General features: G+C 39.4%; 4 protein-coding genes across 5 annotated transcripts; 3 read left to right on the top strand and 1 right to left on the bottom strand.

The window, feature by feature from the left end:
• The first annotated feature begins 37,090 nt into the window (after positions 1-37,090).
• Positions 37,091-40,795, top strand: CPB (Subunits of heterodimeric actin filament capping protein Capz superfamily). Its single transcript, XM_087321747.1, has 8 exons — positions 37,091-37,364; positions 38,121-38,191; positions 38,904-39,017; positions 39,139-39,224; positions 39,417-39,490; positions 39,609-39,731; positions 39,982-40,077; positions 40,255-40,795. The coding sequence occupies exons 1-8, from the start codon at positions 37,236-37,238 to the stop codon at positions 40,384-40,386; spliced, it is 825 nt and encodes a 274-aa protein (XP_087177873.1). The 5' UTR covers positions 37,091-37,235; the 3' UTR covers positions 40,387-40,795.
• Positions 40,796-42,379: 1,584 nt separating this feature from the next.
• PUM23 (pumilio 23) lies at positions 42,380-59,689 on the top strand. Of its 2 annotated transcripts, none has more exons than XM_087321821.1 (11): positions 42,380-42,510; positions 43,501-43,682; positions 45,303-45,684; positions 45,797-46,093; positions 46,236-46,406; positions 46,565-46,708; positions 55,995-56,114; positions 56,197-56,382; positions 57,547-57,695; positions 57,774-57,956; positions 59,284-59,689. In XM_087321821.1, exons 2-11 carry the CDS (start codon positions 43,516-43,518, stop codon positions 59,492-59,494), a joined length of 2,010 nt encoding a protein of 669 aa, XP_087177947.1. In that variant the 5' UTR covers positions 42,380-42,510; positions 43,501-43,515; the 3' UTR covers positions 59,495-59,689. The 2 variants fall into 2 exon arrangements, with proteins under 2 accessions (XP_087177947.1, XP_087177946.1); XM_087321820.1 differs by having other exon boundaries at positions 43,490-43,682.
• A 1,041-nt stretch (positions 59,690-60,730) lies between these two features.
• On the bottom strand, positions 60,731-62,227 carry LOC147862415 (uncharacterized). The gene is made up of 2 exons (XM_087321099.1): positions 61,872-62,227; positions 60,731-61,052 (listed from the first exon to the last, which is right to left on the bottom strand). Exons 1-2 carry the CDS (start codon positions 62,225-62,227, stop codon positions 60,959-60,961), a joined length of 450 nt encoding a protein of 149 aa, XP_087177225.1. The 3' UTR covers positions 60,731-60,958.
• Positions 62,228-67,070: 4,843 nt separating this feature from the next.
• On the top strand, positions 67,071-71,268 carry LOC147862414 (uncharacterized). Its single transcript, XM_087320865.1, has 2 exons — positions 67,071-70,727; positions 70,832-71,268. The coding sequence occupies exons 1-2, from the start codon at positions 67,239-67,241 to the stop codon at positions 70,838-70,840; spliced, it is 3,498 nt and encodes a 1,165-aa protein (XP_087176991.1). The 5' UTR covers positions 67,071-67,238; the 3' UTR covers positions 70,841-71,268.
• The last annotated feature ends 821 nt before the right edge of the window (positions 71,269-72,089 follow it).

The following is a 72,089-nucleotide window of genomic DNA, read 5'->3' as shown; positions in this document are numbered from 1 at the left end:
TCGGGTGGTGTCTCAACCGATCTTCAAATATGTAGAAGAGCTTCTAGAAGCTCATGATTCGTGGGCGACTTTTGAGAAGGCTCTATTGGAGGAATATGACTATGAGAGACTAAAGGGACAAGATCGACGCAACTTCGACCAATGGGTGGCATCAGCGAAGACCCACCAAGGCGCAACACAAGCATTCATAGACTTCGAGCATCATTTTTCTCAATTGTCGGAGCGGGAACAAAGATTGGTGGGGGTCGATAAGGTCCTTATGTTCGTGAAGTCAATCGATCGAATGGAAAGGATGGCGATCGGCCTCAAACTCGAAGAAGATGATGGTGCAAATGGCCTCATCGAGGATTGGAGCAAAGTGGAAAGTGTATGCCGACTACACGATAAGGGGCAAGCGAGAATATCGATGACAACAAGACGGCCCATGAGGGACGATCGAAGAGGGACGAGATGCAACAACGCACCACCAACAAAAGAAATGAAGCTTAGAAGGGAGACAAAACCGAGGCGAATGGTGATCGAGGAAGAAGAGACCTCCCAACAAATGCGGGTTAATGAAGTGGCCGATACAAAGGCTCTAGTTCGGTATGACGGTACCGAGAGAGAAGGTGTGAAACAAGTCACCTTCTTGTCTTACAAAGAAACGACGGCGAAGGAGGAGGCCGATGACTCGAGGACGGCGAACGCCACTTCGAGGGAGGATAAATGTTTTGGAACACGCATTGTGTACGAAACATCAGGTGATGACGGCGCAAGCATGAGAAAAGCTTGCATGATCGAGGGAGGAAAAGTGTTTGAGTCTGAAGAGATTGAGGAGGTAGCCATGACAAACGACATCGAGTCGGAGGTGGCTATGGACGAGTCGACAACGGATAGCCATGTCAAGACTTTCTCCACGATTGTTCCAGAGACTTCGGCGGTTGCACCCATGTGCCAACGTGAGACCGGAGAGACGGAAGGTGGTGACGGGAAGACAAAGACCCAACACAAAGAGGAAGAAGATCGAGGAAGAAAGGATATCCCCACACCTATTCTAGAGACTTCGGCGGTTGTGCACGTGCGCCAACGTGAGACCGGAGAGACGGAATGTGTGGACAAAAAAGAGGACGACCGGAAGGGCGATGAAGAAGACAAGGTAAATGTGCATGAGCGAAGGGATTCCTTCACACTGGTTCCGGAGACTTCGGCAGTCGAGACCGTGTGTCGGCATAAGACCGAAGATAAAGGAGGTGGCGAAGAGGAGACAATATGGCTCGCAGCGAGCATACATGGAGGGAAGGATATGGCCGACGTGGAGGCCAAGGATGAAGCTGTGGTTGAGTTCGATGGAGAGGTTGCATGCGGGAAGGAAGGAAGAGTCGAGAACCGGTTGAACCGGAAGACGATCCGGCCGGGATTCCGACCCGAACGAAGGAAGATCCACATGGGAGCCGATCGACCGGGGCCGACCCGGCCGAAACCTGATTCGGCGAAAATCGATCGGACGATTCCGATCCAAAAGGGGGCCGACCCAGCCAGAATCAATCGGTCGAGCCCGACTCGGCGAAATGTGAATGCAGACGAAGGCCAACCAAGCCAAGAAGCGATCGGTGGAGACCGATCCGGACAAGGGCAAACCCGGCCTAATCGGAGATCGACACGAACGATCTACAATACCCAGTTGAAGACGGTGAGCGTGAGGAGTGGTCAGGAGTCCAATCGAAGGACACACGCGGTGGACGAAGGAAGAGCGGTCGTATCGACGACATCGTTCGGTAGATCTACTACAACCGATCGGGGAAGAAGGTGTGAGCGCCGGATATGGTGGATCGGGTGGCTACGGTGGTTCGGTTGGAAAGATTGTGCATACTCGAAGTGGAAGACGAAGTCGACGAGCGTGTAGAGGAACTCGGTTGATCACCGTTGCCAAAGATCTCACCTCTTCACCTTTCTCGGCACATACCGGAGGATGTGCGGGTTTGGTGGGGGTGGATGTCGTGACGATTTTCGGCTACGGTGTGAAACCGAGTGAGATGAATAAACCAAGGATGTGCACATACACTTAGCAAATAAGCCTCCTAAGGCCTAGTGGCACTTGAGTTCATATAGAGGGGTGCAAGCAAGGTTTGAACCTTGCACCTCTAAGATACAAGACAATTGCCTTACCACTAGGACAACTATCATATAGTGTAAATTTTATGTATTTCCTTTTCATATACAAATTATAGACGAAACAACCATAGAAAACCGTGTACACAAAACCATGGTTTTAAACCCATGGTTTGTGCATGACATAAGCAAAACCGTGTGCACAAAACCATGGTTTTAGCCCATAGTTTTGTGCATGTCACGAGCATGGAAAGACCTATAAAAGCCTCTAGTTGGGCTTGTGTAAGGGGGGCTCAATATGTGATATCACCAACACCATTATCATCAATATAATATTTGTCTTTATCTTCTTCATATTTTTCTACTTCTCAAGTGTACAATTTTTCTTCTTCTCAAGTAAACCATTTTCATTTAATCTTACATTGATCGTCATCTAGCGTCGATAATTCCGCGATCATCCTCCCCAGTCCAAGACCCCGGTGGTCGCTCGAGTAGCACACGCACGCGCGAATCTTCGCGACAACGTGTGCGCCAGCCGACCGAGCCACAAAGCTTCTTTTGCTGCGTCGGACGCAGCTACATATTCTGCTTCGGTCGTTGAGGTCGTTGTGCACTCCTGAAGTTTCGACTTCCACGAGATTGCTCCATTGCCGAATTTGAAGCAGTATCCGGTTGTTGATTTCCGACTGTCTATACAGCTAGCGAAGTCCGAGTCGGTGTAACCGACTACGCCTGAGGTTCGGTTCGGACCGAAAAGAATGCCGTGGTCTTTTGTGCCAGCCAGATATCTGAACACATGCTTGACTGCGTTCCAATGCGATCGGCCGGGATTGTGCATAAATCTGCTAACGACTCCTACGGCGTGAGAAATATCAGGCCGTGTCGCGACCATCAGGTACATAAGGGAGCCGACTGCCGGTGCATACGGTACCGACTTCATATCTTCCCCCTCCGGACCGGATGTCGGGCAGTCTCGCTGAGAGAGCCGAAGATTCATGGGGAGCGGGGTTGAAGCAGATTTGGCTGATTGCATGTTGAAGCGTTCCAAGACACGTCCGATATAGTCGGTCTGAGACAAAAAAAGATGTCGTTGATCGCGATGCCGACTAATCTTCATGCCAAGTATGTGTCGTGCCGGACCGAGGTCCTTCATGGCAAACTTCAACCGCAGTTGCCGAATGAGATCGGCAAGTTCGCCCGCGTGGCGTCCAGAAATTAGCATGTCATCCACGTAAATGATGAGGAAGATGGGTGATCCATCTTGAGCTGTGTTGGTAAAAAGACAATGGTCCTCATCGCTTTTTGAGAAGCCAATCGATTGGATGAAGTCGTCGAACTTCTTGTACCATTGTCGCGGTGCCTGTTTGAGGCCGTATAGACTCTTCCTGAGTCGGCAGACTAGATGTTCTTGGCCAGGTGCCACGAAGCCTTTTGGCTGCTCCATATAAATTTCCTCTTCAAGATCACCATGGAGGAAGGCTGTTTTGACATCTAGCTGAATCAGCTCCAAGTTGTCGGCTGCCACTACGCCGAGTAGAAAACGAAGGGTTGTCATTTTCACCACTGGTGAAAAAATCTCGTCGAAGTCGACGCCATATTCTTGTCGGAAGCCCTTCGCAACTAATCTGGCCTTGTACTTTGGGGTGGTCGAATCAGACGTCTCTTTTAGTCGATAAACCCACTTGCAAGGAAGAGCACGTCGGTTCCTAGGTAATTCGACCAGATCCCAAGTCTTGTTTGCCCGAATGGAGTGCATTTCCGACTCCATCGCCAGATGCCAGGTGGCTGAATCGACAGATGTCGATGCTTCTTCGTAAGACGTCGGTTCGCCGGCGTCGGTGAAGAAAATTCCAGGAGAATACCTCTCCGGAGGTTGCGACAGTCTCTCGGATCGTCGAGGTATGATTGGACTGGTCGCATCGGGTATCGAGGTCGGATGGTCCGAAAGCGGATTGTTCTGTTGTGCCGAGTTGGGGTTGTCCGAGTCGGTAGTGTAAGGTTCAGCTACCCGTGAAGCTGACCGTGTGTTAAGAGCGGGGCCTTCTTGAAGGGTCGGCACATCGGAAAATGTTACCCTTCGGACTTCGATCGGTTTTTCGACTGATGGATTCATAGCCGACTCGTTGAACACAACGTCCGAACTTCGGACGATTTGTCTGCGTTCGGGATCCCAGAGTCGGTATCCCATTTCGCCGTCGGATCCATATCCAAGGAAAATGCATTTCCTGGACCGAGGTGCAAGTTTTCGGCGATCATCTTTCGGAATAAGGGTGTACGCCTCGCATCCGAAGATCCTCAGCTTGTCGTAATTCGGCTTACTGCCGATCCATAGTTCCTGAGGAATTTGAAGTCCTAGAGGTCTACTTGGCGACATATTGATTATGTGTACTGCCGTGAGTAGAGCCTCTGCCCAGAAGCCATCCGACAGTCCGGAGTGTTGGAGCATGGAAACTATCCGTTCTTGGATTGTCCGATTCATGCGTTCGGCAATCCCGTTTTGCTCCGGGCTGTGTGGTGCCGTAAATTCACGTCGGATGCCGCGTTGTCGGCAGAATTTGACGAATTCTTCGGATTTGAACTCTCCCCCATTGTCTGTCCGAAAGCATTTCAGCTTTCGGTCGGTTTGATTTTCTACCATAGCGAGCCAATCGGTGAAGATCGAGAAGACACGATCTTTGGTGCGAATTGGATAAGCCCACACCTTTCGAGTCGAATCGTCAATAAAACTGACGAAGTAAGAGGCACCGCCGAGAGACTGATGCGGCATTGGGCCACAGACGTCCGAGTGGACTAAATCGAGAGGTCTCGTTTCTCTTGGTGCTGATGTCGGGTGTGATGCGGCTGCTTGTTTGCCATACTGGCAATGCTCGCAGAATTGATGGTCGGAGAAGGAGAGTTTGGGGATGTATCCGGCTCTAGATAGATGCGTAATACCGGCCTTGCTGAGGTGTCCTAATCTTCGGTGCCATAGTGATGACACAGGAATATCCACCCTCATGTCTCGGATCCTAATTACTTTCATGTCGATTAGGTCCCATAGTTGATAGCCGAATTCGTCGTGACCGTAGCAGAGAAATATGCATGGCCGAGTTTTCGTATCCAATTTCCCCCTTTGGTCCTTGGCCACATGCACATAGGCAAGACAACCGAACACCTTCAGATGTCGGTACAATATGTCTTTGCCGGTCCGCACCCGTTGTGGAATATCTCCATCCAAGGGTGTTGAGGGTGATCGGTTTATCACATACGTTGTTGTCATCAATGCCTCAACACAGAACATCTTGGACACCTTGGCATGTGCAAGCATACTTCGAACCCTCTCCATGATGGTCCGGTTCATTCTCTCAGCCATCCCATTAAGTTCTGGCGTCTCACTCTTACACAAAGTTACAAAGGCAACGACCTCATCAGTAACTATTCAACTATAATGATCAACTACACATGATTCAACTCACTACCATAATGTTTGTCCTAGTTGTATTTATACTAATTACAACTTTCTGGGCTATTTACAAATATGGCCCACAGGGCCACATTAAGACTATTTACAAAATTAATCTCCTGAATTGGCTATTAAATCGATCATTTGATTTGTCGATTTTCGATAATTCGATTTTTGGCTTCGGCCTATTGGCCTCGGCCAAATTTCCTATCGACTCTCTATTCAATTTTGTTGAAAATAACTCTAATTTTAATAAAAACTAATTAGTTAGGTAGCATTATCTAAAAATAGGAGTGATTGTTATAGCTGCAACAACCACATTTTAGATGTATTTAAATCACAACAATACCACTTATTTGAGTGTGAGTTCATCAAAGAATATATGGACAAGTTTATATGTTAATTCCAATATCTAGTTTGTAATCTCTTGCCTTTTTCATCTCTGTCCTTCAAAGTTATAATCCTTACAGATTCAGGTCGTACTCTTCCCATTTGGAGGGACATGTTTCCCAACTCTTTTATGATCCCACAAAAAGAGGGGAATAATAGTGTGTGATGGCAAAGAATCGGGGGAGAATCTCTGACAAAAACGACTGTCATAACAGGTTGATGTTGTTGGGAGACAGGTCCCTCCGGATGGGAAGGGAGAAGAACAATGCCGATGAACAAACTCGGTCGAGGCCGAAACCGGATGATGAGTACCCGGCTACGGAGAGCCGGATGGTGCAGACCCGGTGAAGACCAGATGAGGAGTACCCGACTACGGAGAGCCGGATGGTGCAGACCCGGTGAAGACCGGATGAGGAGTACCCGGCTACGGAGAGCCGGATGATGCAGACCCGGTGAAGACCGGATGAGGAGTCCCCGGCTACGGAGAGCCGGATGGTGCAGACCCGGTGAGAATCGGATGAGGATTCCCCGGCTACGGAGAGCCGGATGGTGCAAACCCGGTGAAGACTGGATGAGGAGTACCCGGCTACGGAGAGCCGGATGGTGCAGACCCGGTGAGAACCGGATGACGATTCCCCGGCTACGGAGAGTCGGATGGTGCAGACCCGGTGAAGACCAGATGAGGAGTACCTGGCTACGGAGAGCCGGATGGTGCAGACCCGGTGAAGACTGGATGAGGATTCCCCGGCTACGGAGAGCCGGATGGTGCAGACCCGGTGAAGACTGGATGAGGAGTACCCGGCTACGGAGAGCCGGATGGTGCAGACCCGGTGAGAACCGGATGACGATTCCCCGGCTACGGAGAGTCGGATGGTGCAGACCCGGTGAAGACCGGATGAGGAGTACCTGGCTACGGAGAGCCGGATGGTGCAGACCCGGTGAAGACCGGATGAGGATTCCCCGGCTACGGAGAGCCGGATGGTGCAGACCCGGTGAAGACTGGATGAGGAGTACCCGGCTACGGAGAGCCGGATGGTGCAGACCCGGTGAAGACCGGATGAGGAGTACCCGACTACGGAGAGCCGGATGGTGCAGACCCGGTGAAGACCGGATGAGGAGTACCCGGCTACGGAGAGCCGGATGGTGCAGACCCAGTGAGAATCGGATGAGGAGTCCCCGGCTACGGAGAGCCGGATGGTGCAGACCCGGTCAAGACCGGATGAAGAGACATATTCGTAAATATGTTTCTGAGAGTCCATCGAGGCTATATTTGTAAATAGCCGAAAAGTCATATTAGTATAAATATGACTTAGGGCAAACTTTTAGTTGAGCTGTTGTCATTCTTGTTGGTGCAAGGAGAGAGAGAGCGCATAACTGTGTACAGATAGAGAGAGAGAGAGAGAGAGAGAAAGAAAGAGGTCGTTGCCTCTGTTGTAACCGCCGCCTGTGGCGAAGATTGTGAGCACGAGGTCGTTGCCTCTGTGAACTCACTGTTGTACATTCTAACATAGTGATAGTTTGTAGCCTGTGGGCTACCGTGGTTTTTTCCCTCTTTTGGGTTTTCCACGTAAACATCCTGTGTACTCGTCTCTTCTTCGTGTCGTGTTTTATTTCCCGTTTTCTGTGTATGATTCTAAGTTCGGTTGTGGCCGAGCGTTGCGTATAGGGAGCGTGCGGTTCCCGATAGATGTAACATCAACCCCCCCACCCCTCTCCTTGGAGCTATAAATGGAAGGGAGGAAGTCTATTTTGGGGATTAATCGTGTTAGAGGGGAAGGTGTTGCCGGATTGGGAAGCAAAGGGTTGTAGGTTTTCTGCTCTATGCATTCGACTAGCTAGGGTGAGGCCTCTCCTCGCGTAGGAAGCCTGTGTGCCCTCGACCAAAGGCTCACTAGTCTGTGTGTGGGTTTGTCGAGCTCGAAGCTCTACTAACCGGTCGGTGTTGAGAGAGAGAGAGAGAGAGAGAGAGAGAGAGAGAGATTATATTATCGTCTTTAGAGGTCAAATATGACTTATGAGACCAAAAATATTACATTTCACGTGATACGCGTGGAAGTGAGTAGTGACTCTCGATGTTCAAGAACTTTACCAATGAATGTTGCAATCGAGAGTGCACATTGTGGTTGTGAGAGGATTTCATGCAAGGATTGGGCTCGATGGAAGAGATGTGGAAAGCATGGTCGAATATGATCAAAGGTAGAGCATTGTATCAAAGTGTGCATAGCCGACCACTGTCATCACTTGTGCCCCAACACCCTATCTCACATCGCAATGCATGTGAGCTAAGTCGCATGGAAGCAATGGTTCGAATGGCAGATAGCGGTATGGGCTCTAACATGTATTGATGTGTACGGTTTCCCCGTCCCACAAAGAATAAGGTTTTGTAGTTAGGTGCAACATGTGTAGTATAATGTGTGAAGTGTGAGCCTCCACATTTGTCCCATGTCATGATACATTGGCGTTGCAAAAAGGCCTCATTTACAGAGGAATCTAGTGATGCATCATGAAGCAAATGTCTCGCATCCCATCTACCAAACCATTTTTCTATATCTTGCATCCAATCGGAACACAAAATTTTGCTTTAATGTGTATTTTGGATCTTTTTGCTTGCTTCCCATGCAATTCTAGGAAGTCGATGTGAGGGACTTTTTTGAACCTTAAGCATGTATTCAACAACCCTTTCCATGGCCATGATCTCAATGGGTAGCGATCCCGTCTCAAGGAGGAGGAGGGTGTAGGGCGTTTGTTTCTTAACTTGTCGAAACTCTGTACGAAAATGTTTTTAAACATTTTCAAAGTCTTTGCACATAGATTTAGGGATGCTACCGCCCCATACTTCCACCCCATAGAGAAGAACCGGTGTCACCAAAGTGTCCAAAAGATATTTCTTGAGGACCCAACACTTAATATCTCCAAGATTACATGTGTTCTCAAATGCATAGTATGCTCGTTTACCCGCCTCTAAGCGGCGTGTAGCACATTCATTCCATCTATGATTTGAAGGAACTTCAAGGCCAAGATATTTGAAGCTTTCCACACATTCAAGTGAGTCATTGTTATACATAATGCATGGTTTATTTCTTTTTTTGGCTCTTCACAAGCATAATCTTTGTTTTAGAGTAGTATGCATGCAGAAATTTTCCAATGCCTTCATAAGCTTTTGTGCATCTCCTAAGGTATTTGCAAAAAGCACTACATCATCTGCATATAGCAAAAGCATAATCACAACATTCCCAATGGAAACTTCTTCAACACATTCTTCCTTTGCAAACTTGGTAACCATTTCTTCCAATTCATCAATGCATAGACCAAATAGTGTTGATGACAGTGGGCATCCTTGCTTAACACCAATAGTGCTTTTGAAAAAATCTAAAAGTTTATCTCTCATGTGTACACAACATATAACCTTCTCATAAATTCGGGAAATTGCAAGCATATATTCACTTAGCACCTCAAGTCCTTCCATTCGCCTCCAAAGGTGCTCATAAGGTACCATATCAAAAGCTTTCTTGAAGTCTACAAAGAAACAATATAAACCTTTACCTCTAAGGCGACTTTCCTCCATTAATACTCGAAGGGTGATAAGGTGATCAATGGTGCTATGGTGTTTTCGAAAGCCAGCTTGTTCATAAGCTCTCTTACCATTTTGTTCAGCCCATACACTTATCTTTGATTCCATTATACATCCAAATAGTTTTGTCATTAATGAGCCAACCATGATGGTTCGATAGTTGTTTACATTATTTATATCTCCACCTTTATGTAAAGGTTTGATCCAATTTGTAGTCCAATCGTACGACATACTATGTTGCAATACATCATTAAACATGTCGCTTATCTATACATGTGCTTCCTTTCCCATCCATTTGAGCATTTCAGCTTTATGCATTGAAGATCGCTTGCCTTTCGAGGGGCCAATTTCTTAAGTCCTATGCATATATCTTCAGTTGTAAAGAAGGGAGGCATATGTGAAAGAGAACCATAACACATCATCTTTCTGGCAAGGGATAACTCATATAAATTCTTACAATGCATAGATAAGTCATGAAGTTAAGTCTCAACACGTTTCCCCTTTAGATTTCCCCAAAATTTTGCACATGCATGTGCTTTCTCTTGCATTTGGATAAATTGTTGAGTAACTTCCCATATTCTTCTCTTTCTTTGAATAAGCCTTTTATACTCATGCAAATGCTTTTGGTAATTCTCTTTATCCTTAACTACATCCAAAACCATAAGGCACTTTTGAGCTTCACGACATTCTTTATCAAACCATTTTTTCCTAAGTTTCTTGGTGCATTTCCAAGATGTGCGGTTGGTCGAAAAACATTTGTTTGTACAGGAGAGAATGACTTTCTTGAAAGCTTCCCCTTTGCATTCTAGTGTGGCACCATGTTGTATCTTTGTCTTTTGTAATATATCCTCAACCATCTTGGAATACATGGGTGCTCGCTTAAGGTTCATGCTCAAGTGCGATTGTTTATTATCTTCTATAGCCTTCTCACAATCAAACCTATGCATACATTTGAGATCAATACATAAAGGCCTATGATCGGATTCCGGTGTCCATTCACCAAGTGAGAATTTATGTATACAATACCTTCGGAAAGTCGCACATAGTCAATCACACTATTTCCGTTGTGTTTTCTACATGTAAAACCATTAGTGTTGGGCCATAAGGAAATACCATTTGCAATAAGCAATCCGGTACTATTGCACATTTGTAGGAGTAACTTCCCAAATTGGTCCGGATCTTTTTCATCGCTAGAAGAGCGGCTATACATTTGCATATCCTCTAGCATCCTTGAGATATGTGGCATGAAAGATCTTGTGAATCAAGTTGGAAACTTATTGTACGAGCATTCATGTCACCAAAGACAATAACTTCCCCTTTGGATTTGAAATAAGCAATATCATCTTCTAGATTGGCAAAAGGTTGATCTTTATCCAAACAAGCATAAAAGTTAGAATCTTGATGAGGAATGTAACATCCAACTACAAAAGTGGGCAAATCATTAGGTGTTTCTATTTTGAGCCATATGTAACATTTATGTTCATCATTTTTTATGATTGACACATATTTTTCTATTTCCTTCTTAATCAAACATGCCACCCCTCATTGTCCTCTTCTTTGTCTTGGATTTTTCTTCCATATCAAAGAGAGAGAGAGAGAGGGAGAGATAATTTAATGGAAAGTATTATATTGCACTATAAGATCGATTACAAAGAGTAGGCAAAACAAGGAGCTCTACAATGGTGTTGAACCAATTTGGGTTTGCGATGATTAATAGATGCCTATTTATAAGTCCCTATAGGGTATTCTAGAAGGTTCTCAAATATAGCGTACTCTAGACTGATAGAATACAGAGTACTCTAGAATATTCTTATGATATTATGTATATTTAGATTATATATTCTTTATATTATATATATAAACATACTATTATAATGGGCAAGGATTTGACATATATAGAACAAGGTTGTGGGTTCAAATCCTTTGAGGCATCATGTGAGTGTCATCATGACAAGGCATCATACCATTATGTGAGTGGCATCCTGACACTATCCCCCTTCTTTGATGACACGTATCACAGGTAGTATGGTTTGTACTAGGACCTGGTTTACGAGGATATTGGCAATGAAATTCGGTGACCATGTCCACAACATTGGCAAGATTTGTTGCAGGTTCCCAAGTTTGATTAATGGGTGTATAGCCTAACCAATCAATCATGTAATACAACTTGTTGAGCACGGTTTTGGAATCGAGTATGGTAGAAACCTCAAATTCTGGTCCTTCCAAGAACTCAATAGGTGGGGGGGGGAGGTGTAAGACGACTCATAATTGAACTTGTGGTGTAAGGTTCCAAAAGGGATACATGAAACACCGGGTGAAGACGCATGTGAGGAGGGAATCCAAGACGAAATGCAACATCACTTATCTTACTAGTGATCAAGTACGGGCCAAAGCGTTGGTAATCCAATTTACCTGCAAGGCCGAGTGGTCTTGATGTTTTGTTGGAGGAGCCATACACGATCCCCAACACGAAACTTTTTGGAGGAGTCTAGGCTATGACGATCTGCAATCCTCTTGTGTGTAAGTTGAGCATCATGCAAATTGTGGAGAATGGTAGCGTGAATTTCTTGGAGGCCACTAAGACGATCCTTAACATTAGGGTTGGTAGGAACTTCTGGATGCTCATTCATCTTCCAACAAGGATGACAACCCGTATTTGCGAAAAATGGGGAATATCCCGTAGAAGAATGGACTAAGTTGTTGTAAGCAAATTCAACCAAGTGCAGAAAATCAACCCAATCATCTTGTTGGTAGTTGATGAAACAACGAAAATATTGCTCTAAAGTCTGGTTGATACACTCAGTTTGATAGCGCGAAGAAAGCTTAGTTGAGATTCAGAGAAGTTTGAACATGTGCTTCCAAAACTTTGAGATGAATTGTGGACCGCGATCACTAATAATATTATCCAGAAGACCATGATGCCTGAATACCTCCCACATAACAAGATCGACCGTCTCTTGAGTAGTAATAGACGTTGAGTTTGTACATGGCAAAACATGTGCCATTTTGGTAAGTCAATTGACCATCATGAGAATTGCATCAAAACCTTTCGAAACTGGGAGATCAGTAATGAAATCCAAGGATTTTCAAGAATTGGAAATGGTTATAGTAAGCCATATGATCAAGGCAGAGGACTCTTTGATCGACAACATGTATCACAATTGCGAACATACTCCTCAATAAAATGATGAAGTTGACGCCACCAATATTGCCGAGAAACTAATTCTAGGGTTTTGCGAAATCCAAAGTGTCCGGCCATTGATGTGTCATGGTAATGTTGTAAGACTTGGGAACCATCAGGAACATACAATGGGTTTTGTTGAAACAGATGTTAAGAATTAGGTAATTAACTACGGGTTAATTAGTACCTAATTATGTGATTAAGTTAAGTGGAAGATTAAGTGATATGTGTGTGAGAGGAAGGGAGAGAGAAGTACACTTATGAACAACACAAGATGGGGGATGATTAACTCTATATTAAATTAGCATCATCAAAATGCAAAAATACCTACAGTTAGGTATATATAGATCTCATGTGCAAGGGTGCACATGTGTGAGATGAATATAGGTACAAGGATGTAAGTCCTATATTAAATGTACTTGGGAGTTGAAGATCTAGAATATCCCACTTAAGTACAAGGTCCTATTTAAGGCGTTATAGTCAACACTTTTAACTAGATTCTATCTAGGTAACTACGAAGTTAAATGGTTGACTAGCTAACTAAATTAAGTTGAGCTTGATCTCTCAACACACCCCCTCAAGCTCAAGTGTGAGGCGTTTGACATTGTCTGGCTTTCGATGTCGGCTTTCGATGTCAACTTTTGTGCGACGGTCGGCGTCGGTATTTTCGTGGCAGTTTCGAATCCTCCCCCTCAAGCCTATGACGAAGGCTTGGGTCGACTGCTTTCACCCATCCTGGGTCACGAGCCACTTCTGTAGAGCTCTCGGGCTCTTGTTCACCCATTACCTTCATCGTGAAGGCATAATGATGGGCCATGTACTTGTTGTAGCTGAGCCAAGTGACAGGGTTCTTCTCTCGAGATGAGCGTCGAAGTTTTTCGCTCGCCGATGTGAGTGCCTTCTTTACTCTAGGTGTCCACAAGGTGGGTATACCAAACTCACTGTCTAGTGAAGGATCTAACACATCCGAATCACTATTGTCGGGGTGGTCGACTTCGTATTCGGGCATCTTACCTTTGCCTTTGTCCAAGGTCGTACTTGGCCGCGACGTACTTGGAAGGATTGAAGGATCGTGTGGTCCACTTAGCTCGATAGAGCTTGGACGGTCCTTTGGTGAAGGGCTTGGCCGAATGTCATCCTTCGAGTTGACATTCAACTCTTCCTCGGTCGGGTCAGGTGGAGTCAACTCGGGCCTATACCATGATGCCGATTCGTCGAAGACTACGTCTCGACTCACCCAAACCGCTCGAGTCGAAGGGTTATAACACTTGTATGCCTTCTTCTCGAATGAGTATCCTATGACGATACATTCCTCCGACTTTACGTTGGGCTTCCGTCAGTTTTTGTTCGGGATGCGTACATTCGCAATGCTTCCGAACACCTTGAGGTGTGACAGGATCGACTTCCTTCTGACAAGGAGCTCATATGGAGTTATCTCATGCACTCCATTGGTGGTGCATTGATTCATGAGATAGACAGCCGTGGATGTCGTTTCGGCCCAATAGAAACTCGACATGAGCTTCTCATGCATCCTGGCATGTGCTACCTCGAGTATTTGCCGATTCTTCCTTTCGGCTACTCCATTTTGTTGGGGTGTGTGTCGGCACTATAATTCTCTCCGAATGCCTTCACTTTGGAGGTAGGAGGTGAATTCATCGGAGAAGGACTCATTTCCTTCGTCCGATTGTAGGCATCGAATGTGCCGACCGATTTATTTTTCGACTTGACCCTTGAGCTTTTGGAAGTGGGAGAGCACTTCACTCTTCTTCTTCATTGGGAAGATCCACGTGTAGTGGGAGTAGTCGTCGATGAAGGTGACGTAGTATCGGCATCTGCCGATCGTCGGCGAATGAGCCGGTCCCCATACATCCGAGTGTATGATGTCAAGGAGCCCTTTGCTTACGTAGTTCTCCTTCGGGAATGGGAGTCGATGTGTTTGCCGAGTTAACACGATTCGCATACTCGGTCAACTCGTTACGACTCGAATGTCGGAAGTCCGATGAAGACTCCCTTTGATTGCATAGCTTGAAGTCGTTGGAGGTTTATGTGGCTGATTCTTTTGTGCCACAACTTGATGCTTGTCTCGGTTTTGATACCTTTAACGTACATTTCCAATTTCACTTCGTTCGAATCGAGGATGAACATTCGACCATCTCTCCACCCCTCAGTTATGATTCAGTCATCTTTCTCAATGAAGCATCCTTCATTGTTGAAGTGGACTTGCATGCCTTGCTCCACGATTTGGCCGACCGAGACCAAATTCTTCGTTATTGTGGGCACATGCAAGACATTCTTGAGGCAAGTTTGCTCGCCTTCTTTCCCGAATGGGACATTGCCGATGTGCCGAATGGGATGTGTGGTGTCGTTACCGGTCTCTATGACGCCGGGTTGATCGGGTGTGCGCAAATCACTGAACCACTATTCGTGGGATGTCATGTGATGTGAGGCACCGGAATCGATGAACCACACGTCTTTCGAGTTGGAGGTGCTTGCGGAGTTGGAAGCCGTCATAGATTTTTCTCTATGTCTCATTATGAATAGACCATCGTAGTCTTCGTATTTGGAGTTGTTGGCCTAGTTTATGAGTTATCAACGTGTCGAAGCCGACTCGCTTCTCTTTTTCCGACACTCCTCTTTGCGGTGGCCGATTTTGCTGCAATAGTTTCAAGCAATGGGCCACGTTTGCCAACCTGGTTCGTCATGGAAGCTTCCCCTTCTTCCGATGGTTCCTTGGTGGCTTCCGTCTTGTTGTCGAAGGTTTGAGTTCCCTTCGTGTAATGGGTCGAATCGACCTCTTCTACCGCCTCGACCTTGTTCTCGGCCACCATCTGAATTCAAGAAGAACATTTGTCCTTCCAACATCTTGGTCTTGGTTCGAATGTGGTTCTATTCAACCATTAGCATTGATTGAAGGTCGAAGAACGAAGGATGGTTTTCCCTTGCTAGGATTACCGTCCTCAAGTAATCGAATCGTTGTGCGAGGCCACCCAAGCATACTTGAACCATCTCGTCTTCGTCGACGTTTATGTCGATGGAGCCAAGCGAGTGGCAAATGCTCTTTATCTTGGCGGTGAAGTCTGACACTATCTTCTTGATGAATGTTGTTCTACTCTTGTCGGAGTTGAAGCTTTCGAGAGGTCGTGTTGGTGGCGAACATTTTCTTTAAGCGTCTTGGCGTCTTGAATGTGGCTAAGCATGTGGTTGTGGACACATGTTGCCAAGCAATACATGACTCGACTCGCCGCTTGCTCCCATGTTGAGTAGTCTGCGTTCTTTGGGTCTGGTCTATTTTCTTGAGTGTCGTTGATGTAGCTCCAATACCCTTGGCCGACGAGGTATTGGTTCATCTTGTACTCCCAAGATGAATAATTGCTCCAGTCTAGCTTTTCACTAGGGAGCGAGCTACCCATTTGTGTGTTCATGTTGATTAGTGTCTTCTCTTCTTTTGCTTTTCTTCCTTCGATCGCGTCCACGTGCTACGTAGCGGCACTACGGTAGCCGATAGCCGGATTTTGTCGTCGGCATCTTGAACACACAATCACGGAGTCGGGTGGGCTTAGTGGATTTTCTAAACCACACACTCTGATACCATGTTAAGAATGAGGTAATTAACTATGGGTTAATTAGTACCTAATTATGTGATTAAGTTAAGTGAAAGATTAAGTGATATGTGTGTGAGAGGAAGGGAGAGAGAAGTACACTTATGAACAACACAAGATGGGGGATGATTAACTATATATTAAATTAGCATCATCAATTAGGTATATATAGATCTCATGTGTGAGGAGAATATAGTCCTATATTAAATGTACTTGGGTGTCACGACACATTGACATCAAATATGTAGTTAGTGAGGATTGAAGAGGATTGAACCTACAACCTCACATCTACAAGACATCATGCCTAACAATTTCGATATGAGCATGTACTTGTGTATAAAAGTTTACTATTATATATGTTATTCGAGCATAAAGTACATTCTAGAATATTCTAGAGCATTTAGTATATTAGATAGAAATATTCTATGGTGTATTCTAGACGGGTATATTCTAGAGATATTTCTCGGGTATATTCTAGAGATATTCAATCTTAGAACTTGTATAAATATTGGTAACCTCCTTGGTTCCTTTCAAGGGATTTAACACCAGTCATTGACACATCAATCTAGTATTCTCATTTCGCCTCATCTTTGCCTCCTTAATCTTTATTTCTGTCTTCAACTTCTCCTATCGCTCACAACATCTAGAGTTCCTAGCCTCATCACATCTAGCTCCAAGTTCATCCGTCGCTCATAGCCCCATCATCTGTGTTCCGTCCTAGTCCGCGCTTGGTGTGTCCGTGACATTGGGAGTGGAGGATCTAGAATATCCCACTTAAGTACAAGGTCATATTTAAGGCGTTATAGTCAACACTTTTAACTAGATTCTATCTAGGTAACTACGAAAACACGTTCGCGTTCACAAGTGGAAGGATCGCGCATAAATGGAAGGATAAGGGAAATTTTAGGGCTTTTTCAATGATTTTACAAAACACATTGATACCAGTATCATACATGTTCAAACATACTATGAAAAAGGTTAAAAATCCACTATTTTCGTGATTTAGAAGTAACTAAAAAAAGACGAATTTCAAAAAGATACATTCTCAATTTATATCACAAACTTTACAACCAATGTTATTTTATAAGAAACGATTTTTTAGAAATCATAAGAATTCAAAACACATGCTTTTATATTACTCGATTTGTTACAAGCGGAATGTAGTTACACTTAATAGCCAAATATACATTCATGATCACTCCTTTACGGAGAATCACTACTATAACTAATATACAATGACAATTCCTCCTCATCATCCTCGGATGTACCAATTAGTGCATTATCTTCGTCATAAACCAAATGGTTTGACTCTAGATTATATGTAGCAGATCTCGTTTGCCTTTGACTCGAGCCACCTTGTAGACCTGGTAATTTTTCTTTTATTATATCTATTGTTGACTTCCTTAATTGTCCGGCTTTTGTAAGTGTGAAGTTGTACATGATGATATCCACATCAGAGATATCAAGGGTCAAGGTGTTACGAATGTTTCGCTTCCTCTTCCTACCTCCCCTTCTTGTTGGGCATTCAATCATCCCCAATGTATACTTACCTGTAAAAGCATTTGCACTTCTAGTGTTGTACCAATGAACATTTATAGACTTGATCGTGTTTTCTATTTCATGCATTAGCACTTCTAGAATTTTACCAACCCAAAATTGGTGGCCATGTGAGTTCTCATCAGCCAGCGTTGCAATCAACATCCCCGCGGTGACCTCTTGCAAATTGCCTTGCCATCTAGGTTCGGCTGCTTTGGTCATCCTTGGTCCCACATAAATGTCTCTTTGTTGTGGATGGACTAAGCTGTCATTAATCGCATTTACTAGTTGCTCCGGAGTTCTATTTACGCGATCATGTTGCAGCGACCATGTGAATGGCGTTTCCAAATTCCAATTATCAACAGATACACAATTGTCTATAATTTCTTTCTGATCAATATAAAATACATCCCACCATGACGTGTCTTGTTGTGCGGCATATTTCTTGGCGGCCTCAATATGCTTTCTTTTTTCTTCTAAGGCTTGGAGCCATGACCGTTTTTGTTCCGATACCAAGTCGCTCTGCAACTGTCCTTTCTTCTCAATTGGCATTTGCTTAACTCCATGGACAATTGTACTCGGCATACAAAGTAATAACTGGCAACCACCTTCAGGTTCCCATGTTGTAGAAGATGAATATTGTTTAGCATACAAAAGTGTAGAACCACTTATTCCATTTTTCTTTATCATAAAAATGTGATTGAAACTTATATTGTTTAACTGAGCAAGCACTTTAACATTCCCACCACCCCCATCTGATATATATCTCTTAAAGTCATATACCTCCTTCAAGTGTAACACTTTTGGGCGTGGTGTATATGCATCACAAATGACATCAAATATTTTAGGTAAAGTGAAAGCATCATGCCGAGACAACTATCTGGAGAATGTGCTAAACATCTAATCTATATGGTCATGTGTGTGGCCAACCAAAAGGAAATTGACTTTCACTTTCCTAAACAATTCTAGGTTGACCAACATACTTAGATAGCCAAATACAGTTGAATTTTTGTTCTCTCTAGCAGTATTGTCCAATTGAATGTATAGAACAGGGGGGAAAGGTTGGCCCCAAGACATCAAAACTCGGTGAATCACTGTAACTGTTAGGTTAGGGTCATTGTGAACATTGGGGTAAGTAATGAAGACGTGAGGTCGAACAGACCTATTATAAGCCAAGCATCCCACCAAGTGCATTTGAACAAGGCACTCATCATTGACATCTTTGGGGAGCCTCCGCATATGCTGCAAGCATGTCTTCTTCTGGTCCATGCCATCTATCATTAAGCACATGTATTGTTCGGGCCTCTTCAAACACTTCTCTCTATGATGCATCGCCTTCTTTCGTTCTAAGGATTGTGCCTCACGATGCTCTTGTAGTAACTTCTTACTCGTATCCTTTTCCATTGATGTCTTTGTACCTTTAGCCAAACTTTTAAGATTTGCACAAATGGAGCAATACCCCATACGTACTTTACGAGGAATAATAACATTTGAAAACCGAGCTCTCCATAATCTTGTGAATTGGCTATAGGTGATAGACTTATTACGTGAGCCTAGCATATCAGATCGATAGACATCATAAACTTCCCGACGTGTATAATTATCAGAAAGATGCATCCTACCTGTAGTGGGCATTACTTCACAATTTGACTGAAAGTAAGTTTTCATCCAACCAATAGCATGTCTTCCAATTGCACCTTTCATACTTGGAACCTCTTTACAATTGAGCATCTGATCCCCGCTAAGTAGACGTTGTTGTACTCTATGTAGCCGCATGTTACTAACACATAACGCAATTTTGAATGCAACTCTACATATCTGTTGCGCATGGAAGATATAATACTCGAATGATACTTTGATCCCCGTACATTTGTCAGATACTAGTTGCATATGTGACCCGAGGTAAGTGTCTTGCTCATCACCAGTCATCGAAAAATAGTATCGCCTTAATTCTCGCAACTTTGATTTTCCAATCATAGACATACAACCACGGGCACAACATATTTTTTTGACATCAAATCCAATCTGTTTATCTGATGTCACCAAGCTAAATCTAGCCAGACGAATTCTTCGTGGGATTCTTCTAATATGCATAGGTCTCCCAGATTTCTCTTCCTGCATAGAGGTTGGTGTAACCTTGTTACAATCTAATTCTCTGTTGTGACCATCGCCAATGTTATTCAATGTTTCCTGGGCACTACCTTCATTCTCCGTATCTTTATTAATATCGTATTCTTCAATAGAGAACTCTTCACATGTGTCATTATTTACATTCCCTGTAGATGAGCTCAGACAATATTCTTCGATAGAATATGGTGAGTCTGTCGACAGACAATATTCTTCAATCGAATATGGTGACTCTGTTGACAAACAATACTCTTCAGTAGGAAACGATGAGTCTAATGACAAACAATATTCTTCAATCGAGAACGGTGAATCTTCACTGATGGCTTAAGGTCTAGATAGGGCTCTGTAAGTTATGTGCTTAGGGTAAGGAAAAAAACTAATAAGCTCCTCTCTAAACATATACTCCTCTCTAAACATAAACTTCTCTCTAAACAAAAGCCAAATCAATAGAATGTCTATATTATGTAATATTCTATTAATACAATACATAAAAAAATTATTTTTAATAAAGTAATTGTACTTAAAATATCAATTATTATATAAACTACATCTATATGAAGTTAAATCAAGTATAATATAAATCTAATCATTAACAAGCCATGAATATGTTCGATTAATGTTAAAATCATTGGCTAATTAATGGCACCCATTTTGATATAGAACCTCTCACTCATTGGTTCTTTAATGCTCACCATTTTAAATATTAGACTTATCAATCATTGGTTAATTCATGCCCACATCTTTAATACACAGCATTTGAGAGTCATAAAAATTGTTGCTTTTAGTAATCAATCATTGGTTCATTCATGAACCTCTATCATTGTCTCCTTCATGACCTTTGAAGTCATTGCAGGTTGTTATGACTATAAAAGATTGATCAATATGTTAGTTTGACTTTGTAATCATTAATGCAATCATAAGTTACTCTAGTTAATGTGACTGTGGTTACCAACTAACTATCCTCAAACTTACCAACCTTGGTTAAGGTGACTATGGTTACTTTAACCAATGTGGTCAATCCCTATAAATAGGAAGACCTCGTCATATTTCACTCACAAGAGCGTACAGAGCACACAAAGCACACAGAGCACACAGAGCACAAAGCACCAAAGCGCGATCTCCGCCTCCACTGCCCACATGATCAACCATGTCTTCAAAGAGAATCGAGCGCGAGGACTCCAGGTAGGCCTCTGACACTGTGGACAGTTTTGTAAATATGTTTCGTCGCTCAAGAACTCGATACGCCGTATCGAGTTCCTGTATACAATACAAACTTTATACAGGAACTCGATACGGCGTATCGAGTTCATAATTTGTTTTTGCTTTTTAAACAGGAACTCGATACGGCGTATCGAGTTCCCGTTTAAAGTTTGGATTTTAAACACAAACTCGATACGGCGTATCGAGTTCGTGTTTAAAGTTTACGCCGTATCGAGTTCCTGTTTAAAAAGCAAAGAAAGCACAAGAACTTGATACGGCGTATCGAGTTCCTGTTTAAAGTCCTAAACTTTAAACAGGAACTCGATACGCCGTATCGAGTTCCTGTATAAAAGAAGGCTCTGAAAGAGAAAAATTGTGTTTTTGGGGTAACAATTAATTATTGTGTGGAAAAGATATCAAATTGTCTGTCAAAATCAGTCTTTTTTATGTTGACTTGCCTTACTTTTAAAAAAAAACATGCCATAATTATAGGTGTTTTATGACCTACTTTAGCTTAAAATAGAAGAAAACGATCCACAAATTGCCTTTACGATAGCAAATTCTCCTCAATATAGGTTTGGAATCTATATAAGTCATACCTACTCTTTAAAAGAATATATAACCCTGTTTACTTATTACGATATATATTTTCTAGTTTGAATAGCCCTGCCTAGAATAGATTTTTGAATATAGGACTACCATGTACTCTGAATGCATGATTGATATTTTCACTTCACCACTAATCGCCTGCTAGTGAGAACTATTCTTCATCTTAATATTTATATTTTAATATACAACCTTAATCTACGTGACCACCTAACTTATGTTTTTGCATATACTTTCTTAAATAGGTCGTTTGAGAACTTGTCGGACCGACCCGTGAAGAAAATAAAGCTTCGCATACAGGGTTCTCCAATCGAAGCCCAGACCAAGGTAGCTCTTGAGACCATGAAGAGAGGGAAAAAGCTTCTCTTCAACAAAGAGACAAAATCTCAGCCACATATTGATGTTAGCCAAAAGAAACTTGTCGCCGCTACTGGAGGTGAAGACCTTCCTGACTGTGATCTAACGGACAAGGAATGGTGTATGCAATATGTCGACTCAAAGAAAAAAGTCGTATTGTATACATCAAAGAAGAAGGGGGAGGGGCAGCTTGGAAAGGAAACCCCATTTATGTATGGCCGTATTCTACGATTTGACTACGAAGATGCGGATTCGGCCAACATACTGGTAATGATAGAGTGCTCCAAGGGGGTACGTAAAGCGTTCCTTTCAGAAGACCTTTTAGTAAAGGAATCTTGTGGGCCAGAAGCGTTCAAAAAAGATCTTGAAAGCTCACAAAACCTTATTGTTACCTTGAGGCCTTATATACAAGGCCATGTAACTCTAAGAGATGAAGTGCCCTCCCCATTGAAGGCCACAAAAAGGGTATCCAAAGTCCAGTCAAGACCACCAAAGAAGAAGACAACCAAAATGTCGGACACCGATTCAACAAGTGAAAACGAAGAGGATAATAAGGGGACGCCATGAGCTGAGCTGGCATCGGGTGTTTTGTCATCCGAGCAGAATAAGATAAGGAGAGAGTTAATGCAACGGAAACTGGTCAGGAAAGGGCAAGTGTTTAATTTGCCTATAACACACATCCATCGGCCCCCTATTGATGAAAAAACAGGTCGACGACCACTTGAGATTAGAGAGCCACACCGCATGCATGTTCAAAATCTCAAGAAAAAAATGAAAATTAATCCTCATGCCACTGTGGTGCCTTTTATTGTTATGGTAGATCCTGAAGAATGTGAACCCATTGAAGATTTTGATATTAGAAAGCATGATCAATATAATTATTTTGTCATTGGTGGATCGCATTCAGTAGAGGCACGTCGGCAACTTGTGAGAGAACATCCAACGACTTTCTTCTTCAAGTATGCCGAGTGCAAATTTTATGTTGGGCTCACAACCGAAGAGGCTAAGTTGTTGGCATGGGACCATAATAATGATAATGACTATAGGCAGAAAATGTCGTCCATTGAGCGTATACGGTTCTTCCACCACGAGTATTTAGACGTGAAACAAAAGTTTGGTGTGAAGTTACATCCAGGCCTACGACGTCAATGTCTGCATGAAGTCGGCATTGTGGTAGATGATAATGTTAAGTCTGATGGTCTTCGAAAGTATGAGTCTTGGTTTCAATTGGCGTTTAGAGATGGAGAAGTTTGGGACCTACAAGATCAAATCTTCTCAATGTGGGAGAATAAGGAGGTAAAGGGTCAACAACAAAAGAAATGTAAGGTTGACCCTCAACTAGAGTTAAAGTCACAAGCCGCCAAGAAAATTGACTTGACAATTGAAGAAGCGGCAGACGACATGAAGCTGTCTCTGTGGAAAGCGATGCAAGGTATTAAGGACGAGCAGCTTCTTGTGTCTGTTTTGTCAAGGGTTGTGGCGAAAGATTTAAGCCTTGAAGAAATGGTCACTGAGTTCAATAAGTAAGTCTTTCAAATACTGAAATTGTAGTCTATTTGGTGTAATTCAAAGTTCTAATCTTGATTTCTAATTTTACAGTCATAAGGTGTACATGAAGATCCAAGAAGTTATGATGAAACAACTTGGATGTATAACTTGGGAACAAGTGACCGAGGATTATCCTCTAACGTCTTCATATAAGGCGTTATCGGAGTATTTTATTGCATAATTTCAAGGATTGGGTTAGTATTGATGATTTTTCATTACCCTTTCATCATATGTAGAGCTTGTATAATAATACCTGATGTCCTATTGCTTCTATTAGAATCCGTGTCGAGGCAAGAAACAAGGAGAAGTTAAGGATATACACGATTTCCCTACATCCTTCCTTGCACATCTCGAGCGAGCCAGAAAAGAAAAGGATCGTCGCTTAGTCAAGGCGTACGAAATGGAGGAAGATGGCTCCTTTAAAAAATTTAGCCACAAAAAAGATATTACGAGAGATCTTTACTACAATGTGGTTTGCGGTGATGTCGTCGACTTGATCCAAAAGGTGCCAAAGAAGGAATATATGCTAATGATTGCGGATATTCCTTACGGATTTCGAATGGTTGGGTCATCATACGACGATGAACCGTTTAGGTTTAAACAATTGGAGAAGATGGTCAAGGATTTCGCTGAGCTAACGACTGCATCCTTGTGGCGAATAGTTAACACCAGGTCATTTGAAACAGGTAATATGTCGCATTCTCTTTTTCATATCTTAGTGAGATGTTAAAAAATGCCTTATTTAAGCAGAATTTCAACAAGGCACGACGCATGTGTATGTGGTTTATGAAAACATAGCGAAAAAAAGAACTAACTAATATCACGTCAACAAAATCATTCAACGTATATTCTATCTACCATGTTTTTGTCCAAATCTTAGACAGGGGTGTATTTGTCAACACAAGTATAATAGTAACACGGATCCTTGTGCATATTCTAAAAAGCATGCCCCATTGAATAAGTGACTTCTTCTAATTATGTGTGTATATTTAAATATAATACATCTTAAAGCAAATTGTGAACCTTGCAATTAAGAGATACTACTATGTCAAGAGAAAATTTCCATTGACACGTGATACATGACACTGTCAATGTATAAATAAACTAGTCTACAATAACATTCCAATCATACGAGTAAATGATAGAGTATAAACTTATCTCCGATATACCCCAAATGATAAAGGAGAGTTTAGATAACATGTACACATACAAGTATACTTAATTTCTAAGTTCAATGATTGTTGCACGAAAATTATAAGTAAGCTCAACTTATATATTATGTCAAAATTTAACAATTCATATTGTTCAAAATTTACAATAAGCCATAACCATTCAATCGAATAATAAGTCTGGTAAAGCCGTCTACTCAGGATTAGCTCTTTCATCAGGATTGTCCTCATTGGCTTCGTCAGTACGCTAAGTTGAATTGTTAGTATGTTCAGACTCTGAAACGTCTTCTAATTCAACAAGTTGCCCTGCGTCTTCATCTATAGTTCCACAAGTTTTCTAAAAGTCATCTGGAACATCTAAGTTTTATTGATATGCTTTGCCCCAACTTCTTGGTCTTGATCAGGACAACTCCAGATACCTTGGATCCTCATTTTGATGACATTAACTTGCTCAAGGTCCTTCTCTAATGCAACAGAGTTCCTGATAATCTTTAAGGCGTATGTTTTAGTAGTACATGACAGTAGAATGAAATTGCACAGGTAACATCAAACTGAAGAATAGAATATAACGTTAATCTAAATTGATGTAAGTTTTATATTATATACCTGTGTCAAAAAACTAATCTAAAACCCATTGAAAATTTGAAACAATAAAATTTGAAAAAATAAAAAATCTTGGATTTTTAATTGGAATCCAATGCGATGCACTAGATTTCAGTTGAAAATCCAAGTTTTTTTTTTTTGTGTAATTTTTAAAATTTTTTCCATTAAAAAATAAAAAATGGATTTTCAGCTAAAATACTATGCACTACATTATATTTTAGTATATATAGCTAGAATCTAATGCAATGTGTTGGATTAGAGTCGAAAATCCTTTTTTCTTTTTTCTTTTTCCAATGTTATTTATTTATTTATTTTCCATATAAAATAATAATAAACGGCTTTTCAACTGAAATCCGATACACTACATCAGATCGTAGTCTATATAGATAGACATTGATGCATTGCATCAGATTTTAGCTGGCAATCCTCTTTCTTTTCAATTGTTTTTCATTTTTTCAAAAAATAAATAAAAATATATTAAAAAAGTGGATTTCCAACTGAAATCTAATGCAATACATCGAATTTCAATTAAAAATCCAAATTTCTTTTAGGTTTTTCATAAAACAATGAGATAATAAAAAAATATTACATTTTCAACAAAATTTGAACCATTGAGTCGAATTTCAATTGCAAATTAATGTTTTATGAAAAAACATAAGAAAAATATTGGACTTTCAACGGAATGCATCGGATTTCTGTTGAAACTCAGTGATTTTGAACGGAAATCCGATGCAGTGCATCGGATTTCCATTGAAAATCCTGTTGAAAATGATCTATTTTCAACGGGAATCCGATGCACTGCATCGGATTCCCGTTGAAAACACATCATTTTAAATGGAGAAAATCACAATTTGTTTATTTTTAACACTTTTTTAGAGAAAAATATAAACAAATAAGAAAATTTGTAAACAAACAAGAAAAAGTGGACTTTCAATGGAAATCCGATGCAGTGCATCGGATTTCCGTTGAAAATCCATTTTTTTCAATTCCTATATATTTATTTATGATAAAAACAAAAACAATTCAAAACAAATTCAAAATATCTGAAAATTTGGAAACAAATAAGACAAAATGGATTTTCAATAGAAATCCGATGTAGTGCATCGGATTTCTGTTGAAAACCCATTTTTTGCAATTTTTATTTATTTATTTATGGGAAAAAATGAAAAAAAAATTTAAAAATACAAAAAAATATTTTAAAATATGAAAATTTGGTAACAAATAGCAAAAAGTGGAATTTCAATAGAAATCCGATGCCCTTTGAAAATTCATTTTTTCAATTTCTATATAGTTATTTATGAGAAAATAGACAAACAAAATACCAAAAAAATTCTAAAAACTATGAAAATTTGGAAAAAAATAAGAAAAAGTGGATTTTCTACGGAAATCTGATGCAGTGCATCGGATTTCCATTGAAAATCTATTTTTTCAATATTTAGTTATTTTTTATATAAAAAATTTAAAAAAAAAAAAAATTTAAAAGCAAATTTGGAAAAAAATACGTAAAAGTGGACTTTCAACCAAAATCTGATGCAGTGCATTGGATTTCCGTTGAAAATCCATTTTTTCAATTTTTATTTATTTTTTTATGGGAAAAATAAAAACAAATTCAAAAACAATTCAAAAAATAAGAAAATTTTCAAAAAAATAAGAGAAATTGGATTTTCAATTGAATCCAATGCACGGAATTGGATTTCCATTGAAATCTAATTTTTCAATTTTTATTTATTTATTTATGGGAAAATGTTTTATTTTTTCAATTTGTATTTATTTATGTATTTTCGGGAAATCCATGCAATGTATCATATTTTAGTCTATGTAGCTAGAATTCAATGCAATGCATTAAAATGCAAGAGTATTTTTTTAATGGAAATTTTTAAAAAAATTCCAAGACTTACAGGAATCTGATGCATTATATCCAATTCTAGATGTATAGAGTAAAATTCGACATGTTGCGTCAAATCTAGATGGAATGAATCGGCTTTCTGTACGACATCAAAGGCTTACTATGAGAATCTAAGAAAAATGGAAAACATCTTTAAGACATTTTTTAGATTCTAATGATTTTGGTAGAAAGCTTCTCTCACATAATCTAATCTTGTAAATGGAAAGTACATAATGAAATATCATAACCAAAAAGTGAGGAGGAAAGATGCATCAAGCACATCTACTCTTACATTGGATAATGTTTATATATTAGTGTATGACTTATCTTTGACCAAAACAAGTTATCTGTGACAGACAACAATGAAGATACTAAAAGAGGATCTGGAATGTGGCTTCAGACACAACACAAAGACAAACAAGAAGCATGACTCATAAACTCGATGAGGTTGGATTGCAATTGGATCAACACAATGCATTAGTTGCCATTGATGATGAGGATGAGACCTCATAAACTCGTACTAGTTCATCTAATGGGTATGAAGATGATGACATAAACTTGAAAAATGATTGTCCTGATACGTTAACTATAAATATTGTATTGCACATCAAGATTTGGATTCAGAATTTCTATAAATATTGGGGTTAGTCATTTTGGACATTCATTTGTAAGTTTGGCATGTCCATTATTTAGGCATTTTTTTGAACACCTAAATTTCCGTACATGTTAAAAATCAATATATTTTTGGGTCATTTTTAAAATTCCTTTACGCATGTGGCGCCCCTTTTTGTGAATCACCCTAATTTGTGTCATTTTTTGATGGACAGTTCTCAAAATGCGACATATTACCTGTTTCAAATGTCCCGGTGTTAGTTGTCTTTCATAGTATGGACCAAGGGTACTCGGTAGCTCAAGCTTTGAGATTCGTTGCCATGGCATCGAGAACCTTGCATGGTAAGGATAATTTATAGGTGTCTTTCACTATATTGCATTTCTTAAGGTTGTTCAATCTATTCTTAACTCGATGTATTATTTTTTATAGGATCAAGACCAATGTAAATAGAGGGCCAACTTTTCAGTTCGTTAATGCCATTGAATACATAACGGTTGGCTAATTCGATGAAATTAAGAAACAGAGAATCAAGGAGCATTCTAATGAAGTGGGAGGTTCAAATCTATTGGTATATCCAGCAGTGACACGGAAATTGCGACATGTCACCACGACATACCAAAAACCTCAACGACTTATGATGTGCTTGATCGAGATGTTTTCTGTCGAAGGAGACTGGATATTAGATCTCTTTTCTGGCACAAGTATTCCTCGAACTAGGGTAACGATCTTGAGATAACCAATCCCTTTTTTTCTCGTTTGACAACTAAATCTTCTTGTTACTTACATCACAGGAACAACGTCTGCATGTGCATTGAAGCTTTTTCGAAATACAGTTGCATTGGAGAAGGACGAGGACCAAGTTATATTTATTAACATGCAGATTAAGGCTTTGTGGGAGTGCCCAGACCAGGATGAGGAGGTCGGTGCAAAGAACCTCGCTAATACAAAAAGGTTTCAACCTGCTTCGCGAGAGCCTATTCCTCCGTTAGCTGGCGAACCGGGGGAGCTAATAGAGCTTGATGATGAGCTTATAGAAGATATTTCGTTGGCTCGGCTAACAGGGGAAACCAATGCACGTATAGCCGAAGACAGTTCTACACAAGATGATGAAGAAAATGACGTTGATGAATTGATTGCTATGTAATAGACTCTATGAAGAAAATGACACTGACGATTTGTTAGGATTTCACATTATTAATACAAATTTTGGGTTTTACCTAGTGGATTCTATTCTTTATAATCTTCTATATGTTTCAATTTTATTTTTATATACTTGGTTAGTAGATTTATGACATTGGTTTCACCGCGTGCATAGCTGACTACCAAATTTATGGAGAAACATGAATTAGTTTAAATTGAGGCTGATTTTGGTCCAAGCTAACCTTAACAGAACATGGCCCTATAATTGTTGCCATGACTGTCCATGTTGTTATTATGGATCTTTGTCTTCTATTGTTAAAACTATTATGTTTCTATTCCATTGCTACTTAGATTGTGTAGTGTGTTGATAATGGTTCCAGTTGCGTTATCGTTCGGAGTTTGATCCTGTGTGAATCACCTAAGCAATAGAGTAGATCAATTTTAAATACAGGTATGAAAGCCTAATAGGTTTGTTATTTCCACGACATTATCCTAAAGTTCACTGCCTTACATTGTCCACAATTATATACATATGGTTTGATCCCATATGAACAAACTGAGGAATAGATTAGATCAACTTTAAATACAAGTATTGAATACTTTAATAAGTTAGTTATTCCAATCACTTATCCTAATGTGCACTATCCTACATTTTCCACAATTACATACATGCACGTATGGGTCAAAGTATAAATTATAACTCATTTTATTAGTATGGATACAAGTACACCTAATATTTTTGTGAAACTTACCTAATTAATATAAGTCTTTAAGTGAGTGTTTCCCTTGTCGCACAGTAGTGACATATTGAGCCATAGTTGAACTTTATTATGCCTACATTAACTTATCAACGTGTCTAAACTTGCATGATTTCTAATGATCTCCACTCGTAGATCTATCATGTATTTTTATATTTGCAAATTCTCATCAAGTTGAGGAACATGTGATACTAGTGCATCCAATTTTTGTAGAGAGGGTGTATTTGCTTCGTTTTAAGAAGATTCTACAAGTGGAATGCGCAATCCTTCCACCTGTGAACGCGAACGTGTTCGAAGTTACATGGTTGACTAACTAACTAAACTAAGTTGAGCTTGATCTCTCAACAACAGAAAACCATCATGCCAATAGAACTGATTATAGTCATGACAAGGGTTTTTCGACTATGAGCAAGAAGTATGATCCGAGACGATATGATCCAAAACATCGTTGGCGAATTCATCAATGGCCATATGATCTTGAATGGAATCTTGATGTGTTGTTATGGCATTAGCTGCCATTAATCTTAGGCGATCAGGACCCAAAAGGATTTGTTTTTATGCTCAAATGTGGGTTCCCTAGAACGAAGTTCCATATAAGAGCATCGAGAAAGAGCATCTACTTTGCCTTGCTGCATTTGCACCTAGGACGATATATGATTACAAAGTCGAAGTGAGTCAAAAATTGTGCCCAACGGGCTTGTCTTCGATTCAAGACTCGAGCATTTTGGAAATATATTAGGTTCTTATTATTGTTGTAGACAATGATTTGTTGAGAAGAAGCTTCTAGAAAATGTCGCCATTGTTGAAAAGAATCCACAATTGCAAGAAGTTCTTTGTCATGGATCTCATAGTTGATCTCTGGAACTTCAAATTTTCAGGAATGAAAGGCGATCGGGTGTAGTTGTTTGTCATCTCCAATCTGTGATAGAACACTCGCTAGTGCAAAGTTGGACACAACAGCTTCAAGGATGAAGGCTTAGGTGTTTTGTTGGGTCGACATGTGCCAAAATAGGTGTCGTCATAAATGCTTGTTTTAAACTTTCAAATGCCTCGATTGCATTTGAACTCCATATGAATGGTTGATTCTTGTGTGTGAGTTGAGTGAGCGGAAGCACAACTTTGGAATAATTTTTAATAAACTTCTGATAAAAATTTGCAAACTCAAGAAAACATTGCACGTCACACATTGAAATGGGTGTCTGCCAATCTAAAATTGTTTGAACCTTCATGGGGTCCATAGAAATACCATATGATGATACAACATACCCCAAAAATTCCACTTGATTCTGGCCAAAACTACACTTTTCTAATTTTGCGTAGAGACCATATTCTCGTAGTCGATGTAGAACCTGACAAACATGTTTATCATGATCCTCTTGGTCTTCGAGTAGATCAAAATGGCATTCAGGTAAACTATGGTGAAGATATCGAGAAAATCTCAAAAAATATCATTCCCCATATGCTAGAAAACTACAAGTACATTCGTGAGACCGAATGACATCATGGTATACTCGAAATGTCTATAGCGAGTGCGAAAAGCAACCTTCTATTCATCCCCCAGATGAATCCGAACTAGATTATATGCACCGCGAAGGTCTAACTTCATGAAATATTTTGCTCCACTGAGACGTTCCAAAAGGTTCGAGATTAATGATAGACTCACATATCTATTCCAGATAGTCACTTTATGTAACCCTCAATAATCCACGACCAACCGAAGAGACCCATTTTTTTTCTTAACAAAGAAGATAGGTGCACCAGCAGGGGATCTAGAATGTCGGATGAATCCGTTTGCCAGATTCTTGTCAATATATTCCTGCATAGTCTCTCGCTCTACAGGTGAGGGATTATAAATTGACCGCTATGGAAGTTCTTTCCCTGGTTGTAAGTCAATAGGTAGTCGTATGGCCAATGCTTTGGCGATGTATTAGTTTGAGAACTTTTTGTATTTCACTAGTAGTTTGATATCCGACTCATGTAAGATAGGTTATGGAGTTGCTACTATTGCGAATACGAACATGTCCTCGTTCCCCCCTTCCGGCGTAGAGAGATGGTCGATAACGTATGGGATCCAGTATCAAATGTCGGAGATTTGAGGGATGCAAGTTTCATTCTTTTTTCTTGGAACTCCTCAAATGTTCTTTTCATCCAATCAATCTTCGGGTTATGGAGCTCAAACCGAGGGAGACCTAGAACTAGTGGGTGTTATGGACTACGAATAACATTGAAAGAGATTATGCTTGCCAAATCGCCATGAACTACACGAATGGCTCAGACTCTTCGACTATATCACTTGATGCTATAGGGTGTCCATCAATGACTCCTACGGCTACTGGGTTCGGGAGCTTATTCAAGGGGATGTTTTGTGTCAATGCTCACGATCCATGAAACAAGAGTTGGCTCCGGAATTTAGGAGGGCGGAAGCTAGGACTCGATGACATGTAGATGTGCTAAGCTCAACTTGTGTAGAAAAAACTCCACTAACTTGATTTGATGAAATGGAACCACGACTAGGAACCGACTCTACATATCTAGGATGGTCCAACCAAATGGCTCCTATTTTGCCTGGACTTACTCGTTTAACACATCCTCTAATTGGCTCAAGACATCGAATCTATTCTCATGGCATGTGCTATTAGGCTTAATTATGTTATTAGAAGAAATAATAGAACTCGAAGCAAGGTTGTCATGTGCACTTAGTTGGTATACTTGACGTCTAGGTTTTATCTGGACAATTCACGGCTATATGTCATGGAACACCACAATATAGGCATAGGCGGTGTGCTCAACGTTGTTGCTTCTCAACATCTGATAATGGCCCTTGACGCTGTGTTGACTTTATTTCCATCGGAGTTGGGTCGTCCCTCGTAATAGGACTAGAAACTTGTGGAGGCGTTGCGACTACTGAAGCATACGTCTGTTTCGGTTGACGGTGTAACATTTGTTGGCGCTCAGAACATCGCTCAAATAGGCGATTATCACATTGCACAACTCGACTAATTGCCTCTGTAAGAGACTTGCATCTTCAAGAAAAGTAAGAAGAAGATCTTTGACATAATTACACAAACCTTGACGGAATTGATCCATTAACGTCACCTCATCCCAAGGGACATCGCATGCCAAGAGATGAAAATTGGTTGCATATGCCGACACGGGACAATCTCCTTGTCGGAGTCTTCAAATCTTGTTTATTGCCGTTGTCGAGATATCAAGCTCAACTAGGTTTAGCTATTTAGTCAACCATGTAACTTTGTAGTTACATAATAAGAATCTAGTTGAAAGTGTTGTCCTTAAAGCCTTAAATAGGATTTTGTACTTGAGTGGGATACATTCTAGATCCTCCACTATCAAGTTCATTGTACCTATATTCTCCTCACACATGTGCACCCTTGCACATGAGATGTATATATACCACATTGTGGGTATCATTGTATTTTGATGATCATTAATATAGAGAAAGGTCTTTAGCTACACTCTTGTTAGTAACTTCTCCTATCTCTCATCTCACACACATACACACACATATCGTATAATCTTCCGTTGCTTAACTACTCACATAATTAGTTACTAATTAACCCTTAGTTAATTACCACTTAGCCCAACCAACTCTTCGTGATTGTGTGTTCGAGATGCCCGTGGCTGACAACAAACCAAGCTATCCGCTACCGTAGTGCCGCTACGTAGCACGTTTACATGACCGAAGGAAGAAAAACCAAAAAGCAAGACACTACATCAACATGAACATAGAAATGGGTAGCTCGCTCCCTAGTGAAAAGCTAGACCGAAGCAATTTTTCATCATGGGAATATAAGATGAACCAATACCTAGTCGGCCAAGGGTATTGGAGCTACATCAACGGTGCACTCCAAAACAAACCCAACATCACAAATGCAACCTACCCAACATGGGAGCAAGGATCAAGTCGGGTAATGTATTGCTTGGCAACATGTGTCCACGATCACATGCTTAGCCACATTCAAGATGCCAAGACACCTAAAGAAGCATGGGAGAACTTGAAGAAAATCTTCGCCGCCAACACGACCGCCCGCAAGCTTCAATTCCGACAAGCGTTGAACAACATTCAACAAAAAGATATGTTTGTGTCAGACTACACTGCCAAGATCAAGAGCATTTGCGACTGACTTAGCTCCATCAACATAAACGTCAACGAAGATGAGATGGTTCAAGTATGCTTGGGCGGCCTCGCACAACGATTCGACCCGATAAGGACGACAATTTTGGCAAGGGAAACCCATCCTTCGTTCTTCAACCTCCAATCAATGTTATTGGTCAAAGAGAACCACGTCCAAACCAAGACCAAGATGTCTAAAGGACAAATGTTCTTCTCGAATTCGGATGGTGGCCGAGGATGAGGTTGAGGCAGTAGAAGAGGTCAATTCGGTCCATCTCACAAAGGGAATTCAAACATTCAACAAGAAGACGGAAGTCATCGAGGAACCTTCAGAAGAAGGGGGAGCTTCCATGCCAAACAAGTCGGCAAACGTGGCCCATTACTTGCAACTATTGTGAGAAGGTCAACCATCGCGAAGAGGAGTGCCGAAAGAGAAGAAGAGAGTCGGCTTCCACATGCCGACAACTCACAAACTATGCCACCAACTCTGAATACGACGACTATGGTTTGATAATGAGACATAGAGCGAACTCTATGACGGCCTCCAACTCCACAAGCACCTCCAACTCGGAAAATGTGTGGTTTGTCAACTCCGGCGCCTCACATCATATGATGTCACACCAAGAGTGGTTTCGTGAGTTAAGAACGCGGGATCGACCTAGCTATCTACCCCTCTCAATCAAAATCTCAAGCTCGATGCTGACTCTGGCACTACAAAGTGCGAGCCGACTCAGTACCGTCAACTGATAGGCAGCTTAATCAATCTTACCATCACACGACCCGACCTCAGCTATTCGGTCGGTCTACTTAGCCAATTCATGTCGAATAAGAGAGTACTCAAATATGTTCGTGGGACGATGGATTACAACATCATGTATAAGTGGGATACGATCATTCGGCTTGAAGGGTACACAGATGATGGGCCAGCTATAAGGCTGATAGACGATCAACGTCGGGATTCGGCTTCTCACTCGGCCGCAGAGCCATCTCATGGAGTAGTAAAAAGCAGTTGATAGTCGCATTATCGAGCACAGAGGCCAAATACAGAGGCGTGGTCGTTGTCGCATGCGAAGCTGTTTGGCTGAAGCATATATTGAAGGATTTGAGCGCTCCCATCAAGGATCTGAGTCGCCTATACCACGACAACATGAGCAATATTTATCTGGCTCGGAACCCGGTGTTCCACGCGCGCACAAAGCATATCGAAGTGCACTATCACTTCATCCGAGAACATGTCCAGGCTGGAGAAGTCAATCTACAACACATCAACACGAACCTTCAGGTTGCTGACATCTTCACTAAGGCCTTAGGGGTTGACAAGCTCAGGCAATTTACATCGGACCTTGGTCTCACAATAACCGCATTGTCGAGCTTGAGGGGGAGTATAGTAGCAGCCGAAGCCGAACAGTAGCCAATTAGTCGATCAAAGCCAACCTGAGGAGTCGAAGTATGATGATGACAATCGAGTCGAACAAGGAGCACGAAGCAACAAAGCCGAAACGAAGCCAAACAACAAAACAACCTCTCCGACAATCAGAAGTTGTGTTCGAAGGGCCGTGCTGAGAGTCGAACCCAACTTCCCCAATGAAGTGCGTTCACAGTAGTAGTGGACACACTAGGCTAGTTTTGTAAATAATAGAAAGGGTAGTTGCCCTAGACTAGTTGGTATTTAAACCAACCTTTTGTAACTTAGTTACTGTTGGATGTTATCATATTTTTCACTAATATAGTTTCTTGTTCTAGTCTCTCTCTCTATCTCTCCCTTTTCTCTCTATGCATCTTACGTACTCACACACAGTTTACTTCCGCTGCACAACATCACCTACGTCACCCATTTCTCTACACCATCCAACTAAGTCTTTAATGAGTGGCCATAGTGCCAACCACTTGAGCAACACCACAAACCCATCACATAAGGAGGTTGTTCTCTCTTGGGCACACATGAAAGCTAATAGGATGACAACAAAAGCTTAATAATGAAAGATTCCACAACTAACTAGTCACGATTGGCTAGAGGCTCTCCACCACCTACACCATTTGCCCTTTGGTCTAACATCATCAAAACCAAATACAAGAGCACTTCCACATCTAAGATGCTAGCCCGATGTTTGATGTCCTCACATAATTATGGTTTTGTTGGACATCCAATGCTACAAACTTAGACATCCTACAAGTGACCATGGAAGCATGATGGTAAGAAGGCAAGTTAGGTATTTCACAAATGTCAAGGATGTGTGACATTTTGGGGTTTCACCCTAAACACATTCTTCATAGGCAAGAGTTGTCCTCCATGCCGAAATTGTTACACAATGCTAGAATGATGTTGCTCTAATACTAAAGATAGGATGGGTATGATTGTCAAGACATCCCTAAGGTTATTGATGATAGTGCTGATCACTCAGTCAAGCTTCACTTAAACTCTTTTATAATCAGAACTAATAATGATACAGAAACTTCCGTAAGAAACTTAGTGCATATATTTTATCGGTGTTAAAGTATCGAAAGATGCAATTAAGAAAAGCTACACATATTTTCATCACTGATATAATCAAGTTCATACAAAGAGGGTTCAAGTTCTGAAGATGAAACAATTGGAGACATGGACACTTAGTGTGGAATGATTAAGGTTCGTCGAACCAAATTCAAGAGTTGATCGAGTGTAATGTTTAAAGGACATTATTACATCATTCTTCAAATAATTTAAATTGATATGGTACCTTCCCAACTTTTCTTTTTCTCCTTATTTGGGATTCCTTCCACTTTTTCACTTTCCCTTGTTCCAAATGTTATTTTTCTTTCTCAATCTAAGTTTATAGCCTTGTTTTGGATTTGGTTACTATTATGTCTACATCTTGAGATTCTTCTTGTTGGGATGAGGACTTTTGAACACTCTCCTTTGAACAACCTCGACAACCTTGATTTGAAGAAGGCTTTGCGTGACGTGTAGATCCTCGTGTATATTACTTTTATAACAGAAACTGGACGTGGGGATTGGGCTTGATAGGCGTGCCCGAGTTTATAAAGGTTGTTTAGTGGAGGCGAGAAGGTCATGGGTTCAAATCGAGGCCGGACGAGGAGGCAAGAAAAACCAAACCAAAGAAGAGAGAAGACGGTATATATTGATATTATATATATATTTGTTCATTCATGCTAGGAGTGGTTGAAATTCTGACAATGTGGGCAAACAGCTCCTCTGTTCCCAAAACGAAGCTTCTTCAGGAATCATTTTTCTGATCCTTGTCTCTGCCAGGTAGCGACGCAGGAAGAAGGGACAGAAAGACGGTGAAACTATGGAAGCTGCCATGGGTCTGCTGCGCAGGATGCCTCCATCCTTGTCAGGGACAGCTCTTTCATCCTTACTCCTTCTCCTTCCCCACCATTCTTCCGATCTCCTCTCCCGTGCCGATCAACCCCTCGAGGTAATTCTGTTTCTGTGTTCTGTGTGAGAGTGATAGAGATGATTTTACTTCCTAGTTAGCCGTTGATTTGTCTAGATATATCAGCTGTGCGGTTTTCTTGTATAGGCATATATAGATCCAGAGTGAGATTACTTTCAGTTGATCTGCTGATATATGCATGTGTATACGTGTATGCACATCTTTAGTTTATATATGTGTATATATTTGTTCATGTATGCATACATTGATCATAGAGTGGCATCTTTCTGTTGATCTGTTATATATAAAGAAATATGTATGCATATATGAACGACCATATACAACATACGTGTAAATGACCATATATGCATGCATTGACCACAGAGAGACGTCTTCTGTTGATATATGCATTTATATAAAGGCATATATGTGTATATGTGTGCTTATTTATACGCACATCAATTAGAGAGAGAGGTCTGTCTGTTGATCTGCATATATAAAGAAATATGTATCTTTGTGTTTGCTCGTAGATTCGTACATTGATTAGAGAGATCTTTCTGTTAATATGTTGATACACACATACACATACTTATACACACAAATATACAAAGGGAGAGAGTGGGAGAGATTGCTAGCTATCTGTTGATATATGCACACAGACTCTGCATCTTATCAGAGTTGGCGATTTGTTCATGGATGCATTCACAGATTGGAAAGTTCTTTCTGATTATCTGGTCACACACATGGAAAGAGAGAGAGAGAGAGAGAGAGAGAGAGAGAGAGAGAGATGATTTGTAGGTTCTCTGGGACAGTGGCAGTGGCAAACAATTTCTTTTGTGTGATTACAACCGTGATGGTGACTCCCATAGGTAAGCTACAAAGCTTTTCTGTTTTAGTTTCTGTTTAGATTATGTCTGATTTTCCTATGATGAGAAATAAAAGACCCTTCAACAAACGCTTTTTGTTATTGTGGTTTAATTGCTTCTAAACTTCTTGCTATAAAAAGAAAAAAACCTAGTACCAACCTTATGGAACTTACCAAAAAAACAGTTTTTCTTTAAATTGTGAAGAAAGAAAAAGCTCAAGCATATGATCTTAGAGTAAGATGTTCTTTGTTTCTTAAATAACTGATGTATTTTGTCCCAGTGGTAATTTTATATGCTAATTCTTGCTTGTATATAAATCACATCCAATTCTTGAAATGAATTTCCATGCTTCATGACATTTAGAAACCTATCTTTCTAACTTCTACCTGATCTAGAAAGTAACAAAGAGTACTTAGGCCGACACTAAAGGCAATTCTATGATCAAAACAATTCTATCGTTGATACATTTGAAATAATGAAGATAAACAATGGATTTAGCTCGGCTCAGTCAAGAGTATAGCTTTGTTCTATTTTCAAGGTAGATATACTGTCTATGTGCATGCATTGATTTTGGGTGTATGGGTTCTCAATGACATTGCACTTGTTCTCAAGCTCAGACATCCTCTGAAAGGGCACATTAAAATTTAGGAATATGATTTACTGATGCCTTTCTCTCATGATTTGGTGGGTCTTTTGCTAATGGTGTAATGTCCAGGTCACCCTGGTCGAATGCCTACTTTCCACCTCTAGAAGATGGTGTATTACCATCCCCTGCATTGCGAGCTCTGGAAGTCGAAGCAAATGAAATATTTGCATTATACCGTGACCAGTGAGGTTCTTTCCTTTCCTTTTCCAAATTTTCTTTCTTAACATATGTACATGTATTCACCAACATCGTTAATGTAGAATTCACCATATAAATTTTCACACATATTTATTTTGTTGTATAGATATTATGAAGGTGGCATTTCATCTGTGTATCTGTGGGAAACTGATTCTCCTGAAGGCTTTGCTGCTTGTTTTCTGATAAAGAAAGGTAAGTGTGCTTTTTTTATCCCGATATTTAACATTTCCATATTCTAGTATTTACTATCACCACAGTATGAAGCACTTTTTGCATGATTAGGATGAAGATTATGCATCTTGCTATGATAGTCAAGTCTGAACATTTTAACAGAAAAATATGCCTTGATTTAAAAAAATGTATTAATGTTTTTATTGTGTGAAGATGGTTCTCAAAGTGGAGACGGTCGACGTGGCTTGTTGGAACATGGCTTGTGGGATGCGATTCATGTTATAGAGGTAAACTTACACTTTGGATGTTCAAGGAACATACCATATCAGATGGCATATTGCTAATGATGATGATGGTGGTGGTGGTGGTGACGGTCGCCATGATGATTTGTCAACGTCCACATAGGTGGAGAAAGCTGATGATGAAGCCACTGCACATTATCGCTTGACTAGCACTGTGATGTTATCAATGGCATCCAGCACGAGATTTCAAGGATCCTTTAACCTTTCTGGATCTATCACTCGTCAGGTAATTTCAGTGCATATTCCTGTTGAGTTTTAAAGGTTGCAGATTCCAATTAAACCTCCAAAAAAAAATTCTAGGAAAGTTTGAGACAATGTAATACTTATTAGGAATGATCTGTTATTTTCTGTTTTGTTGTAGAATTTGTAGAAAATAATAAGAGATTTTACTTCAAGATAGAGGAGAGGGTCCCTACTTCAATCTTCCTATGGATACTCTAATGTCTCACGTGTAATTATGTGGCAAATGCTTCCAGATGGAAACTGACTTTTCTCTCTCTGAGGGACACTTGAGCAATATGGGAAGGATGATTGAGGACATGGAAAGCAAGTTGAGAAATGGGCTGGATCAGGTAAGACAGTTTTATTCACTCACAGCTCTTTTGTTGGGTTTCTTTTTTCTTTCGTGTTCAGATATATATACATTCGATTAGTCAAAATTTATCCCTACAGCTTTATTTTGATATTGAGCTTTATAAATCAAATGGATTTATGTGTTCTTTTTATAATAGTTATTTTGTTGATTCTAGGTTTACTTTGGGAAAACTAAAGAAATGGTTTTCACTCTACGGGAGCCATTGGATACCTTAACTGCAACCTCTGCAACAGGGCAGAGTATTCAACAAGATTTGATCAATGATATCATCAGAACAAGATCATGAATCGTCACCTCCAATTGAATAACTAAACAAAGATTTAATTTCTTTCTTGTTTATCTATAGACCCGATTAAGACCCAATCAAGAAGTTATTTTATCAGAGATTTAAGTTCTTGTTCAATTTTCTTTTGCCCGAGACTTTTTTTCTTTATGAATGCTAGATGATGTGTATAACTTCAGCTTCCTTGCTATCTACTTATTTTGTGTTTCTCAAAGTAAAAAAATATTGAATGTCGTTTTACTGTGATAAGATTTCATTTTTGAAATGTTCCCACTTCAATGCTGGAACATGTCTTTGATGATTGGGGAAAGGCAAAAGAAACAGTATTCAGATATTGATGGTTAAAATTCTGGCTAGCCATGAGTGGTAATGTCAGGATTTTTTAATGATATTGCAAATACTTTCTATTGTATATACTCGGTGTTTGTGGTAAGATTTGAACTGGTTTAAGAAACAAGAAAAGGGTAAGACTGAAATTGAAGGAAGTGAAATCAAGAGCAAGAAAGAGGGTATATAAGCCAACAAAATATTATCGATCCATATGTATTACAATGGATATGAATCTGTAAAGTGAAGGCTAGTCCACATCTATGTATGTGAGGATACATTCAAGAAAATTTTAGAGGATTGCCTCTGTGTTGTAGATGAAACCACCTTGCTTGTACATCCATAGTGAGTTTGATTTGACATTTAAATGTAGTGTTTGTTTACATTACTCTATGGCACACATTGAAGATGATGATCACAAACAACCAAAGCCAAGGACTATTCACACATTTTTGCTTGCCTATCCATTGCATTATTATATCATTTAAATTTTGATCGCAAATTGAAAGAATTGCCACTTATTGAATGCACTTGTTTTTTAAGTTGAGGGTAGTTTTTATACTTGGTATGGTTACTTGAGTATTTAGTATTGTTGTTATCCTAATGAACTAATTATGGAAATTGGTGTCGACCATGATAGTCTTGTTGCATATGGGGAGGTGTGTTATGGGGGGTCCATGTTCCCCTTGGGCATAATCTTAGGACACAATGGTTAATGTCGCAACGTCTTTTTAATCAGGTGGTCTAACTAGTTATGTCTCCTTAGTTGGTGAGCTTCATTGCGGTGCCTTGACTTTGGCAAAACTTGCATTGTGCCCTCTGCAATTCCTATAACCATTGATACTTTAATCAAACCTCTACAATGGTTAATGTTGCAACATCTTTTCCGCTAGGTGGTCTAGCTAGGTTTTTTTCTTAAGGTCTTGTACAACTATGTTCCCTTAGTCAGCCAACCTCGTTATGGTACCTTGATTTTGGCATATGCTTCCTTTCTATCATTCCCATGATCGTAGCTTTCATTGCATTTGTTTTGCATTGATTTATACTTGTATTCAAACCCCATTAAAAAGCCTTCTAATCATAGAGTTAGTAATCCATTTTGATTGTTTTGTTTTGATACATTTTTGTTTATAGTGTTTGTTACTTGTGCCCTTATGAAACCACATTGGGCTATTGTTTGAAGTACACCATGATTTTTTTCTTTGATCCACCATTCTTAACTGCTTTTATTTCCTTAATGACCTTTGTGCCTCGACCTAATCCACATACCTTGGTTTTATATGAAGGGTTTGCACAACTCTTCAATTTTAGATCCTAGAAGTCTATATCTCCTTAGCCCTAATTATGTTATTGATCTTAAGAGTGCTCATTCTTGGACCTTTGGTTGTTGTGGAAGTGCTCATCCAACCCATTGGTTCTGCTACCAATAATAAAGAGCATGATATTGTTTTATGGATTGCTCACCTTTGTAGTATCCAAAGGAATCCGTGTCTCCTCTCCTCTTTAACACGATGACTTGGCTTCACCGGGTCTCCTGTCCCAAGGACACTCCACCTTCAAGTATTATCGAGACCCCGTGTCCCAAGGACACTCCACCTTCAAGTCGATATTACCGCGTGGATTCTAATAGCTATGTCTCACAGCCACAGGTGTAAGTAAAAAGACACACACACACACACACACACAATTCACTCATTCACACACTTCCACTGCCGAGTAGGATTTACACAGAGGAAGGTGGTTCTTACACGCAGAAAATTTACTCAAGCTTCTCGTCTCCATAGCTTCGGGCTTGCACAGGTTCGTCTGTTTCTCCTCCGCTTTGTCCCTGTTTATACCCTACTACGCACATCCATTCTAATCTTAAGAAGACTGTTTTAGTGTGAACGTTTATATACGCATACTCGTCGTAGTTGGATATATATAGAAATTGTGCTCAAGCTTCTCGTCTCCATAGCTTCGGGCTTGGACAGGTTGTCTTCTGCGTTGTCCTTGCTTGTATCCCTACACACTGCCATTCCCGCGACTGAAAACGTTGAGAAAGAAAAGCTTAGAATGCCTTCCACTATTCTGTTATGGATAGGTTTTAGTGAAAAGAGTTGTGGACATTGACATTGAAGCGAAAATTGGTAATGATAATGCCATATAAGGTCAGAGCTATTGTGATATTTTAGTCAGTGGCTGTCATATCATAAAAATATACATCCACTCAGGCTGTTGTATTGTAAACACACATGCTCATACATACGTACATATGCCGGAGCACACATACACGTACTCACACATGTATGCATGTATGTGCTTACATATGTACTCATGTATGTGTTCACATACGTACACATGTAACAATTTACAATTGAAAATGATTAGACACATGTAACAATTTACAATTGAAAATGATTATACGAAGAATAAATTTATATGAGAAAGAGTTATTGGGAGATTCTAGCACTGAAATTTGGCTATGATAATGTCATATAAGTAGAAGTAATGTAATTTTAAAGAAAGAGTTATAAAAGAAATTTAGTACTGAAATTTGGAGATGGGAGTAGTAATGCAAATGTTAAAGATCATGGGAAGAGAATGAGCTGTGGGGAGGTTTTATTATTTCTTATGATGATATCCTTTTGGCTCTGTTGTTTGAAAATCATAATTTTGTTATACATCTGCTCTCAGATTTGAAAAAGGGAGAGAAGATTCTGTGATTACCCTAAAAATATATTTTTTAATGTCTTGTTGTCATGTTTCTCCACCCTCGCCTAACTTGCTGACTTGGTAGGTTTATTCAAGAAATATTCTATTGCAATGGCCAATGTGGAGGTGGTTGAAGCATATCAAAGAAATCATCAACGTAAACGCAAAGGCAAGAAGAGAAATGACTTTGCCAATGAAGAAAATGGCCAAAGGAGAATATCCAACTATGAACAAGGACATGCAAAGAATCCTAAAGAAAAAAGCATCGATACTGAAAGGTAAGCCATATCTGTTTTATGAATTAATCAATGTCATTTACCCTTTGCTTTTTCAAAATTTTCTTGAGCACAAAGAGGTTCAATTTATGCTGAAGAGAGCATTTTTGGCTTTGCAATGGAAGTTTTATCTCCTCCCTAGATTTTACCCTTCCCAACACTAAGAGAGTCTCAGATCATATGATGATAACTCTTGTTTCTCATATTTTTCATTGATTATATCTTGGGAAAATGTCTAACATATCTCTGATATTTTCTTTATTTCCATCAGTGCCCTTAGTCAATCCCTTCTAAACAAATAAAATGTGCTATTTGACTAATTATTATCACTTGATCTCTTTGTGCCAATTATATGTGGAAGTTAGGCATTTATGTGGTAATCTGTATCCTTTTTCCTCCGTGAGGATTGAACAGGGAAATTTAGGGGAATAACAGAAACTTAGGGGCATTGCAGGAGTTTCGCAGTGATATCAATCAGTGTGTTTACTGTACAATCTAGACATTGATTTATTTCTGTAGAATCTAGACATTGATGTATTTTCTGTCTTCTAGAGTCTTCATCTTCTGTTTACAACAGGTTTTATGTATCTATCTTTTATTGAAGCTAAATTTATTGGAGCTGTTTTGTGGTAATTGTGTTCTGCATGTTGGTAACTGTAAGTAACAAAATTTTAAAATGTTTGATTGAAAGCTTCCCAGTAGACCATTTTGTTAACGATGGTATATGCTCAATATCCTCTATTTTATGTGCAAATCACCCTGGTTTTGAATTCTGGTTCTTGATCTGTAAACAACTCCACAATATTCTCAAAAAGAAACTTAGGTTACAATGTTTCTAATAGGCAACCAACTTACACACCATATATCTTCACCACAGGTCATTTACCTATAAAGTATGACAGACAGAATACACCGTCCCATTTTATGTGCCCCACATTGATGCCATATATCCTAACCATAGTTAGGTAAGAGTCCATAATTGACAATCAATAGTATCCCATTTGAAATTGTTGTGATTCATGACATGTCTTCCATTGTTCCAAAGCATGACATGTCTTTGCCTTGACACCCATAATCGTAGAAGTTTCCTCATCATCATGTTCACATTTAAATCCCTATCACATCCTTCTTCATGTCTTGTAACTCAATAATATCTAGCCTCGTCACTTGAAAGCAATATTATCAGTACACCATATGCACATATAGTTGAGACCCAAGAGTCCTTTGTGAAGGCCTTTCTTGGTTATGCTTTTAATCTCAGTGGTTACTCCAAAAATGGAACTATTAAAATAGGTCTATGTTGGAATGCGCAAACACAAATGAAATATCAACAGAAAGTACTTTGTAGCTGTTTATTTGTTTCATCAGTAAAATATAAAAACTTACAGGAGTCCTGAAAAAGTAATTTAGTACGAACATCACTTGATGAACTTTTTCCATGTGGTAAGAATCTGTTGGAGAATAGATTGTATAAAAGATTCTGAATTCTCTTACTGAAACCTGATAATCAACAAAAGAAATGTTCATCAATTAAATGGTATTCTGGAGCCCTTCCATTGTTTAACTTTATGGATTATCTTTGCATTGCATGAACCCTGATAGTTTTGTAGTGGGTTATTATAGGCTGACAGTAGATGCGAATACCATGCAATACTTTTTGGAGATTTCCTCCCTCTTAGGAACACAAAGCTCCATCGATGATACTGAGGAGAAGGCTACCTTAATTGCAAATGCTTTGGAAGAAACACATGGAAAAGAAGTAGAATTATCCTGTGAAAAGTCTTGTAGCAGGGTGCTGGAGATGCTTATTCATGCTAGTGACACAAATCAGGTTGTATCATTTCTCCATAGGGCAAGCCCAAAATTTCCTATCATATCTATGGATGCTTCAGGTTCCCATGTAGCGGAAACACTTTTGAAGGCTGCTGCAATACTACTTCATGATTCTGATGGAGAAGCTGCATGGTTTAAGACACTCAACGAAGGTCTTCAATTAATCTGTCGGGTAATTCAACACATTTATAATTTCTTTGTTAAATCTTTAGCTCTCGACATTTATTCTTAAGCCTATTGTTTCTCTGAACCAGTTGAGTCTTAAATATTCAGCTCATTTTCAGTATGTAGGTGAGAGAGCAAGAGATATGATGTGCAGTTGCTATGGTTCACATGTGACACGTAGCCTTTTATCTCTTTTGACTGGAATAAAGTTAGAGGAGTCAAATAAAAAATATGGGGGACGTTTAAGTAATCGTCCTGACAGATTATCCCATATGCAAAAGTTAGAAAGCATTCAAAAACAGGGGGAAATTATTTTTCCGGACCTATTTCAGCTTCTAGCAGAAAAACTTCTTGAAGCAGCAAAGAGGAATACACTCCAGTTATGCAAAGATCCTTTTGCCAGTCCTGTGCTGCAAGTGAGTATGCTTGAGCAAAAATACTAGATCTATTATCTTGTGCAATGAATGCATTATTTCAATGCAATTTTCATTCATTTTGCTATGTTTTTGAATAGATTATGCTCCATCTGAACAAAAGTTTTCATGGAATTTTTGGCAGTCTCTTTTAAAGATCATGGCAGGTGATGCTTTCAGGGTTGCAAATGCAATTAAAATTCTTCTAGGTTGCAGTTCGAAGCAAAGTTATGGAAACGGAAGCACTTTGCATGGTTTTCCTTCGGCAAATCTTAAGGAGCTTATATTTGACAATTGCGGTAGCCACCTCGTTGAGGCAAGTCCATGATATCTGTTGTCCATTTCATTTTCTTGGGTAAAAGTTGTTGATAGATTGTGTTGATCTTTGACAACTACGAAATATAGAATGTACTTTTTGAGGAGCTGCAGTTCTTATATACTAGTTTTGAATTTTGTTGTGAATGATTCTGGTAGGTGATGTTAGAAGTAGCGCCAGATGCTCTTTACATGGAAATATTTCAAGAAATTTCAACTCATCATATACTTGAGTATGCACTTCATCAATCAGCCAATTTTGTTGTTCAGGCGCTTATTACATCCATACGAAATCTTGATCAGGTAAATTTCCACCTAGCATCAATTGAAAAATAGTTCAAATGGATGCATTATATTTTAAAAACCTGCCAACCTGATATTGTATGATTAAAATATTACGTGAAATATGTAATTTAATACCCTTCAATTACACGACTATTGAGGATGTAGAAGAACATGTGCAACCAGGTAATTAAACAACCATCAAAACTTCATACATTTCCTAGAATTGGATCTGAGTATACATTTGTAAAAGTTTCCTAGGGCTGCATTTCTGCTATTAGCCTATCATGGACAGCCGTCTTATATGACAAACCATAATTACTTACGCTAGTGTTCGAGTGATCCAATAAAAAGATAAAGTGATACAGTAACAAGGAGAAGTGAAACGAAATGTGTTATTAATATCTTCAAAAGGCCAAAATTACCTCCATTCTTTTGAATCTTATAGAATGTTTGGCAAAATAAGGCAAACTTACATAGTATCGAAAATACCTAGCTGCTCTATTTAACTATGCTATGATAAAAGTACAATGTTATACAAAGTATGGGTACAAGGAATGGGGAGGATATAATGTACAAAAGACATATATATGATGAGAACACCAGTTGGCAAATATTAAAGTCTCTCTAAAACTTTCCTGTTTTTTCTTTGTTAGAACTCGGTTCCCATGTTTCTTCTCCACAAAGAAGAGTTGGTGTCATAAGTGTATCATATAGCCACAGTTTAGTTTCTGGCTCTTGGAACTCCAAATGTGCATATTGTCTTTCAAGAGCATCAAGGGCTGCATATCCATGAGAAAGTCGGGCACAAGCAGCCTCCATAAGGGGAACCTAGGCAGTGTGAACGTTACTCCTTGGCATGTGTAGGAGTGTGTGTATGCCACCTTTTCCTTGCCCAAGAAGAATTTTGGTTCTGATCTTGTTACCATGCTTGAGTGGCGTTAACACCATCACTTTGTCTATACGAATACTTTTAAGGTGTTTAGATGTCTTTGTAGTCCCTCCGGATAGTCAGAGATCAGCACAATATCATCAGCATAAAGTAATATCTGTATGGCTATACCCACTAGGCATCCTCCTAAATCTGCGAAACTCTCTTTGTAATGTGGTACCTCATATGTACTGAGACCACATAGAGTGGGTGATAAGGGGCATCCTTGTTTTACTCCATAAAGGTAAAGAGGGATGTTTGACGGATCAGCTATTGAGAGATGACGTTCAGCAAACAGGACTGTAGTAGAGATGAGAGTAGAGACACGCAGATCTTTGGTGTACCCAACCGCCTTGATTGGTACACAAGAAAAAAAAAGAGGTTATTATATTAGTTAACCTTACAAAGAAAGTGGTGTGTTCACATTACAAAAAAAGGTGTCCTGTCCAGGTGAACAATGTGTTCACATATACGAATAATTACCTAATTTGTGAACTACGGGCCTTTACACCTAACAACCTCCCACTTAAAGGTCCAATGTGAACATTCAAGTAACTCCCACTAACTGTATGCAATGCTCATGTTGAGCTTTGCCAAGACTTTTAGTGAGAATATCTGCAGGATTATCCTGTGTTTTGATCTTGGTCAATGTGACTAGACCATCCTCCAAAACTTGTCTGATAAAGTGATGTCGCACATCAATGTGTTTGGTGCGCGAATGAAACATGGCATTCTTAGCCAGATACACAGCACTCTGGCTATCACATCCTAACACAGGAGTACTAACAGACATGCCAAGATCTTCAACAAATCTGCTGAGCCATATAGCTTCCTTTGAAGCTTCTGTAGCTGAAATATATTCAGCTTCAGTAGTACTCAGCGCTACAATCTTTTGCAATTTGGAGCACCAAGACACTGCTCCACCAGCAACTGTAAATATATACCCGCTAGTAGACTTACGTGTATCCAAGTCACCTGCCATGTCTGCATCACAATATCCCTGCAAATTTAATGCACCCTTCCCATAGCATAAACATTTTCTCTGTGTACCTTTAAGATACCTGAAAACACACTTGACAGCCTCCCAATGTGCTTTCCCGGGATTAGACATATAGCGACTAACAACTCCCACTGCATAAGCAATATCTGGACGAGTAGCTACCATAGCATACATTAGAGAACCACATGCTGATGCATAAGGAATTCCCTTCATAGCATTGATTTCCATCTCATCCTTTGGACAATCAGCCTTGCTGAGTTTAAGATATGATGGCAAAGGAACTCCAAGGGACTTTGCTTCTGCCATATTAAATCTGTTAAGCACTTTTTCAATGTACTTTTCTTGTGACAAAAACAACAATTTGTCTTTTCTGTTTCTACTGATTCTCATGCCCAAAATATGCTCTGCATTTCCCAAATCTTTCATAGAGAAGACCAATTTCAGTTGATCTTTTAGAGCATCAAGACTAGTCTTTCTTTTCTCAGCTAGCAACATATCATCCACATATAGAACAAGTATGATAGGACTGTCATCGATATCCTTTTTCGTGTATAAACAATGATCTGCATAGCTACGATCAAAGCCTTGAGAAAGCATAAAAGTATCAAACTTCTTATACCACTGTCGTGGTGCTTGTTTTAGGCCATACAAGCTACGTTTTAGTTTGCATACCAAATGCTCCTTGTTAGAGACCACAAAACCCTCAGGTTGTTTCATGTAGATCTCTTCATCAATATCACCATGCAAAAAAGCGGTCTTTACATCCATTTGGTACAACTCCAAATTAAGCATTGCAGTGAGAGCAAATAGCACACGAAGTGTGGTCATCTTCACAACAGGAGAGAAGACCTCTTGGAAGTCAATACCTTCCTTCTGTGCATAACCCTTGGCAACTAATCTTGCCTTGTATTTTGGTTTCCCTTCAATTTCCTTTACCTTATAAACCCACTTATTTGGAAGAGCTTTCCTTCCTTGAGGTAAGGACACAAGATCCCATGTATCATTTGCATATAAAGATTTTATTTCTTCTTGCATTGCAAGCTCCCACTTACTGCTAAGTTCACATGACATTGCCTCCTTATAAGTAAGAGGTTCACCCTCATCTGACAGCATGACATAATGCAAAGAGGGGTCATATCTATATACCTGCCTCCTTGAACAATTAGACCTACGTACCCAATGATCAGTATTTTCTGGGATTGGTTCTAAATCTGGAGGAAAATCATTTTCAGCACTTTCTGGCTGTTGTGAACCATGTCCAGCATGTTGTTCGACATCTATATTTTGTTCTTCAGTACCTTCATCTCGTTGACCAATACCTTCATGAGCATCTCTTTGCTGTCCACCTTCTTCTGGCTCAAAGATAACCGGTTGACCATCATATTCAACCTTTGGTATAGCATCATGAGGTTTATTTTCAGATTTTGTGGATGGCTGTAATTGCTGAAATGTAACGCTCTTAGAGTTCCCAACAGAGGAACAAGCATTTTTCAGCAATTTTTCTTCATTAAAAACATCCTGGCTGCGTACAATTTTTCTGGACTGAGGTAACCAAATCCTATAGCCCATTTCACCTTCATCACCATAGCCCATAAAATGCCCATGGTGGACTTAGCATCGAGCTTATTTCTCAGCTCACTTCTAATGTGTACAAACGCATCACAACCGAAAATTCGTAAATGGTCATATGAGGCTGGTTTGCCAGACCAAACCTCCTCAGGGATTCCATTTTTTAAGGACTTGTTGGGAGAACGATTACATATATGAACCGCGGTTTTTAATGCTTCTCCCCAAAATTCATGAGGGAGATTAGTTGTGGACAGCATGCATCGTACTCGCTCACACAAGGTCCTATTATACCTTTCTGCCACCCCATTTGATGAAGGGTTATATGGAGCTGTAAGCTCTCTTTTAATACCATGTAAGTCACAATAAGACTTAAATTCTGCAGATGTAAACTCACCCCCATTATCTGTTCTGAGACATTTCAGTTTTGTCCCTTTTTGAGTAGTCACAAATGCATGAAAAGATTTAAATGCATCAAATGCATCATCTTTTCTTTTCATCAAGTACACCCAAATCTTCCTAGAATAATCATCGATAAAGGAAATAAAATATGCAGCACCGCCCAAGGATTTTATAGGCATGCTACATACATCAGAATGCACCAAATCTAGCACATTTGGTTTACGAGAGATACCAGAATAATAAGAATTTCTCACTTGTTTGCCAAATAGACAATCATTACAAAAAACCAGCTTTGATCCTTTAACATCAAATCTTTTTAAAGCAGAAAGGACTTCAAGTCCTTTTTGGCTCATATGTCCTAATCTCTTATGCCAAAGCTCTAAACGAGAGTCGAATTCAGCCTTGCAGGTAAAGCTTTGCATTGCAAACAGTACAGAGTGCCCTTTTTGCAACCTTTCACAATAACCATAGATCCTTTCTTTAGTTTCCATAATCCACCACCGAATAATGTGGTGTAACCATGCAAATCCATCTGTCCTACAGATAGCAAACTTTTCTTTATGCCAGGTACATACCTAACATCTTTGAGCACAAGCTCTTGACCATTATCCAAAGACAAGTGTATGGTTCCAATACCATCAATATTGCAAGCACTATTGTTACCAAGATAAACTTTTCCATAACTGCCTGCATCAAATGTGGTAAAGCACTCCAAACATGGAGTAACATGAAAAGAAGCCCCAGAGTCTACTATCCATGTTTGTGTCAATCCATCATCGATTGACAATAAAGCATCAATAACATCTGTTTTGGTGATTTGTATGTCTTGAACATGAGCTATAAAGGTATCACCTGTAATACAAAGTACATCACCATCTTCACCAAATAGGTCTTCAATGATAATATTGAAGCCATATTAGCTTTCTCTGTTGTATTAAACTTATCCTCTTTGTTTTTCTTCTCTCCTACATTCTTCTTCCTTTCTAGTTCCATCTTCCAATATCTACAATCAGGTTTCTTATGACCTTTACGGCCACAATGATAGCATGTGATATCTTGTTGTTTTCCTTTCCCTCTACTCTTACTTCTATTTCTTTGTCCTACATTTGGGTTCCTCTTATCATATCTCCCCCTAATATTGTACTACCTTCTCCACTAGATTGTCTTCTAATCTCTTCACTAAGAATAGAGCCCCGCACACCATCGAAGGTCAAGGTGGGGCTATTAGATAGTGAAACAACTAAAGTTTCCCACGAATCCGGTAAAGTCATAAGTAGGAAGATAGCTTTGAGCTTGTCATCAAAAGCTGGTAATCCTGAATCTTGTAGTTGGGAGAGAGTACCTGTGAATAACGATAGATGCTCTGTTGCACCTTTCGACTCATCAAGCCTCATACTGACAAGTTTTCTCATCAAATGCACCTGATTCACAGGAGTAGTATTCTCGTAAGTTTTCTTAAGTTTCTCCCAAACTTGATGGGCAGTAGTCAAGCCCTTTAAATCTACAAGAATTTCATCAGAAACAGCCATTTTAATATATGTAATGGCTTTCTTATTCAGAGTGTTCCAAGCATCATTTTCCATGCTCTCTGGTTTCTTTTCTACAAGAGCATCTTCACAATCTCTTAGAAAGAGGATGCCCAGCATACGCTCTTTCCACAATTCGAAACCTTTTCCATCAAATCTCTTGATTTCAAAGAGGTTTTTCACTTCAGTTGAAGTGGAGGCCATTGCTCCCAAGATTTATGACAGATGCCTTCAGAAATTGAGCAGAATACCAATAGGAAAGGGTCTGACAGATTTTTTATTTTATTTTTATTTTTATTTTTTAAATCTGTGTTTTCTGCTGATTCTGAATCTAAAGAAAAACAGCACAGTAGAGGAAAGAGATTTGGCTCTGATACCAGTTAAAGGTAAAGAGGGATGTTTGACAGATCAGCTATTGAGAGATGACGTTCAGCAAACAGGACTGTAGTAGAGATGAGAGTAGAGACACGCAGATCTTTGGTGTACCCAACCGCCTTGATTGGTACACAAGGAAAAAAAAAAGGTTATTATATTAGTTAACCTTACAAAGAAAGTGGTGTGTTCACATTACAAAAAAAGGTGTCCTGTCCAGGTGAACAATGTGTTCACATATATGAATAATTACCTAATTTGTGAACTACGGGCCTTTACACCTAACACTCCATTCGTGCTAGCCACAGCCTCTGACTAGCCATTGTGAGACTGCACTTTTTTTGACACGAATTCATACAGTGCATAGATTCCCCATTGCATATCTATAAGGACACCAAGGTCTTCTAGCCATTGTATTAGCTGAGCACGAGGCTTTTCAGAAATCCACAAATCAGCAATGAATCCTCGTATTATGGGCTCTGCCCTCAATAAGAACTTGGAGTGTCAATATGTGATCCAAAGTTGTGAACCCCTTCCGGAAGCCTGCTTGTCCAGCTGAACGGCGTTCATTTTGCTCTGCCCATTTACTCAATTCTGACTCTAGGATGAAGCAAAATAGTTGAACCAAATAATGGCCAATCATGATTTTCCTATAGTTGCTTGGCATCATGGGGTCTCCACTCTTGGGAATTGGCGCAATGGTATGTTCTGTCTATCTAGTAGGGAAACCTTCACACAGCTTTATTGACGATGTGTGCTAAGAAGCAATGGGAGCAAGATGTCACGGGCATAGATAAGTGCTCATTTACCAATCCATCATGATCTTGGGCCTTCCCAAATTGTAATTGATCAATGGCATTTCAAACCTTCACACATAGCTCTATTAAAAATTATGCGAATAATAGGCACAAGATGTCATGGGCACAGATAAAGTGTTTGCCTACCAATCCATCATGATCTTGTGACTTCCCAAATTGTAACCGATCAATGGCATTTCAAACCTTCACACATAGCTCTATTAAAGATGTTTGCTAGCAATGGGAGAAAGATGTCAGAGGCATAGATATAAATGCTCACCTGCCAATCCATCATGATCCTCACTCGGCCTTCCCAAATTGTAACCGATGGATAAAGAGATAACCACAGGATACAGAGATTAGGCAGACATTGCAGAAAACCAGAGGGGGGAGAGAGAGAGAGAGAGAAAGAGAGAGAGTGAAAAGCTGAGAGTTTGTCACCTGAATGGTGAAGGGTGGCATTATGTGATCATGGAAATTGATGTGGAGGGGTAGGTTTGTGAGTAGTAGGAGATGAGGATTGAATATAGAAAGTTGGCAGAAAGGATCAAGTTTCAGTAGATGAAATAGGAGGGGAGGAAGTAAGTGGGTTAGCTGAAGTAGAGGAAGGAGAAGGGACCTCCACGACAAATTCTTGACTTGTAAACGTCACTCTTAAAAACAAACATACCTAGCAAGCACAATGGATTTAGTGTGAGGGTCCCATAGTCGATATGCCTTAGAATAGCTGAAATATCTAAGAAACTCAAACTGAAATATAAACATATGCAGCAGATCCAAACAATAGAAGATGAGAAAACAAGGGTTTGTCACCTGTAAATGCCTATTTAGGGGTCATTTCAGCAACTAGCTTAGTAGGACGACAGTTGGTGACACAGATAGCTGTGTATATAGCTTTACCCCAAAAGCTGAGAGGAAGATATGATTGAGACAGCATCACTCAAACCATTTCGTGGACTGTCCTATTCTTTCCTTCTACCATTCTATTTTATTGTGGATTTTTTTGGACAGAAAACTAACGATTAATACCTCTTTGCGAACAAAAGCTATGGAAGGCATGTGAAATTAACCCACCACCATTGTCAGATTTGAATTTTCAAACCTTTTTGGAGGTCGGTTTTCAGCTAGAGAGTTGTCTTATTTGAAATAGCATGCACCTTCAAGAGTTGTGTCTCATTGGACCACATCTGCACTGACTCCAAAATGGATGTGGCCAATGAACAGCATCAGAGGGAAAAGATTTCTTGTGATGCTTCTCATGCACACAAGCCGCACATGAGGTATGGAGACTTTGAAATGAGGAAGTCCATGAATGAAGAGAGCTTTTGAGATAGTCATAGTTGAGGTTTCTAAAGTGGGCATTTGCAACAGCTGAGGATATTCTTGAGCTACCAAAGCAAAACTTTGATGAAGAGTAGTAGAAGAGATTTGGAGGATGGTAGTGGGTAGGAATTGGCAATGGTTCGGTTTAGGCTTAACCGGTTTGCCTAAACCGAACCATTGCCAATTCCTACCCACTATCATCCTCCAAATCTCTTCTACCATCCTCCAAAACTTTGATGAAGAGTAGTAGAAGAGATTTGGAGGATGGTAGTGGGTAGGAATTGGCAATGGTTCAGTTTAGGCTTAACCGGTTTGGTTTGTCCAAACCAAACCAGTTAAGCCTTAACCGGTTTGGTTTGTCCAAACCAAACCAGTTAAGCCTTAACCGGTTTGGGGGTTTCCAAACCTAAACTAAACCGTTTTGTAAATCGGTTTAGCCAAGCCGATTAAGCCTTAACTGGTTTGAGCGATCCCAAACCGAGGTCAAACCGGTTTGGCGGTTCAGTTTAGGCTTGAGCCGAACCGTTGATTTCTACTAGTGGGCTGTTGGAGCTGTCAAGCCCTTACAAGCCAGCTTCCTTTTAGCCATTAGCAACAATATGTTGGTTGTTGATGTCAAATCCCTCCAACAATATGTCAATCTTAGCCATGCTCAGTAATACAAGAAATTGAGAATAGGTTAATTGAGAGACAGGTGTAATACATTCTGAATCATAGTTGGTTCTTGACTAGAGGAAAAATAAAAAGACATTACCCATACATGAATACTGAATACATTCTGATGTCCAAGGAAGATGTCATGTACAATGATTAAAGAACACTGACCTGACAAGCTTCTAGGGTAGCCATCTCAACTTCAAAAGCAACCTGGTGTCTCTGATACATCTCTTGGGTTACAGATGCTTTGGCCTGAACTCATTCCAGATATCATGGACACAAGAAGTTCGTCCATCAATCTCCAGCCATTAGATATGCCTCTTGATCTGCAATTATGGTTCAAGCTAGTACCCAAAATCTGCACTTTATAAAGAATTGCAGGAGTAGCAAGCGTATCAAACAGCCACAAGTGAGTCTGTTAACCTATCCTCTGTAGTCCGCCTAGTGCTATAAGTCGAGTATTTGCATCATTGCTCATTGACGTGACATAATCCATCCTTGTCCTGTCCAGACATGATAGCAGGTCCTGACCTGGTCACCCACTGAGGTGTTTCAACAGGCAGGTTCTCACCATATATGAGAGTAGGTATCCAATTATACAGCAACGGAACACCCCTATCCCCTTCTTTAATAATATAATAAGAGATTTCTATGTAGATCCCAAAGATTGCCACACAGTCAGAGAGAGAGAGAGAGAGGGAGCAGGATAGAGAAAGTAATGTACCCGTTTCAGTTGAACTCTTTGCTTGCAGAGCTGAATACTAACTTCTCAACACTGATTAAGGGGATGCGATCAGGCATTATTGTGAGCATTTTGAATGCTTGTAAGAAGTTTCATTCCAATGAAGGAGAGGTATGTGAAATGTATTCTCTTGATATTATATTGGAACAACTTTTCAGCATTGGAGGTGTAACCTATTTCCTGAAATTTTAAGGTTTGCAGATTGCTTGGGAAGGCACTATCCCCCGATGGTTCTTGTCTGCCTTCTTTGGTTTCACGACTATTATTCCTTGAATGTTATGCCAGAAGTAACTGTTCACTAAATTGGAAGCCACAGTTTGGAACTAAAATGTCAGTTCTTGGATGTACTATGCTTCAATTGATTTTCCAATTTCGAGAGGCAAGTATTCTTTGATTCTAATTCTTTCAGTTATTAAATGTGGCGATTGTAAATTCCTTTAACTAGTTTATATTTCTGGATACATTTAATCTGAAAAATGAAATGAATGCCTTGCATATCAAGGATCATGTGGCATTTGTTAGATTTGTGAGGTGAAGTTGTATATTGTTTTTATATTGCTGCTGTGATTTGAAAAATGCTAGTGTGTGGCCATGGTCACTGCGAAATGTATCTGTACTCATCAATCTAAAATGTGAAGTCAATGAATGAAACAGCTGAAATGTGGTGTCATGACATAGTCAAGTCTGATTGAAATATGATACATCTAATGTAGATTGAATGGTAAATGCTATCATGGATGTCTGAGAATTATTAGGTAGTTTAATAGTGGCTTGCAAGTCTCAGGTCTTGCTAAGAAAACTCTAAATTTTTCTTTTTCATTTGTGAATTCAGGATCTAATTTGAACGACCTTGATTTTGATTGGATGTTGATGTGAACTCGATATTTAACTTAACTTGCTTTTAATTCAAAGAATTTTCTCGTTGTACTTAGTAATAGAATGCTGATCTTTCTTTAGTTTTTTTCCTTTGTTATCAATTGACATACAAGTTCCTAGATTCTTACCCTTCCAAACACTGCTTATCTTTTTTCTATTGATTTGAATTTATATTATATAATCTCTTGCATTTTTGTTATTGAAACACATTCCCTTTGTCAATGCCTCTTTTGGGTTATGGATCCACTCATGTCTTATCATGTTGAGGCTATATCTCAAATTGTTAATCTGCTGGATTTGCCTTTTTAGATTCTTGTCTTACTGTCTCCCTCTGATTCTAAGATGTGATATCTTGTTTGGTCTTATAGGTCATTTTGGCCTCTTAAAAGACATTAAGTTATTTTTATCTCTTTCTTGGTCTGTATCTACACTTATTTTTCAATCAGACATTGCAATACATTTACAAAGAGAAATGCTTCATCTGGAACATTGCGAGGTTTTAAAACCTTGTTGAGATATTCATTTTTTAATTGCACACAAGTTCGGTCAGAAATGTCGATGTTTTATGCAATTTGAATTTTCTTTTGTTTCTATTTCATAACATGACATGTTTACCAGTTTCAAGGGGTGTAAAACTTCTTGCATTTCGTTTGATTATGCTATACAGGAATGCAACCAGCAGTTTTGGTTAAGCCTGATTAGCATGGAACCTGCGGATCTTGTATGGACTGTGAAGGATCTCGGGGGTTGTCATGTGATTGAAAGTTTTTTACTTTCTACTGCGCCGTGGAAACAGAAAAATCGTCTGCTCTCAAAGTATGTAAGCCTGTATGCTACCTGACTATTGTACTAATCTGTCATTCTAATTTACAATTATCATCTGTTCATCTCTAGGTTGAAAGGGTATTTTGGAGAGCTAGCAAAGCAGACCTGTAGCTCTTTTACTGTTGAGAAGTGTTTTTCTGTGGGGAAATTAGATCTGAAAGAGGCCATCACCTCAGAGCTGGCTTTAGTACAGATGGAACTCGAGAAAACTAAGCACGGGCCACATCTCGTCAAAAAATTTGACGTGACAGGGTAAAACCTGAAAATTGTTCTCCTTAATATTCTTTTAATTTGCTCTGATGCTTTAATACATGAATTTCATTTAAGGTCCAGAAGTTGGATGTTGTAGAATTGATATTAAGATTTTGGAGGGTGCTAAACTGATGTAATACTATCTAGTATTAGCTCTAAATGTTGAAATATGGTGTAACATTTGTCCTTGTTTATATTATATGAAATTGGTACAGATATTCTCTAAGAAACAAAAACTACCACTTGACAAAACTTTTCTGTTGTTTTTACAAGGCGTCCTAAAATTGGAAGTTACATAGGGTCATGGTATGTGAGTTGCAATGCATGATATTTTTAGTATGATTTTGGAGCATACAGGAAAACCAGGCAAAAGGAGAGAAGAAGTTCCTTTCTGTCATGATGGACACTAAATGGGCCTTTCAATCCTACAGTATAGGATGAATTTAGTTAGGTCTCTCGTAAGCTTTGCAGAAGTAGGACTCTCATTGAAGTTGGCTTTAATGTGTTGATAGCTCTCTGTGTCTCACCATGGTATAGCTGGAGCATACAGTTTGTAAGCCTACAAAATAAGATGGATTTAGTTAGGTCTCTCGTAAGCTTTGCAGAAGTAGGACTCTCATTGAAGTTGGTTTTAGTGTGTTGATAGTTCTCTTTGTGTCTCACCATGTTATAACTGGAGCATGCAGTTTGTGGGAGTTTTCTCTTGACCAAGAATTCTAGCGATCTTCATTTGAAACTGAGGTGCTGAGTTATGAAACGGGCCAGTAACATACATAATAACATGGAGTTTTTGTGGTTGATGTCTAACTAGGGGGTCATGTGCTACAAGCAGACAACTAGCTAAGTAATTAGGAGTTATGGAAGGGTTAAGTAAGTACATCTGTTAGCAGAAGGCCTTACAATTTAAACCTAAAACCTTTATAAAGCTGTTTGCATGGTCTAGAAGTTGATGAAGGCGCAAACAGGTACATTAGCAAGCAGAGAGTAGTCTAGTTTAAACTTTGATTGAACCTTTATAAAGTTGCCTGCGTGATTTTTTGAGCCTCTTTCTTGATAATACACGTTCATGCATCATACATTTTCATCTTGTTGTGTGCACCTTGCCAAATGTGAAAATGCTCACATCTGTGGATCTATATGCATTTGCATTGGTTGGAGATCTGGGAGAAACCTAGGGTGATGAAGTGAGGTTGAAGTGAAAAAATGATAGTATAAATGCAATTGTGCCAGATGATGAAAACTGTCATAGTTTTGTCTAAACTAAAAACAAAATAAAGCTCGTGAAAAGATATCAATTTCAAACAATAATGGTCTTTTTAAATTACAGGTACTCTAAGGCCCCAGAACAATGGAGAAAACGAATGGCTGCCAAGGAAGGTACTTTGAAAGCATTTTCTGATGTGTTCAAGGATGGAAGCAGATTCGAAAGCACTGACCAATCAGATCAGGATAAACTTCAAGATTCTGATCAAAGGAGAGTGAAAGATGCAAATTTGGATAAATCAATAGATGTGAAGAAGAGGAAGAGGATTCAATAGGCATTTCTGCTAACTTTCCACAAGTTAGATTTGTTTGCAGATGCATATGAGACTTTTGCAAGTAACATTTAAAAATATAGCAAGTGAGAAAAATAGAGTATCTGATATGATATTGCTTTTGTAAAGTAGGAAATTTTGTAATATTTTTTATGATGATTGGCATTAGATGCTGAAGTCATCTGCATTTGCACATGAGATTCCTTGCCTAATATGTCCATGCCAAGTCTATTCAGAAAGCTGATGAGTCTTTTAGTATATTAACAAATAAGCTGTATGGGACTAACGGATTTATTTGTGGTCTGTATCCACTGTCAAAAACAACTCCTTAACCTTTTATGGCAGTATCTTGGATAATTTGCTAATTAATGATGTTTTTCGTGATATGTTTATACCATAACATGTCTAATACATTTACCAAACGGGTGATGTTTTTGCATTTTTATTTTTCTAGGAAATCATGCCTTCAATTTAAATCAATTGCTACATACTGTCTGAAGTCGATCCATTAATTTGTTTATTTATGTATAGTTATTTTATATTTGTTACCCATCTTAAACACAGTCAGACATAAGGAGAACTTTAGAAGGACGTCCATTTTTCATCTTCAACATAAATTTTAGTAGGTGACAGAAACATCTAGGTGTTGCAATTTTGTTATTAGATAAAACGTTATGACTACATTAACATCTGGAGGTTGATAAATATGGAATTGAGAAGGTTTGCATACAGGGAAATCATGATAAATATGGATTTTCTTACTTCAGAAGATCCTTAAAAGTATGTATGGTGTAATATTGTATAATTTATGACAGGCTAGCTTGATGTTTCTCCACGCTCCTTGACAGAGTAATAGAAGAGGTCAAATATATCCATGAAATTATTGATTGGGAATGATGAAAAATGTCCTGGTCATTATGGTAATTGTTCAATGAACAAAAACTGCCTAAATTGTTTGACAAACATAAAGCAAGTAAACTGTTCAATATGTATATGATCAAATACAAGAAAAGAGGCAATGGCTAAATCTTCCCTCTTAGTTCACTACCCCAAGCTTCCATTGTTGCAACCTCAGAGTTTATCCAACTTTCCGTCGTGAGTTCTCACAAGACTGTCATTTGTTTGATGGAATCATTCATGTGTGATAGCTCTTTATCTCAAGCATGGATTTTGACATTATAACCTAAATTGTTACCACCACTAATGAGAATTTTTTTTAAGGGAAAATGCAAACCAAAGTAAACGGTAAACATTAATCCAATTAATTTCTTTAAAACTTGCATACCAGTTTTGACATCACAAGGCATGATAGTATATCATAACATATATTATGTTATTGAACCAACAAAGCCAAGAGAATACCAACTACATCAATGAGGATGGATTGCTCCATTTGGGTGGCGTCGCCATAATGTTTATGATGCAATCACAACCCATAGAAAATGGTATGGACGTTATTATTTACAATTAGGCATGCTTGAAAAGTTTCATACTCAACCAATGGAGATAAACTGCAATTATAATTACTGGACCTGTTAATGGGATCAATAGGCAATAGTACCTGGTAAACAATGAATGGATCTCTCTCTCTCTCTCTCTCTCTCTCTCTCTCTCTCTCTCTCTCTCTCTAACACACACACATATATAAGTAGTGGACATAGAAAACCCTTGTTTTTCCTATAACGGTGAGGATATTTATGACCAGGTAAACTTTCTGAGCCCTTGCATGACTAGTTGATATAACAATAACTTGACTGACGACAATGCGCTTGGAGAGCTGAGATGTGAGAACTACCACATCGAATTTCTTTTCAGTACATCTTCTGATACTCCATGGGGAACATCAAACAAGAACACATCGTGGTGTTCCTAAGGTAGTCATATATTACCTTATATTAAAACAATGTCCAGCCAGAGTCATAGCATGGCAATTTAAATGACTTTATAGCAAACAAGTATATAAGTTCGTTTGTGTTATCCTCCTCGATCATTGTACAGAAAGAACATGTCCCATCAGAAATGCAATCGCATGGCCCTCAAAGAAACACCTTTTCTTGCATGGGATGGAAGATGAGATTGTCATTGTGCATCAAGCGTTCGCTATCACCGTCATACACATCAGATGATGTGTCATGTAAACAACACCTACCAAGCTCTATCTTTAACCAACTTATAACAGATTCTCTCTCTCTCTCTCTCTCTCTCTCTCTCTCTCTCTCTCTGGCTCAATCACATATGCCATATTACTGGCCCAATGAGGAAAACAATACATCAGCACATGTCCCCATCATCATCACCACCACCGTCGTCGTAGTTCATCGCCATGATCATCATAACCAACGGTGTGCAAGTGGAATGAAATGAAAGGAAAGACACTTACCAGTCATTGTGAATAAATGTGAGGAGCTTAGATAGTCCAGACGAAGAAGGTGAGGAAGGAGGAGGGAAAATTTTGCAGAGGATAGCAGCATAGAGGAAAGCGAGGAAGGAGAGGGTTCCCGAGAGGATGAGGAAGATGGAGGAAGCATAGAAGAAGAGAGAGGAAGAAGAAGAAGAAGAAGAAGAAGAAGAAGAGGGGAGATGGGGAGATGAACGAGAGCCCCGGGGAGGAGGGGGCACACGAAACAGACCTGCGAGATCTGGTCTCGCTGCCTCCATCTCTTCTCTTCTCTTCTCTTCCTCTGTTTCTCGGCTTCTCTTCAGTATGACATACGTATCATACGTCGTATTCGGCATTCCGTTCGTATAAAGAGTATATACTTACAACCACTTATGCCAACAACATACTTAACATTTAGGGAAAAGTACCAGGATACCCCTGGAAGTTCGTCTATTTACCAGAATACCCCTAGAAGTTCTAAATTTACCAAATTACCCTTATGTCCAAAAAATTAAAGTAATTATACACTCAAATCTACAAGCCCTATTTACCAAAGATGGAAGAAATGGACCCGAACTAGACCCATTTACCAAATAATTGAGTGTATAATTACTTTATAAAGTGTAATTTTTTGGACATAGGGGTAGTTTGGTAAATTTGGAACTTCCAGGGGCATTCTGGTAAATAGACAAACTTTCAGGGGTATCCTGGTACTTTTCCCTAACATTTATGAATAATACTCATGCAATTATTTTTTATTACTATTAACAATTCATCCTTGGATGCTACAAACAATTGTTGTTTGATGCAGCTTGCGCATATCCTTGTTAAATGTCGGGGACAAATTTGTACTCATACATTACCTCTCTCTCCAATAGAGCACATACTTTTTTCCAAATACCTCGCTAAGTATGACATAAATATGTAAGTTATCTACGTGACTCAATGATCAAAAGTTTCGCTTTCATAGTCGAGTTGTTGATTCGAATCCAGAAGTCAGTAAAAAGCTTATTAGGTGTTATTATTACTAGATTTGTACATATCTAATCAGTTCTACGAATCCGTCGTGAGATACATACAATCATTTTTTTAGTAATGTCTCACTATTGTGGTAGGACTAGAAACTTGTTAGATTCTTTTGCATAGTACGTTACACATCTTTGATTCGACGAGAAGTTTCTAAATGCTCTTTTACACTCACACACACACTTGTGGACAGAGGAGAGTATATTTTGGGATATATGGGTAATTTTAAAAATACAATGGTATTTTTGGATTCTGCGAGTTTGGGGATTCATTTACTTTTCCTCTATGTTGCTATTTGTGAAGATAGGCAATTATTACTAGTAAAATGCTTATCTTCACAAATAGAAAAGGTTGCACATTCCTTTGTTTTCTGTTTATATGTTCTGATACTACAATGGCACGTAAGACTAAGAAACTTCTATGCCAAACTGATATTTGCACTAATATGTTCAAGGTAGTACAAAAAGGTCTAATATTCACACTTCAAATATATTGTATAAAGTTTAAACATTCACTTTTCCTTAAACGTTGTAAGTATTGCTAATATTTCAAAATGGCATCCTTATACATGAGTATATCTTCAAGATGAAAGCAGAAAACGACCACAAAAATTCCAAAATCAAGAGCATAAACGTCCATGAAATTGCATGATTGTAACATCAACTCAGAAAAACTAGATCAGCATTAAGTGCATATGCATATAATTCATGTTGATGTGCATTTCTATAATAACTAAAATGTAAATATCCCTTTGTGAAATAATTATTGCATAATATGTCTATTAAATTGCATAAGATCATGATAGTCAATCTATATACACATGGTGCCATCATTCTTTTTTTAGCCAAAATCATAGATGCTCTCGAGTCTCTAGTGTTATAAAATATATTGCCTTGCAAATTAGTTTTAGCACCAAAAACAAGGTCAATGACATGCTACATTAAACATTTTAGAGACAAACCTAAAGGAATATCCTTGGACAATCATATTCAAGGTACATACATTGCCATCAATTAGGTAATTCCATAATTATACTACCTTAAACATTTCATAACATCGTGGATCCAAAATGAGAATGGATTCTTGAGAGTCATAGAAATATCATGAACTTTGAAACAATAAAGTCACGTGCAATTAAAATATGTTTCTTGTATTCTTTTTCGATATAACCTTTTGCAGTTACTTTGCTTAGATATACATATAACATTATCACTAACATACATACGTCATCCTTACACTACAAACGAACACAGTACATGTTAATTGCAAACTTTGTGTTCCATTAGAATGAAATAACAATGAGTTAGTCTTTATTCCATTGAAATGTAGTCATAAGGTTCCATGACCATTCATAAATATCCGAGCAAAAAATCAAGTTGGTTCATATTGTTAGTGACCACAATGTAGACACATCCCAAACCAAGGAAAGGTAGAGGGATGGATCTAGAAAAGTAGGTGGATGTGGATGAGAACCTATAAAGATACACAATGATGGAGGGGTTACGTACTATGAAAGGTGAGATACAAGGAGTAGTAGATGTAGGTGGTCTTGGGCTGAGATAAATTTAATTATTGGAGAAGGGCACATAGTGGTAAAGGGAATGGATGCATGTCATAAAACACTCATTCTTAGTCTTATAATGCGACATTTACATAGTGACTTTGATGTGGGAAGCAATCTTAGGCGAGTATTTTGTATGTATAACTTTGATTTCCAAATATTTAACCATTATATTTTAAGTAGTCTTATTGATAGGATTGCTCACATGTAGGTATTGATAAAGAATAGGTCTGTCACAGGGAATTCCGATGACGCAAAGCTTTTAGTGAAGATTGGCATGTTTTAAAAAATGCGGGTTTGCTCTCCACGACCCATGCGCGATACATCCATGATGTTTGTGTAACCTATACATGATACTATTCATGATTTTATATCTCTTATTTTCATTCCATATGAACCACAATCCATTATCCTAATTACACCATTTTACCTAGAGATCCTGTAAACATCCATGATATACCCATGAACATATGACCCTACATTCCACTGTCAATTAATCATTCATTAACATAATCATAGACCGTCAAGTGTAGCATCCTTCACACATCCATAACGTACCCATGAATGTCTATATTTTTACATTCCTTGTTCAACCCTACACACATTTGCGCAATCATATCGTTAATGATTATGAAAATTTTGGACGGCATAACAAAAAATTCTTTATGCATTGCATAACATAATTTGGTTGGTTTATCGAAACTCTAAAATTCAAATATTGGTGTGCACAATGGTCAATTTGTTTGATGCAATATTAAAGTTTGCGGGGTCAAGTCTCTAACGCAGACTTTAATATTGAATTTATTATAAATCATAATATAGTCACCATTTGCTCATAAAAATGGCTCTACAACACGTCTTTCCTAAAAAAATGAACCCAAAACAATGGAACATTGCCATTAAAAAGAGTTGACAATGAAAAGGGTGCGAATGTGTCGTCAATATAGTTGGGTTTATGTCCATTCACTATTTGCTGATGCAACCATAGAATTCATGAAAATGTAAACACATTGAAGTTGAGTGTGAGATATTCAAATATTGCTCATGTTCTCGTTGTTTGTGAAACCTCCTTCGACACAATGTGTAAGTTTCAAAGAGCCATTTTTCTAGCATTTGTTCATATTTAATTTTTTGCCTTTACATACTATGGGATTCCCTCTTCGTTGTGAGATTGCAAAAGGATTGAAGTTTGTTAGATATGTAAAAGTTTCACAAAACCTATAGAAGTATGTTTGATTGTAATCATAGTGTGAGTATAATTTGGCATCTATCTACATGAGTGAATGATAACAAGGAAGATGGATTAGATGACCATGCTTAAAGAGATCAAAAGTGGCTGCCAACTTAATGTTTGTAAATTATAAGACTTGGCAATAATGCACTGATAAACAAGAAAAGCATGTTGGAAACAAATTTGGCTTTGCTATGGAGGGGTGTAGTTGGTTAAGGTGACAATTTAACTAGATGCACAAAACTCTTAACTGTGGCCAACATTGGTTAAAGTCAAGAAGGCAAATGTTCAAGTCGAGAAGGAGAGGGACAATGGTATTTTCGGAGGTAGCAAAGCATAATCAATCACTATTCGATAATGTACAATAAAGAAAACTAATGCCAATGTATAGTATTAAACCAATTCAACATCCCCCCAAAAGTCCCAGAGAAGGTACCTATAGTAAAACTCACCAACTCTTATGTTTCTTCAACTTGATACTTACAACTGCTAAACAAAAGCATTACAATTGTGTAGGTAAGTATGCTTACTGTCATATATATAACCTAGAAATTGATTCTTTATGGAAACACATAAGATATATGTCATTTCTAAGTAAAATTATGGTATTTGATTATGTCCATCCTACATTTCCACAAATATATATAGCTTTAAATCTATATTTATCCATTCATTGGCAAAGCGTAGATAGAATCATTGAAAAAGTATGTAGCTATTCAATTCAAACATAATCTTACTACCTTTGAAAGAGGAATGATATGTGTGATTTGTTTAGCCATACATAACAAGTTGCCCATACGTGACAAATCAATGAAGAACTAAAAGTAAGAAATTGGATCGGAAGAGGGTATCTCAAACTGATGGCCCTCAAGCCTAGGTATAAATCCTATTACCCCAAAAAGGAATGCCTAAGTGTCATATGTTCGGCCATATCTAGCACATCAATGAATGGCTAAAGATAAAAAGAATACAAGATCGAAACGTGATGGCCTCTTGAGTTGAATAATAATCTCAGTACTCATTCAATGAGTTGTATGTGGCAAGTCAATGGATAACAAGGAGTGAGGCATCGAATCGGGTCGGATTGGAAGAGGGAACAAAGGATCAGATCGGAACTCCTCATGAATTTGGTGAGAGAGAGAGAGAGAGAGAGAGAGAGAGAGGAGAGGTTACCATTGGCATCCCCCCCCCCCCCCTAGAGAGATTGGGTATAGAAGAAAAATGATCCTTCGCCTCCACAAACCCTAATAAGTGAGATTTTTGTGCCGGATAAACGAAGAGTCGTTAGAATTGACGGAGGCGTTTGGGTTACCGTTAAGTGGAATCGGAGGTGGAAAACCAAAACAGGCATAAAACTTCCTCTTTTTTCTTTTCTTCCTCTCCTTCTCCTATATCTGCTTGCTCAGAAACCTTAACCCTAACCCTAACCCTAACCATAACCTTAACCCTAGTCCAGACGGTCTCTGCAGATCAATTAGTCCGTAAGATCCCCATCCTCTCTCTGGCACTTTTACGTGCGTGCTCTGATCCATGATATTCTGCTCCATCAATGGCGCGCCTGAACAAATTTACCTCTGTAAATTTCAATGATTACTATGGAAAGGCAGATCAAAGTCACGTGGGAGCTTCAAGCGGTAGCAAGAGCAACTCTGCGAGTTCAACAAGGTCACGCATTTCTTCACATTCTGGAGGTATGTTGATTCTCACACGCCCCAAGCAACCCCCCTCTTCAACTGGAAGACTTGGCATCCCTAACCCAGTTAATCTTCCATCCTTGAAGAGAGAAGGTTCGGAAACCTTAGCTATAAGCCCCCCTGTGACTGGTTGGAGCATTAAAGGGGATTGCTCTGATGCATCAAACCCTAACTCTAGCGTAAACACTAAACCCAACATAAACCCGAGCCCTGATACAAACTCTTATACAAACTCTAACGCTAACGCTAACCCTAACCATAAGAAAACAGGGGATGTGGTGTCAGAGCAATTGAAGCCATTTTTGAAGTCTGATGTGTATGCCCCTCCAGCAGTAAGAGCCATTCAAAATGCATCTAGATCCACCCCACTAATTACTCCTCCACTAGAGAAGCAACCTATTATCTCCGCATCAAAAGTCATACACGAGGAAGAGTTTCCTGCACTTCGAGCTTCTCGCCCACCTACGCCACCCGCTCCAAATACAAAATCTCACATTGATAAGAATCAGAAAAAGAATCAGAATAAAGATCAGGATGGTAAAGAAGCGAAACATGTGCAGCCTCTGATGCCGTCTGCCTTGTTTCCATCCCCCTCATCATTTTCATCACCTTCCCAGACTTTGCGACTTTCCGGTAGTCAAGAACTTGCTAATCCACAAGAAAAGGATTCCAATCAAGAGCTTGATCAACACAAGAGTTCCTCTGGCCATCAAATGAGTAATCAAGTTGTCTGCCATGCTGATGAGAAAGCCGAAGCGTTACCCATCAATGATCATTCGGATGAATCAAAAGAGGTGGTTCATAATTTTAGGCCTCAATATAGAACTCGTGTGTCTGTAACTCAGGATTATAGAACTGAGAGGAAAATCCCTGCTTCTCTATCATCGCTTGATAGTGTGCTGAAGGGAAATTCTGAACATTTCAACCTTGCGGATGATCATAGGTCTATGCCTTCGAGTAAGGGGTCTGAACTTAGTGGGTCTTTTGGGAAAAGTTATCTAAGCAACGGGTCATCATTATCGTGGAATGGTGGATTTAGAGCAGATAGTCCACAGAGTGAAGAACCTGAATATAGAACTGGATCTTTTGGAAAGGATATAAAGGAATCCTCAATGTTGAGGGATGCTGGAATCAGAAGGGAATGTCCACAGAAGGATGTTAAGGATTCCCTGTTGTTGAGGGATGTTGGATACCAAAGGGAAGGTCCTCCAATTGAGGAACCTGAACATAGAAGTGGGTCTTTTTGTAAGGATGTCAAGGAATCCTCATTCTCAAGGGATGTTGGATTCAGAAGGAAAAGTCCAACAAGTGAAGGGGCTGAACATCGAAGTGGGTCTTTCGGGAAGGATATCAAAGATTCCTCATTCTCAAAGGATGTTGATTTCAGAAGGAAAAGTCCACCAAGTGAGGGGCCTGAACATAAAAGCGGGTATTTGGGGAAGGACATCAAAGATTCCTCGTTCTCAAGGGATGTTGGATTCAGAAGGAAAAGTTCACCAACTGAGGGGGATGAACATAGAAGTGGGTCTTTTGGGAAGGATGTCAAGGAATCCCTGTTCCCAAGGGATGCTGAATTCAGAAGGAAAAGCCCTCCGAGTGAACGACTGGAACATCGAAGTGAGTCTTTTGGGAAGAGAAGCTATCTTGACAAGGATTCAAGGGATGCTCCATTGAGCGAAGGGCCTGAACATAGAATTGGATCTTTCGGCAAGGTTATCAAGGATTCCTCATTCTCGAGAGATGTTGGATACAGAAGGGAAGGTCCTCCAAGTGAGTGGCCTGAACATAGAAGTGGGTCTTTTGGGAAGGGAACCAATCTTAACAAGGACTTTCGGGATGATGGATTTGGAAGGGAAGGTCCAAGGAACGAGGGACCTGAACATAGAAGTGGGCCTTTTGGGAAGGAAAGCTATCTTAACAAGAAGTCTTCATTCTCAAGGGATGTTGGATTTGGAAGGGAAGGTACATATGTTGAGCACGATGGGTCCAACAAAGAAGAATCATCAGAACGGAGGTCTTTTGGTCTAATGCCAGCTGTGGCCCAAACTGGTTTGGGATTTTATGGAAAAAAAACCTTCAGCAATGGAGTCCACAACGATGATCGAAGAGAAGTCAATGACTGGGGAATCAGATATACCCAGGATAAGGATTCAGCGGGCGTTTTCAGAAAAGATAGAAGAGATGTGGAGAGAAATACTGCTAACACGCACAGAAAAGATGTCAGAGATGTAGAGGAATATAATGCTGGTATGCACAGAAAAGATAGAAGAGATATGGAGCTATATAATACAAGGGACATCAGGGAAATTCACAACAGGAATGTTGTGGATGTATATGATCAAAATACTAGAAATGATCGGGTAGAGCTACATAGTAATGCCCCTATCAAAGATGGATGTCGCACTGATTCACATTATAATAGAGGTGGAAACTTTCATAATCCAAGGCCATATAGTCCTGGACAAGGGCATGATGTCCCGTATATCAAAAGATATAATTCTTATGGTTCAGGAGAATATGTCCGTTCCAAGGATGGAAATTTAGGTTCGAGTTCTATAAGCCGATGGAGTGTGGGTGTAGAATCTGAAGGTTCACGAAGCAGTCCTTATTCAGACCCATCAGAGGGTTTGAGAACCAGAGGCGTCTCTCATGATTCTATCAGAGAATATTCTCCTCGTATTGAAAAAACACACAAAATTTTGGAACAAGATCAACAGGTGAAGTTTGAGGACAAGGGGAGACAAGCTAAATCTAAGGTATCAATGGATGAGCCTCATGGATCGTATTCTACTAATAATGAGAGGTCCTTTCACAAAAGAGAAGCATCTCAGAGAGTAGTACCAATAGATGTCTGCAAGAAACTTGATGATGAACAAAGTCCAAGAATTGACACAAAAATACAAGTATTTCAAGAGGAAGAAAGAAGGAAAGAAGCCGCAAGGTTAAAGTTAATAGAACTAGAAGAAAGGATTGCTCAAAGACCATCTGAAAACGGGAGGAAAGATGCTGAGTTGAAAGGGGTGTCTGATAATAGGTCTCATATGATGAATGGTATACATTCATCGGGGCAAGACAACATGATATCAATTAAACCATTTCCTGATGAACTGAAGGAATCTTTGTTAGACAGTAAAGAGAAGATAATGATATCTAAAGAGGAGCAAGTCTTCCCTCTTGGAGTTACTGAAAGCTCTCTGGATCAAGATCGAAAAATTGTACGATCTCACTCTCCTCCTACCTCGTCATGGAGGAAGGAGACCGTGAGTGGCCCTAAATCCAAACTTTTTTCTTCTCCATATATTGAGAGTGGTCGCCGCCCAACTGCCGATGGAGGAACCTATAAGGTAAATAAAGATTAAATCGTACGAGATAGCAATCTTGTCTCTGCTGTTGATAAAAGTCACTGTTTTCAATGAAATAATATATGTTTTGACCTCATACTTTGCAGTTATTCTAATGGATGGAATGAGCTGGAACACCTTTCCCATCAAACCTTCAGAAAGCTTCAATTACTGCAGTTTGAAGAAGTTGGGGATAAATGGAAGAATGGGAACCACCCATTCTAACCATTGACAAAGAGAGTTTGGAGAAATAAAGATCTATTTATTTTCTTGGCGATGAAAAAAACGTATATTGGTTGGTTATATGGGTTTTCGAGTGTACATACAGGAGAGCCAGCAATTAGTTTCATTCTTTCATTTTTGCTAGTGTGTAATGAATGAAAGAAGCTTGGTTCTGAAATTTGTTCTTTGTTAGCATAGAACTCTGAAGTCTATATAATTTTGCCTGTGGCACATTTTTTCTTGCTATTGTTATGCAGCTGTCTTTCCCGTCCCCCAGGAGTGAGATTCTTGGTTTATGGAAACAAACTATTTTTTTTCTTGACTTTCAATTGAAGTGGTGTATAAAAAAATATAATGTCGATACAAACCAGTGTTTTAAGGTTTAAATTTATGCGGATATCTAATGGCTAGAGATATCCAAACTGGAAAAAATGTTTTGACAGCTTTTATATTATGATGGTTTTTGCGAGGCTGCCAGTGCATATTTCGTTTTAGCTACAAGGATGAGAGAATGGAATGCAGTTATGTTGTTTGCCATGAGCTGTGCTTATTTCTTCACTTGAAAAGCATCTATATTAATGGTTTATGAACTTAGTATTGCATTAAATGCATTTGCTTGGCTATATCAAGCACAACCTTATTGAGGATCCAAACATCCATTCATTTGGCATGAATATGCTCTTGGGGGAAAGGAGAAAGTAGGAAACTCAAGAATATTTAGCAACACTGCCTAGGGCAACAAAAAAAAAGAGTCTCAACCTTAGAAGAAGCACAATAGTAAGCTTCTTTCTTTGGGTTGGATTCTTGAAATTTTGGAAATGGATGGACAATATAGTATGAAAGAGGTCTTGATTCTCCACATCAAGGGCAAGGTGAAGGGAATTAAATCACAATTTACTCATGCATGCTAGATAGCTTGCTCTCGTAGTTGACCACAATATATAAATAAAAGTTGGAATGCTTATCAAGAATATCTCCAATATTAGGAATGTTTCAAGTAATAGAAAGTTGAGGCTCATACCTACATTTAGACATTCATGTCTAAGAGAGTAAATGCATGACATCACACACAAGAAAGTAGAAATGAGTGATTGGCAAATCAAGGAAGAGGTGAATTGTAGGTAGTTGAGTAAACGTGCATTC

The sequence above is a fragment of the Azolla caroliniana genome, unplaced genomic scaffold, assembly GCF_043228905.1.
Source record: "Azolla caroliniana isolate FFs.n. ecotype wild unplaced genomic scaffold, voAzoCaro1.0.p SCAF_6, whole genome shotgun sequence".
Lineage (NCBI taxonomy): Eukaryota > Viridiplantae > Streptophyta > Polypodiopsida > Salviniales > Salviniaceae > Azolla > Azolla caroliniana.
The sequence above is the reverse complement of the archived record's forward strand: the minus strand, read 5'-3'. Positions and strand labels throughout refer to the sequence as shown.

Excerpts from the sequence above, each read along its gene's own strand:
- CPB (XM_087321747.1), top strand. The coding sequence starts at position 37,236 with ATGGAAGCTGCCATGGGTCTGCTGCGCAGGATGCCTCCATCCTTGTCA. Across the intron at positions 39,491-39,608 it reads ATGCGATTCATGTTATAGAG|GTGGAGAAAGCTGATGATGA; the intron begins GTAAACTTACAC and ends ACGTCCACATAG. Across the intron at positions 40,078-40,254 it reads TGAGAAATGGGCTGGATCAG|GTTTACTTTGGGAAAACTAA; the intron begins GTAAGACAGTTT and ends TGTTGATTCTAG.
- PUM23 (XM_087321821.1), top strand. The coding sequence starts at position 43,516 with ATGGCCAATGTGGAGGTGGTTGAAGCATATCAAAGAAATCATCAACGT. Across the intron at positions 56,383-57,546 it reads TGATTTTCCAATTTCGAGAG|GAATGCAACCAGCAGTTTTG; the intron begins GCAAGTATTCTT and ends TATGCTATACAG. Across the intron at positions 57,696-57,773 it reads AAAAATCGTCTGCTCTCAAA|GTTGAAAGGGTATTTTGGAG; the intron begins GTATGTAAGCCT and ends GTTCATCTCTAG.
- LOC147862415 (XM_087321099.1), bottom strand. The coding sequence starts at position 62,227 with ATGCCGAATACGACGTATGATACGTATGTCATACTGAAGAGAAGCCGA. Across the intron at positions 61,053-61,871 it reads ACATTTATTCACAATGACTG|GTACTATTGCCTATTGATCC; the intron begins GTAAGTGTCTTT and ends ATTGTTTACCAG.
- LOC147862414 (XM_087320865.1), top strand. The coding sequence starts at position 67,239 with ATGGCGCGCCTGAACAAATTTACCTCTGTAAATTTCAATGATTACTAT.